The 72,089-nt window shown below is 36.6% G+C and overlaps 1 protein-coding gene across 1 annotated transcript; it reads right to left on the minus strand.

Annotated features, from left to right (window-relative positions):
- Nucleotides 1-4,381: 4,381 nt before the first annotated feature.
- On the minus strand, nucleotides 4,382-46,638 carry LOC145670245 (uncharacterized). Its single transcript, XM_081738657.1, has 2 exons — nucleotides 46,115-46,638; nucleotides 4,382-7,353 (listed from the first exon to the last, which is right to left on the minus strand). The coding sequence occupies exon 2, from the start codon at nucleotides 7,122-7,124 to the stop codon at nucleotides 4,830-4,832; it is 2,295 nt and encodes a 764-aa protein (XP_081594783.1). The 5' UTR covers nucleotides 7,125-7,353; nucleotides 46,115-46,638; the 3' UTR covers nucleotides 4,382-4,829.
- Nucleotides 46,639-72,089: the final 25,451 nt, after the last annotated feature.

The raw sequence follows: 72,089 nt of genomic DNA on the forward strand, positions 1-72,089 counted from the left end.
AACATTACATAGTTGTATATAGGGGTTGTTTGGTCTCTCAGGTGTTTGTTTCATGGCCAAATGATAATGAGAAACGAAGGATAACCATTTTTCCAGTTTAAGATGAATTTTCATTGTTTGGAGTGTTTTTCTCAATGAACACCATATATCATTGACATAATTAATTGTGCGTGTAATATTTACTTATTACATACTGTATGCAAAAAGAAAGAAAACACTGGTCATATATGAATTAGAAATTATAACCAGAAGTGGGCTCAGATCTTGGGAACGGTACGAGATATTGAAAAAAAGAAATTCCCTTTATGATAACCCTTGCGGATTTTTATGAAGACATCCTTCACTTGTATCTGTAAAGGGACATGTATAGATATGAGGAATGACATGGAGATTCATTCTCATATGTGAATGATGTGTTGTGTGGAGAGCGCAGGTTCAGCTGGTTGAAAATTAATAGTCTGCACTCATTTCTGCTTTGTCGTTTATTGGTGGATGTGCATTAGTTACAGAACTTTTACTGTTACGTACAAGCACCATCATGAAGTGTTTCTGTTGCAACAGATAGGTATCTCCAACAGGAGCGTCATTTCAGATTTTGCTTGGGGGGGCAAGACCCCTTGATATAAGTAAAATTTCGCGTTTTTCACTGATTTACTACTATTCTATTGATAAAATCTCAAACTCAGGGGGGGGGCAAATGCCCCTCCCTGCCCCGCTAAATGACGCCCCTGATCTTCAATGAGTTCTTAATATGCCCTTTGATCTGGTGAGGTTTTGTTAATTTTAACCAAATTACTTCTTAAGAGAAAGAGCAGTAGGCAAATTTCACTAATTCTCATGCACTAAAACATATAATTACTATTATTTGATATTCTAATATAGATACTTATATAAACTTTATGTGCAAAATCCTGTATGTAAACAAATACATGTTTTCTAGTGCGACAAATTACACTGGTCGGCATAAAAATCCTCCCACGAGGGTGAAAGGTATACCGGATAGATTTCGAGACACTGATTACGAATATCTCATCTAGAAAGTTCCAGCACGTAAGTTTTTCTTTGGCGGGGTGCTGTTTCCATAATTGACAGAAAAATTGTATTTTTCGTATTTAATGTGTTTTCCGTGTTTGGAGTGCATAATTCTGAATTTTTACGAAAGTGAAAGGGTGTATCGGATAGATTTCGAGAAGCTGATTACGAATATCTCATCGAGAAAATAGTTCCAGCACGTAAGTTTTTTGGGGGGGCGGGGTGCTGTTCCCCTAATTGACAGAAAAGTAGTATTTTTCGTATTTAATATGTGTTTTCCGTGTTTGAAGTGCATAATTCTGAATTTTTATCTTAATCCAAGAACTTTTACTAGGCTATATCCCAGGAACGTTCTTTTCTCTAGCTCACGAACCCCCGGAAACGTACCCCCTCCCCTAGGATTGCAAAGACTTATTGTCGTTCCACACTGCATACACTAAAACCTAGGCGTTATTGACGGAGAAAGGTTTCGTAATCAACTTGCAATCATTCCTCGGCTCCCTTTTGTCTAGACGACAGATAGATTGTAATCGTCAGCCTGGCCACAATATTACGTTTTTGGACAAACAGTGTATTTCTTTTTTAACTTTTATTCATATTACAAAAATCATTATTTTGCTCACGGCGAAGAAAAGCTATTTTTCAAGCTCGTGAGAAACTCAGTTCTTTCTCGTCTGCAGGTGTTCCTCAGTTTCTGTTATCGCTTCCCACGTCTAAACAAATAACTTGTTGTTTTCCCAATACAACGCTTACCGTCTGGCCAAAGTGCTTTGGAGCAGCAAATTCATTTTTTGCTTTCCCCAAAAATAGTTTCCAACTTATGGTTTTCGCCACTATGACTGTTTCATATATATTTTCTTCATAACAACATTTATTAAGGTTGGAAATCTTTTTGGACATGAAGTGGATGCTGTGTGTGAATGAATACTCATCGAGTGTTGCGTTCCCATGCATTAACATTGCGTCATCCTTCCTACCGTGAGAACAGTGTCCATGGCTTGTAGGAGTCGCAGGTGAGATGACTAATTCACACAATTCCCTACGCACGTTATTTTCCACTGAACTGTTTTATGTATAATCATATGGTGAAAAATTCAACAGTCATGGAAAGAATCTGCCAGTTCAGTCTGCAACACTTGTTTGACTATCGCGTTCTAGTTTCGTTCCCACAGGACCGAAACATGTGCTGCCAGTGCTCTCAATTATACCATCATCATATTTGTGTTGTGTAAGAATACAAAAAACTTTGACACTTCTTTTTATTTTTCACAACGTACTACCAACCTGAGATATGGTGAGCGGGATGTTCCCAAGCGTTTGTAAAAGTGAGAAGTCAGCCTAGGTCATCCGAACAAGAAGGAACGAAAAGTTTTTGCAGAACGTTTTTGCCTACATATTAGTACAATATGAGTAGGATGAATAATTAAGTATGTGATACGATTCTTATTTTGATATCAACTGGAAAAGTGAACAACTATCTCCTGGAGTACAACATCTTTTCGGAGTTAAGAAGCTTCGCCAAGATTTAGTGTTTCCTGTATCTCCCCATTCCCCTTGTCCCAGTTACGCAGTGAAAGTCTCATATCAGTGTGAATAATAACCACATAGTGCAAGTGATCACGATAATAGAAGAGCTATGTTTCTAGTGTTTTTCTATAGTATATGCATACCTACGTTTATTACGCAATATCAAGTGTTTTGTCTTTCATGATTTTGTTTATTCAGTTGTGTGAGTGTAATTTCTTCTGTTTGAGCGTTCATGCTCTGTGATACGAAAGATGCAATAACATTCATAGCATATTAAGAATTGGGTTATTTTTTCGGTTAATTAACATTTGAAGATACTTCTCAGATCTCACAAGCATATTTGAATTGATCAAAACAATATCTGGCTTCATTTACATTTCCTCTTAGAAATATGTGCTAATATACTCCATGTTTTAAGGACCTTCAATTTCATTGCTGCAGAAACAAAAATACTTTAAGAGATTCATTTCTACGTCAAGTTTCTCTCTTTAAGACTATTATTTCCGTTTCCTGTCAGATTCAGCTTAACCTAGGTATATTATCTTAATTTCTTTTCATGACGCCCTCCCACTGATCTGTCACTAGACCAAACAGTGTGACTATGATGTACGACAAAAAGAATATGTCTAGACAAAGCTTGATCTGGCAGAAAGTGGAAGTAATGAAGGATTTGTTTATTTTCGAAGCTGGTGTGGTGTAATCGAGGAGCTCGATTTATTAGATGACAATCGTGAGGTCAAACCTATAAGGGTTTGGATTTATTAAAACCTCGAATGGCACTATTAAATAATTCAGAACTATCTTAAGAAGAAAGGCATTGAAATTAGTGTTACGAAAATGTTATGAATTAATAATGTCACAGGAAAATAAGCGAGCAATTTTCAGAATGAAGCTCAGAGAACACCAAATTTGCTCACTAAGAAACGAACTCTAGAACTCATCTAAAATCCCCGTGCTTGTTAGCATCGCGAACAGTGATCAAGAAATAAGCTAAACAACATTAGGATTAGGAAGTATCGTTATGGGTATTCGGCATCGTTGGCTTTTTTCTAACACGTCACTATGAGGGATGACATACTAGAAGGAATAAAAAAAGGGGGAAGGAAGGAAGAGGCCTGGAACCTTTATGTTGGATACCGTCCCGGCGTTTCCTTGTTGTGAATGAAACAAATTTCAAGAAAAAATCTCGTTCAAAATGGTTGCCAGAAAAGGCTGTTACACTGTTACACCGAATGGTTTAACCCTCAACAGGAATCGAACACGGAACTGCTCGCACAAACGGCGAGAGCATTAGGATTACGCTACGCTGGATCACAGGCTAAACAATAGAAGCATACAAAATTTCGTATTTGTATATCCACTGGTTTAATAAAATATGATGTACTGGCTTGTGGTGTAGTGAATCCTCTCTTATGGTGTGGTGGCTTGCACAGGCTCCTTTGTTATACGGAGTCCTATGTTTGATTCCTGGTGAGAGAATATTGAAATTTGATCGCATTACAGTAATTCGGATTCCACCTTAAAATATAGAGACTACATCTTATATAGCCTAAGGTGCAGAAAAAGGAACAACAAACTTCAATGAACAACAACCCTCTCCTGTGTTCGCTATCTTTTCCTCTCCCTCGTATAATTGAATAACATAGTAAGACATCCTTGCGGACATTAATATTTCGTGTACCACCTTAGGTTTCTTTATTAATATGATTTGTAATTTATATAAACAATGTAATGGATCCAAAGAAATCCTTAAAGTATAAGTTTCCGAAATTATCCAGAAATGGTATATAATAATTTCTACACACATATAGACGAAAATTAGTAATCAAGAGACTCAATTTATTCTTCTATACAAAATATATACCAATGACACTGTAATTCTATTTAAATCATTGTATAATCATCGATCAACTGATTTAAATACCTTACTAAACAACTTAATCTCAGTTTCGACTTCCAACAATGTAAGAACAGGTCCCCCAACCTTCCTATTCCTTACAAATACTATTATGGTACTAAACACTTAACTAATACGGACCTCATCTAAGCAGCACTTTCACTATATAAATTATTTTACGCGTATAAAATAATCCTATGGCGATCATCACACACAATCAGCTACATCATTATTACTACACTGCAGTAATCATGATTAAAAGATAACTGTCAAGATAGATTAAACACTTTGCTTTCCCATAATAGATACTACAGGATTATAAAATTTCTTCTATTTGGTTATTGGAAGATGCATGATTAGTTTGAACAACTTCTTACAGTAAGCATAACCCCCATAATGATATTAAAGACAGAGTCCAATCCTCAATTTCTCGAACATATTTCCCAGTAACTGAAGGTGGTTCCGAGCATTTCAATTCATTTGCAATCGGAGTTGCAACATGTAGTTCCTCTGATATTATGGAAACGTCATTCTCAACGTACTTCAAAAAGTTAAAAATTCTACAGTCACAGTGAAAAGGATTATCATTAAAAATTACTGTTACATTTGAAGCAGTATCCACAATACTTGATGATAGTTCATTATCTTTCAAGTCGACTGAGTCAATGTGATTATGTTGAACGTCAACAGTTAAGTTGAAATGTGCATATTTCAAATAGTAGGAATTGAAAGCGCCTAATTCATTACGAGCCAGACCTAAAAAGTTTAGGTTTGTTAAATCTTTAATCCAGTCTGGATAAATTTGGGATATACTGTTATTGGACAAGTCAATAGATTGTAAATATGAACAGGAGGAAAATGCAGTAATATAATGATGAGAAACTCCAACAAAACCATATTCTTTGTTCGAATCTAGTGAGAGAAAATTGTTAGCCAGGTTTACAGTGATGAGTCCCGAAAGATATTGGAAAGCACGGATATGTAGAAACAACAATTGATTATTACTAAAGGAGAGATATCTCAGAGCAGGCAATGAGTCACCTTCTGAAAATTCACTAATAGATTTTATTTTGTTAAATGAAAGATCTAAAGTTTCCAGTGCTCTAGCGTTTGTTAAAATTTGGTCATCAACTGATTTGATCTCATTGTGACTTAAATTGAGATACTGTATCTGTCTGAGATCAATGAAAATATTTGAAATATTTCTAAGTCTATTATGATTTAAATGAAATATTCTCAAATTGACTAAGCCGATGAATGCATTCGTATCAAACTGTTCAATCTCGTTATGACTTAAATCTAAAACTCGAAGACTTGTTAAGTTCTTAAACAATTGCGGATGCAGTCGTGTCAGTTTGTTGTTGTTCAAAAATATCTTTACATGTTTCTTGTATCTAAATAACTTAGGAGGCAACGTCGTAAGCTTATTGTTATTCAAATTAATATATACAACATTTTGCGAGAATTTGAGAAATGACTCTGGTAGTTCTTCAATCAAATTAGAACTTAAATCAAGAATTTCTAATTCCTTGGCTTCTTTCAGAAACTCAGTTGAAATGTTCTTCAAACCACAACTTTTCAAGTTTAGGTTCAATATATTACTGATATTAACAAACATATTTGTTACGTTGTCACATTTACTAAAAGACATACGAAAATATTGAACACTCTCAGGGACTATATGATCAATATTAATTTCAAAAGTATTATTTGAAAGATCGAGTGAAGTTAGTTCCCTCATATGATTGAAAATATTTGGTTCTAGATTTTGAAGTTCTGTAGATTGCAAATTTAGTACTCTAAGATTAACAAGATGAGAAAGTAACTCCGTCTTCACTTCCTTTAAGTTATTTTGAGCAAGTATCAACGTTGAAAGCATTGGTAGCGAACTAAACAAAGTGTTAGGAAGTGACTGTAGTATGTTCCTGTCCAGATGGAGAATTTTTAATTGCGCTAAATTATTGAATATATTAGCATCAATATATTCTAGGCAATTACCAAACAAATACAGCTCTTCTAAATGATTCAGAGGACTAAATACTCCTTTTGGTAGCTTTGTAAATTTATTGTGTCCCAAGTTTAAGATCGTTAAAAGCTTTGTGTTTTCAAATACTTTTTCCGGAAGAGTAGTAAGATTCGAGTCTTGTAGGTACAACTCAATCACTGACTTTGGGAATATTTTATCAGGCAGACTATAGATGTAGTTAGCTAGTATTTTGAGGTACTTAAGCTTATGGAAATCAACTAATTCTCCTTCATTGAAGTGCATTGTATTTGGTCCACCGTTAACATGTAATTCTCTTAAAGAGTCTTCGTTAGCATACTTTAAAAATGTTTGTAGGAAATGACCAATTACATCACATTGTATTACTCTCATTGAAGTTATACCATCGAAAGACATCACTTTCATAATATCGTATGGAAACTTGAAAGTTGGGTTACTATCACAAGTAATGTCTACTCCTAATCCACTGGCAAAATCTTGATAATAAGTAGATATGATGACATCTTGATTACACTTAACTTCCAACACTTGAACAGTTTTCATAACAAAACAATGAGACACTGAGCTATTACCGTTGTTTAATGCCTTTGTTTCAGTTGTTTCTACGAGTACATTTGTTCTAAAGACTAGCTCGAAAAGAAACAATATTAAGTATCGATCCATGTTACTTACGTTACAGAATACTCTTGTTTTAACTTTATGAAGAATTGCATTCTCTATTTACAAAGCAAGTTTGCGTATTTGAAAATCGTATTTAGACAATTATTGTGGCCTTTTTAATATATCCACAATCACAATTCTGATGCCTTGAGTATGACACTAATCTCGGTCGTTCTGTAGAATTCAATATGGAACAACAACAGCACAGAAGATTTTCTCATTTCATTGATTCCTGAAATGGAAACAAAGATTTGTCAGTTTTCAATAACATATCATGTTTATATATCATTTTATATTTTAATATTATCACATGCCATTAATCCTTAGACTTAATCCTAAACCAAACTCCGTGGTACAATAGCCTGTCAAGGGAAAACTCTAATAGCTGGTTGTGGAACTTGTGTTTCCGAAATGATCCACGTTTGGCACATCTGCTCCTTCTTGCAGCCAGTATTTCTTCCAGACTTGTTTTTTTTCGGGGGGGTGCATTGCCCCCCTGAAACCCTAAAAGTGCCCCCCAGAGACCAAAATAATACGTCTATAATATAATAATAAACAGAATAGTATCAGCAGTGCCCCCCCGAAATACGAAGTGTGCCCCCCGGAACATTGTTTCTGAAAGAAACACTGCTTGCAGCTAATATGCATTATTAAAACTTCCTATTAATTTGATCTGTTCTCACGGCTGGTATAGGGGATAGCTGTTGGGCCTTTGGTGCACGTAGTGCCGGGTTTCATTCTTGGTGAGAGAAAATTAAATTTTGAACACAGTAGGGTGGTTCCGATTCCACATTAACCCTTTAACGCTACAATTATTTGTGTTCTCTTTTTCTTTATGAATGACGGAGGTAAATGGAAATAATATACAATAATATGATTTTTGCTGCTTTTACTTATATGGGGTCAAGTTATAGGATTGATACAATTTGGCATCATATTGCTACACTAGTGAAAATGAATTTGGTGCAAATTCCAATTTTCTACATGAACTATTTCACACAAAAATCGTCCAACGGGCCGCAGAGGCTCAGTGGTAGACCGTTCACCTCGGGAACATGGGGTCCTTGGTTCGATCTCAGCTCGTGCCAAGTGAGCTTTGTGATGAACAAACACTGTGTGCATGGGTTTTCTCATAATTCTCCCGTTTCCTTCTACTTTCTTCTTCCACTATTTCATTATTTCTCATTATCATCGTCTTCCATAGCCTAGCCAGCATAACCATGGGACATAAAACTTACAGATTTCAATTCATTTTTTTTTTCAGAAAACGTCCAATAACCATTTTAGCAATAAGGAGAATAAATGACTTGCAAATTATTTTGCAGGTGACAAACAAGCACGGTTCATTCTTTACGTTCTTACTAATGTCCTCATTCAGAGTTCTGAAACTAGATGGAAATAGTTTGGTAGATAACGTTCTGTATTGATACTGCACTTCATCAGAGTGCACTACTCGCTAATGTATACATTTTAAGAATATTGTTTTCATGGGCGCCCGAAGGGGACGACACGGTGGAGCCTGGGCCCCCTCTGGCTCATGAAAATGTATACGTAATATAACAAACCACGTATATTAAATACCAGACCTAATATAGCAACCATAAAGATGGGCCCCTCCCTAGAAAATTTTCTTCGGGCGCCCCTGATTGTTATTGCTCTTACTGTTAGTTAGAGATTTTTAGGATTTTATTGTTAGTACGTCCATTACTCCGCACGACAACTCTTGAACAGTTATCTCGGCCGCGTTTGTTAATGGAATCAATCCGTTAAATGTTAACGACAAACGGCGACTTTGGCGGTCGCTATTTATAACAAATATCCCATACATGTAATTGATTTTTTTTAATCTTTTCTTTTTTTCAATATACAGCTAGAGCGATTATTTCAACCAAGTTCGTTAAGTCAATCCGTTATCATCTTAACGCGTAACGGTACCTATCTATATCCCGCACCTGTAAATGAATTTTTTAACTCTTCTCTTTGAATATACTAGCTGAACCTCCGCTTTCTACGTAGCGCATCATTCACATATGCGCATGAATCTCCTTGTCATTTTTCACAACATCCGTACATGTTCCTTTACAGACGCAAGTGAAGGACGTTTTGATAAAAATCGGCAAGGGATATTATAAAGGGGACACTTTTTCCATTATTTTTTCAATATCTCGCGCCGTTTGCGAGATTCTTTCCGCCGATTTTTTCCGTTTTACCAAACGAATGCTGAGGGTGTACCCTTAAGTATTGAACATGACTTCCTTTTCCAGCTTTACTGCGTTAAGAAATCTTTGAGTTTTACGTCCCACGGTTATGCCGGTTAGGCTAAAGGAGACGGTGATGATGAGTAATGAATGAAATGGTGCAAGGAAAGAAGTGGGAGGAAACGGGAGAACTACGAGAAAACTCAAGCACACGGTGTTTGCCCACCACAAAGACTTTCTGATTTTAGTGGTGTGCGTAATTATAGTTCTAAATATTATTATCGTACAAAGAATGCAATAAAAATGATGAAGATAGATTTCACGAGGCACACTGAATTTTCGCTCTTCTTTCCAATATACATAACAGGTATGGGAAGAACCATTGCCTGTCGTTTTCGATTAGTTCTAAAATCTCGTTCCCTCCGTAGGGAGTGGAATATGACTTCGAAGTTGGATTAAAACTGTCACCATTCATCTCAACGTCCCCAAAAACTATGAACTCTAATATAGGTCGTTTTCGGGAGGCGGCAAATTATTTGGAGAGCACAGGGGGCCCACAATATATAAATATGGACCTGGTGCAACGAGTACTCACTTATATTCCCTGAACCGTATACAAAGTGGCAGCAATCGAAAAATAAGGTTAACAACCTCCCTTTTCCTGCGGTTCACATAACTTCTTGTCCCATAATATGCTTCTGTGGACCCATTGGAAAGACTGGAGCACCAGTGACAGAGAAATCAAAAGTGCAGAAGCTTCATAGTGGGCTGGGATAATCATCACGAAAATCGAAACGCCTGCCGTATGGGAAATGCCGTTAAGTTTTTGGATCATAATATGTCAGCAATTGGAATTCACCGTCACATTAGTAAAGGGTGTGGTATCAAAAGCGGCTCAGTGAATGAGGGAGTTTAACGAAGGATGGTACAATGTTCTTGATGCGGAACGTAGTGGGTGACTATATCTGATTATAGACGGATACGTCCATATTGGGGAAGAGAACTAACGATCCACCCTGATAATACAATACAGGAAACTCTTTTCTGTGTTTTTTCTACAAATGTTCCGGTCGCTGCTTCACGAAATTGTGTCGGACAGACTGAACCTATGTGTTCACGAAATACCACGTTTGGTTACAGAAGACCGCAAAATAAACCGAAACGAGAGTGTATTATTATCTCAAACTTGTTATCAGAAGGGTGATGATGGCTTAAGTCCTATTGTAACTGGGGACGAGACAGGTCTTGCACGAGACCCTGAAAACAAAACAACTTACATGAAAGATACTGTGCAGGTATTCTGGGGCAGATAATGTGTAAACATCGAGTCCTTACATACTTTGGCTGAGAAACATATCATCCCATGAACAGCCCACATCTTGTTCCTTCCGGTTTCATATCTTTTTATACAGAAAGGTTTTCAAGCTGGTCAAAGCTTCTGGGATGACAATGCTGATTAAGAAGTTCTTGCCACTAGTTATAATCACAAGCGACGTCATCCGTCGGTATAATACAACATATGCTGTCTCGTAATGATAAACATTTCAGAACATGGATGGCAATTATGATAAAACATAGGCCTAGGCCAAAACTAGTAGTTCATTCTATAATAAACTATTTTCTTTCCTTGCATTTTATATTTATTAGTTTGCTCTATGGAATTTATTTTCTGGATGACTCGTTTCTATATTGTTGATCTGAGCTTCATGCCCCATGGACCTGATGAAATGAAAACCTAAATGAATGAATGAATGAATGAATGATGAGAGTGAAAGAACAATACATAAAAGCCATGTCCAAGGCAGGATTCGTGTAAATTACGTAAAGAGACGACGTAAGAATCTAGAAACAAGACTACAAATTAAAATATTGTTTGTGCTGAATACCATTTGGTTTGGCACAAAGAAAAATACTTTAAACGGTCCCTTCCAAATTTGTGTGAGCTCTCACTGGATTTTGCTATTTTACGAGGCATATCCGGAAAGTAAGTACCTTTTTGGAAAAAAATATAGTAAACATTTTTTTTTTAAATTTTATTGTCACAAGAAAGAGCACATCTTACACTAACTACTTTTGCACATAGTTTCCACCGTTGTTGAGGCACTTCGTAGCGGTGGATCAACTTATCTAGTCCCACAGACTAGAATACATACAGACGAGCAACTTCTTATATGCGCTATCGAAATCAGTTTCGATCCTCTACATAGCGAAAGAACCAATCAACGCTCTTGTTGAGCGGGATCAGTGTCGTCGTGCGTGGATGGCTTTGCCATCAGTCTTGAAACGTGACGTCATGGGTAGTCATAGTAACCGACGGATTGTTTTCGTCTGCTTCTCATCTAAGTGTTAGAGTGAAGAAAGAGCAGATAAGCTAATGTCCACTTTTTATTTTGCTGTCTCTGGACTAGATGTTCTATTCCAGCTTTTCTATATTAATAGATTTTTCTTTTTTTTACAGAGTTCAGTTTGAAAATATCTAAGTTCCGCGAAGTACGTCAACATAAAAAGATGTTCCCCAAATACAACTAAGGGAGCGAAAATCTAGTCTGTGGTTACTTTCAAAATTTCCACGTAAGTGACTTCAGATTGATTGGTTAGTTCCGTCGTTGCGTGTTAGAGGCGCTACTGTGGCTAAGTTTCCAGTTTTTCGCTGAGTTTGCGGTCTGTATATTCTGATCTGGGTCTAGTCCTTCCTCATAGAACGATGCCGGCAGTGAGTTTGACACTATATGCCGCCAGTGATGAAAACCATTGCTGCACAGCGAGTTTCACTTCGTCGGGAATTCGCCTGAAAACGTTGTGTTAGTGAAACGTCTGTTCTCACGGATTTTTCCATCGATTTTCCTCGCCAAGTCATCGTTGACAACAGAAGGCCGACCACTCCGGGGTTTATCGTGGACATTAGTTCGACCCTCATTAAACAACCTTACACATTTTCTCATCATTCCATCAGTCATTGCTTTTTCACCATAAACATCTTTAATTTCTGTCGGTTTTACATTCTTTGCATTTAAAAATCGAATTACCGAACGAATCTCACAGTCGGCGGGATCGTCAATTGTCTTAGACATTTTAAATTTGCACTGTGAACAGACAACATTACGCAGAGCAACCAAGATAACGTCAGTTGAGAGCAGACGAACAAGGACGACTAGCGCACATGCGCGGAACACCGATCGCAGCGCAACAGCGGCGGGAATGCGAAATTGTACTTACTTTTCGGATACGCCTCGTATAAACTGCTACATTGACTTCGTAAACTAACTTTACCTTTATAAGTAACAACTAAGTATTACGATTTGTGGCACACATCATTATATCTAAAAAGCATATCAAAATATTGTATTGTATACTAGCAAAATCTCGCTTCCGAAACCTCGCTGCTCAAATTTTCGCGTGGCTGACACCTCTTCACCCAAAACCTCGCCTGGCCAAAATCTTGAGTGTACAAATTCTCGCGGACCAAAATCTCGCCTGGCCAAAACCTCGCGGACCAAATCTCGTTAGGCTAAAACTTACAGAACGAAATCTTGTATGAACAAAAATTCGCCACAACAATCGGTGAGATTGAATTACGGATCCCATCAGGGATTCAAAATAAATTGCAAAAATCTCCTATATGACCAATCTCTGAAGTTAAGGGCATTCACTATAGCGAAATTAAACTACCGCTAATTTTAGAGTTTTTCTGTAATATCTTCGAAACAAATAAAAATATTCGAAAAGCAGAAACGTAGTGAACTAGACAATACGATTTTGAACGTGATATTTTTACCACAATTTACCTATCTGCTTTTGGTATGCCGCTATTTACAGAACCCGCAAAAAAAATGCTAAATCTATCTACAGTTGCAAATCGAAAGCAGATAGATGAGTTGTGATAACGGTATCACATGCAAAATCGTATTATCTAGTTCACTACGTTTCTGCTTTTCGAATATATTTATTTGTTTTGACGATATTATAGAAAAACTCTAAAATTAGCGGTAGTTTAATTTCGCTGTAGTGAAGACCCTTAAGAAGATGAAACTCTGTATATAAACTCACTATTAAGAATAAGTCTAAACATGTCTTAGTGCTTTCCAAAATTCAAGTTTTAAGGGGGAAGTGGGTAATTTGTATCATGTTAAGTCCACATTTTAATAGACCTTGTCTATGTCATCAATACTTGAAAACAGCTGAATTATATGAAATAAATTTTCTGTTTACTGTACTGTAGACGGATTCATTTTTAACATGTAGAAAGGAGAAAGTTGCTGTGCTAAATGCGTATGAATTGAAAATTATTTCTGCCCGTTACGAAGAAGTAAAATAGAACGTTAATAATAAATATCGCGGTGTTGTTGGTGCAAAAGGCTATTAGTGTCCATATCTGAGACTGTCCGCGAAAAGGGAGAATATCCCCGTAAAAATGCATATATTCTTACCGGGACAAAAAAAAAATCTGTCCGTATTATACAGGTATCCGTTAGAAGAGGTTTAACTATATAAGTTATTTTAAGTATATATACATACAGCGATATCTCGATAGCACTATAGTGAAATTCTTCCCACAAGATTTTGGATGACTAGTATTGTCCTAAGTGAGATTTCGTCCCGTAAGGTTCTTACCAGACTAAATTTAGGTCCGCAAAATTTTGGGCGGCGAGATTTGGCCAGGCAAGATTTTGGCCTGCGAGGTTTTGTATACGTGAGATTTTGAACCGTGAGTTTTTGGCTGCATTTTTTTTTTTTTTTTTTTTTTTTTTTTTTTTTTTTTTTTTTTTACAAACGATGTTTTATGTTTCAAATCCTATGTGATCGCCAGGGAAAGTATGGTGAAATAAGGGACAATTGTACAATGCAACAGTGCTTGTGTTTAATAATCTGCCTTCGCGATTCCGCTTCTAACAATTTTTTGTACTCAGAAAAACTCTCTCCGCTTCATACTGAAAGTGAGTCAGTTTTAGTTGTCAACGATTGTCTGCTTCACAGCCTGCAACGAGGGTAAAACAATAAGAAATATTAACCACAGTCAGGGACGGCGTTAAGGGTGGGCGGGGGTGGGCGACCGCCCACCCAATGGATAGCCTCGCCCACCCATCCGCCCAACCCAACAGAAGTAGAATAATGAAGGTGACATCCTGTACTTTAAAAGCAATAGGTATTACTTTCGATTGTAATGTAATAGGTTCTAAGACTCTGTTTAACTCTGCAATGAACAATCATTTTAAGACAGATACTTGTAGTAATATAATGATGCCAAAAGTCGTGATTAATGAATTAAAGTTTAACACACACACACACACACAAAATCGTGCTATTGAAACGCCGGTGTTTGTATGTGCTGCGCTGAAAAAAAAAGTGCTTTTTAAAAAGCCGACTAAATAATGGACAGGACTGGGTAGTATTGTCTATTGTCTCATTTCAGAAAGAGAGGGAGGGAGTAGTGATTTGTGTCGGCGTGATAGCTTCTTTAAAAAGGGTTGAAACTTGCAATTGTTTACAGCAACGTACCCCATGTCTTATCCGTGTAGCATTAAATAGATTTGTAAAACCCTTATTATAGCATTGTTGAGTTGATCTCTGTTCCTTTAAAAATTCTCGGTGATTGGTGCTTGCTCAGCTAATATGTTAAAAAAAAACTTATCAGCGATTTCTTCTCAGGCTCAGTGTCTTCCTCGTGTTCAAAGAAGAATGATTTTCAATCCGTTGACGTGAGTGATAATCCTTCTTCTTCAATGGAGAAAAAGACAAAAAATACGAATGTGACAACTAGTGCTGTCGAATTTGTGTGACATTTGCTGTTTTCGGTTTTTGACAAAACCGCTTTTCTGAAAACCGGAAACCGCAAAATCGCTTTTCAAAACTGAAACCGCCAATACGGTTTTCAAAACCGAAACCGTAAAAGCGGTTTTCAAAACCGACAATTCGGTTTTGTGAAATTTTACTATTTTCAAAAACCGGTTTTCGTTTTTTTTTTCTTTATTTCAAAAAACGATTTCGACAGCACCAGTGACAACCAGGATTCGAAGTGTTCGATTTCGAAAAAAGTGAAAATGGACTAGATGATGGAGAGAGCGAAGACAACAGCATTGCTTCTGAAGATACTACTAAGGACTTGCCAGTGGAAACAGAGGGATCTTTCTGTAAAACCAAAAGCCATAGTTGTATTAATCATGTCAACGATTTAGCAGAATTTCCATCCGACGAACCCCACCAACTACATTTGCATCATTATCCCACAATAAAATACGGCAGGGACAATCGATCATTCAAAAGTGATTGGTATAACACATTTCCGTGGATTGGGTACAGTGTACAGGAAAATGCAGCTTTTTGTTTTCCTTGTAGAATGTTTTCATTGCCGAACAAAAAGAAAGGGAAGAATTACATATTTTACAGCAGTTAGTTACAAAAACTGGAAAAGAGCTATGTAGAAAGACTCAGTTTTTCGAAAGCACGAAAACAGCGAGCATCACAAATCTCAGATTGCAGGGGCTTCGTTCAAACAAATGAAATCCAAAGGTAGAAATGTATCTGTCGCCACATGTGTAAGTGAAGTGTATGACCGCCAAGTAAGAGAAAACCGTCAGTATATTGCGCGTCTTGCTGATTTATTACGCTACACCGCGGTGCAGCGAATTGCACAAAGGGGCAACAGAGAGAAGGAAAATAGTGAAAATAGGGGAAATTTCCTCGAACTGGTTTCGTTAGTTGCTAAGACTCATGAGATCCTACATAAGAAATTGCTTAATGCTCCAATAAAACGCAAAATATTTAGGAGTATGCATCAATCCAGGACGAATTGCTGGCGGCTTTTTGTAAGTTACAATTAAGGGTGAAGTTGAACAGGCAAAATATTATATTCTATTGATAGATGAATTAAAGGACATAAGTAAAGTGGAACAGCTCTCGGCCGTTGTACGATATTACTTTGAAGGAATAGTGCATGAGAGATTACTTGGTTTACATCCTGCTGAAAATTTAGATTCCGAGTCACTGTATCGGTATGTGAAAGACTCTGTGCAGTTGGGTGTTCTTCTAGAAAACTGTGTTTATCAAACATGCGATGAGCAAACGTTTTGTGTGGGCAATCTCGTGGAGTCCAAACACTAATTAAGCAAGAAGTACCTCAAGCCATTTACGAGTATATCCATTGTATGAATCATAGATTACACCTTGTTATTGTGGATGTCTTTTGTCCAGAACACGCTCATTGCCCCATTTACAGTACGTTAGTATATTATGACTGAGCAAATATCGGTTGAGGAAGAAGATATCCAATCGCAAGAAGGCTACAGACTAAGATATTTCGTCCTGTACTTGACAGAATACTTTCAGAAATGAATAGGCGTTTTACAGAAAATGCAGGTAGGCCTAATTCTATGTGGGATAAGCAGTCTTCACCCTAAAAGTGAACACTTCCTCTCATTTGACAAAATTGAACCACTTGCGCGTCATTATGGATGTGATGTCGATAGTGCAGAGGTAGAACTGAAACTTCTCCCGAAAATTTTGAAACGTTATGAGGAGGAAAAGCAATACAAATTACCTCCGTTTCTCAGTTTACTGAAGTGATAAATTGTTTCAAAATTGCTTTTCATAAAATTCAGAAATTAGCCATTGTCACCATTACTGTATCTAGTTCACCACGTAAGCATTATTTCTCGTGTCGTACACGGGTTAAAACACATCTAAGAAATCGAATGGTAAACGGTCGCCTAAGCGATCTTTATTTCCTTTCGGTAGAAAGAAAACTTGTAATGAATATTGCTGTAGAGGATGTGGTAAATGCATTCCATGCTGGGCATAAAAATAGACGCATTGCACTTCATTAAAGTGCAGGTATAAGAGTTTATTGTAAGCTTGTTCGTACCATGTGATCAGCCCTTCATATTTTAAAATACATTGTTGTTTCTGTGGATCATGATGAAGTTTTGTTAATTGCTATTTACTTCTTTGTCTTTTTTTTTTTTTTTTTTTTTTTTTTTTTTTGCTAACGCTTCAGTTTCAAAGATTTCTGTATAAAGTATGATCAAACAATCATGATGTCGAATTTCTCTATTCTTTTAGTAACATAGGTCTTTGCTGTTGCATATAGAGATCATGTCAAAAAATCTAATGTGCACAAATTAAGAATATATATTAGAGAACATATAAATGATTTTTTTTTTTTTTTTTTTTGTCTCTTGCTTTCTTGTAATAAATCCTTCAAAGATAAAAATGTTTGCAGTACCCTATTTTATCCTTGTTTCACTTTCCCTACTTATTGTGTATTTTATGTTATTAACGAAAGGTAGAGTATTATCTGTTAGTCTGTGTTGTTTGAACCTTCTTTTATTTCTATGCATTCATGTGCATTCTTGAAGAGAAAGGAGGTAAAGCTGTCTTGAACTTCATCGACTACACAGTACACACCGTTATTACTGTTTTAAAAAAAAATTGGAAGTAGAGGTAGTGTGTCTTCTAGGCGAAATTCGATAGGTCGAGCATATAGCTACGAGCTCCCGCAGCCCATCCTAAGTCCTGCATTTCTCCAGTCCCACCAGGCGAATGCCGGAATTGTACCTTCTATAAGACGAAGCTACAGCTTTCTCCAGATCCTTGTTCCTCCCTATTTCGGTCTGAGCCTTAGCTAACTAAAGAGTATAAAAAATTGAAACTTAATTGTCAAAAAATATCTACATTGCCCAGTTCTCATTTTCATTGTCCGCCCACCCAGCAACTAGGTCCGCCTCTTTCCGCCCACCCCATTAAATGTTTCTGGCGCCGTTCCTGACCACAGTCTCTATTATTTATAAAAATTTGGAAGTTTAAACTTCGCTTCATTCAGTTGATGCTAGTAAGTCTGCAGAAATTGCAATATGTGTTCTACTTTTGACGTGACTTGCTTTAAATGGTTTTAGTTTCTTTTTTTTAAAAAAAAAAAGAAAAATAAAAATTCCTCTTTTCCGTCTGCGTAAAAATCTTGTTCTCTACATGGCGTAAATTACTAGTAAATTATGCGTAATTTGCGAAAAAAAAGTAACAAGTAAATTACCTTGCCAACCCTGCTTGCTAGACACTCGTCAGCTATGTGACGTTGAATTTATTCAACATCTTTCGTATTTAGCCAACTTAACACCAGTGACAGATTTAGAAACTAATAACTGGCGGGGAAAGGGCAGCAAGAACCCAGACTATGGTAGGTATAGCATGAGTTTACTATAAAAGTATATAAATAATAGCTTAAATTCAGTCAAAAAGTTGGCAGGCCTAGGTCTCCCCGGCCCGGGCTAGATAAACCACTGCTTAACACCTTCAAGTTGTCAGTTGTTCCATACCGTGAGATAGTAATAGTTTCTGCACGCTCAAGGTTGTTATGGATTATGGATTATGTACATGGTTATATACATAGGATTTTTTCAATGTGTTAGAGAAACTGAAGCACCACTTGGAAAATTACATTGAAGTAAAATGCTCATAAAATTCTCTTTTGCTAGCACGTCGTTTTCCTTGTCAGGCGGCAAGCAACTTTCCAGTTGACCTTCGTAACAATTAATTACCTGATTCCGTAACGAAAATTATCAACCTTATTAATAGAGCAACCCACATTATGCTTTATTTTTTGTTTAAATATGCTTTATTTTTTCCAAATTATGCTTTATTATGCTTTATTGTTAATTTCAATCATTATTTTACATTAATACTGTATAACGTGTAATATTTATTATAAATTAAATATTCTAAATATCTTGATCTATTTATTAATATTTTATGCAACCAGTTTCTTTCATATTTAATGGACTTTCTACTTAATGCACTGTAAAGAGATGTGCTTTTCTCGAGTCACTGTGTGTGCCTTAGAGGTGCATGTTAACAAAAAGGGAAAGTAGAAAGATACCACCAAAAAGTGCAGAAAGTGCCCAAGTTCAAGAGGTGCATATAACAATATAGTATGGACAAGGTGACCAGAACTTTTACTTTCAAAAACGGGACGCATACGAATCGGCGACGGGGGGAGGGGACTTCCACATTGCATTTTGGGACTCAGTATTGTTTTCAATTTACAAAATACACAAGTAAGAATGATAACACAGCGTTTCTAACTTAAGTACTACCCAACAATACTTTTAACTACTTCAACACTCAGAATTCACACTCAATTCCCACTTGAACCACAGAACACTCAATTCTCATTTGAATATTCCGAAGTTCTAGGCACGGCTGAACCTTCCCAATGAGTGTTGGTACGGAAGAGTGTAGAATTAGCATTGACAATTTATATTTTGAATAATAATTACGGGACACCTGAGTCATGTTTGCTTAAAAAAAGGGACATGTAGGCGTCCTGTTTGAGAATCAGAAAAAAAACGGGACAACGGTTGAAAATAAGGGACTGTTCCGGCTAAAACGGGACGTCTGGTCACCTTGAGTATGGAGTAGTTCTGTGCTATTCATCGTTGGCGAAAAGTTTTGTTCTTCTTTCTCTTTTTCCTTTCCTGCACATCAAAGAATTACACCGAAAAGTTTACAGAATAAAAATAAGCTTTTCATTGTTGCATTGTTATGCTCTCAATGATTTTGCAATGTAAATATTGGTTTTAAAAAATATTAATAAGGTATGTTAAACTTGCAGTTAAACATAATTTTCCAAGAACTGTGCTATACATTTTAAATTATGCTTTAGGCTTTATTTTCTAAAATTATGCTTTATTATGCTTTTAAAATTAGTTTCTTCTAGACAACCACAACCATGTTCAAGGCAGGCACGTAGCCAAGGGGGGCGGTCCGGACCCCCCCCCTTCGAGACCAGAAATGAAAAAAAATAAGGAAGGATAAAACAAAATGAAATGACAAAAGGAGGATCAGAGTTAAAAATAAATTACAGGAAGCTTTTAATTACTCTTTTTATGAGGAGATTTGTATTACTTGAAATACACGATGGCGGAGTGAGCGAGATATCCTGGAAGAATCAGGGAATTTGAAATTTCTAGAAAAGTTACCGATTTTTCAGAATTTCTAGTCAGGAAGATTTCAAGCTTCGGAAAGCATAGTGCCGTTGTGTAACAGCGTGGAAATTTTTTATCATAATTTTTCGTCATCGCATCCTTGCAGTATCAAACATGTTATTTCAAAAACAATTTTCTACTGCTCCTTTAACCTGTCATTTGGAACAGACTGTAGTTGACGGAATAATAAAAACAAACAAATTGTGGAAAGAAAGTTCTGTTGACATTTGATTTAACAAAGAAAGAAACGCAGATATTGTAAAATATTTTACAAGACATTATGGAGTATGTACTTTTTATAACAGTGAATATGTACTTTTGATAATAGTTATATTTGAATAAACAGAGGAAGGACGTAAATACTGTATAATCTTTTTCAATATATATATATTATATAATTATTATATCTTATTGCTCCATTGTATATTATATTATTATTATATATTATTATTATTTTTCTCGAGATTTCTTCACAGTTTGTTTTTGAAATACTTACCAACATATCCTCGTTTTATTGTGCTAACAAACCAATATATGTTGATAGTAAAGTAGTTTAGATTAATCGAGCTCCTGGGCCTTGAGAATTTCATGCCCCCCCCCCCCCCCCCCGCCGTTACGAAATACTTTCTAAACGAACCAATATATATTCCAGTAAAATAGTACAGAATGATCGAGTCTTGGTGTGATGACCACAGAATTTCATGTCACGGACCTCCCCCCCTTCACGAAATCCCCCCCTACGTGCCTGTCAAGGTACCAGCCATATGTGTAAATTGATGTTATGCTTTTAATGCTTTTTATGCTTTTGGGTTGCTCTACATATTAATGATACAAAATAAAGTTATATTTACAATAAAATGTAAATGGTATTATTAAGCTGGATCGCTAGTCAGCTTTAGGGTAAAACTTTCTCACTAGATGGCAGAGCACATTGCGACACATGCGATGTTGCCACATGAGTTACGGATAGAAAAGTGTTTAGACACGATCACATTTTATACATGATTTACAACAAAGAGAAATGAGAGCTTTTATTTCTATTTTACTCAATACTGCCTGCTTTAAAATATGAATTATTTATATTCTTTGATCAAAAGTGATTTTTTAACTCATGAAACGTTATGCGTATCTCTCAAACTAGATGTCTTTACGGTGCAGATTAAGAATGTTTATACTAAAACAAAATCATTACATAAATTTCTTCTTTTGGACAAAACAGACTCTCAGTGCGCTCAAAAATGGTGTTTTATAAGCGTAGTTGTAATCCTTGGTGTAAAACTTATCTCTACTTTAGAGATTTAATATATCATAGCTAAAATTCCATTGTTTTCTGAACAAACGGCAACTCAATTTGCATTTAGAGGAAAATTATATCATTTCTATGGTAATAGTTTCTTAAAAAACGGCAGTTAAACGTTATGCATTTATTTATAATTAGATGCCTCTACGGTGCAGATTAAGGATACGTGTACAAATACAAAATCATTACCTAGGTAGATAGGACAAAACAGATTCTTAGTAGGTTCAAAAATGTTATTTTATAGGCGAAGTTGCAATCCTTGGAGCAGCTTTACTTTAGGGGTTTAAATATCATGACTACCATTCCAGCGTTTTCTGGGCAAAATTCGACTCAAACTGCATTTAGGAGAAAATTACTTTCATGGTAAAATTTTCTCTGCAAATTACAAAGATATACGTTTATCTATAACTAGATGTCTCAAAGGTGCAAATTAAGAATAAGCATACAAATACAAAACCATTACACAAATCCGATCTTTTCAACAAAATAGACTTAGCTCCTTCAAGCCTGGTATTTTGTAAGTTGTGTTCCCCAGTGCATATATTTTGTAAGTTGAATGTCTTAGTGTAACTTTACTTTAGATGGCACAATGATCAGGCCCGTATCCAAGGGGGTCTAGGCGGGCCGGGCCCTCCTAAAATTTTCACGGTAGGCTTGCAAATGAACTATAATATGGTGATGAACTATAATATTGTTGGATCGAGCCCCCTCTAACTTCAGCCGGGCCCCCCTACAATTTTTTAGTGGCTACCGGGATGATAATCATTATGGCTAAAGGGGCTCGGCTGAAGTTAGAGGGGGCTCGATCCAACAATATTATAGTTCATCACCATATTATAGTTCATTTGCAAGCCTACCGTGAAAATTTTAGGGGGGGCAGCCAAAATTTAGGGGGGCCCGGCCCACCTAGACCCCCTGGATACGGGCCTGATAATTATGCCATTTAAAGTAAAGTTACACTAAGACATTCAACTTACAAAATATATGCACTGGGGAACACAACTTACAAAATACCTGCACGGGAATACAACTGAAAACGTCAGGAATACAGAATACCTGACGTTTTCTGGACGAAACATGGCTACGTTAAATGAAAACTATCACCAACTTTTACTAGGTTGCTTACTTACATAGACAGATTTGTTCCATAATCCAGGTGAAATGAAGAATCTGAGAATGCAGAGTCGTTTTGACGTATGATTAGCGCAGGCCCGTGCTGGCCCACCGGGACACCGGGACGTGTCCCGGTGCGCCCTCCGAAATGTCACAGTATAAATAAAGGTACAAGTTTTTAGTAATAAATGCTTACAGTTTTATTGGTAAAGAACCCGTGAAAGGTGCAGTGCGCCCTTTACATTAGGCGCCCTACGAAACATCACATCGTAGATAAGTAGTTTTAGTTATCCTGTATGCCAGCTTTGTTTAATGAATTGAAATACTGACTGGTAGTACAGAACCTGTGAAGAATACAAGGCGCCCTTTAGATAAGATGCCCTGCGAAATATCACATTATTATTATTATTATTATTATTATTATTATTATTATTATTATTATTATTATTATTATTATTATTATTATTATTATTATTATTCTGTATTTCAGTTTTGTATTATAAATTCGTACAGTTGCTATTGGCAGAGAACAGGTAAAGAGTATAATCTAACTAACTAACTAACTGTATGGCCTATGGAACCCGGAGGTTCAATGCCGCGTTCACAAAAGCTCTCTACTGACTTCTATTCTTAGCTAACTGCATCCAGTTTCTACTTTGTACTCCAATTTCTGCGAGATCCATCTTAATATTGTTCTCCCATCTGCGCCTAGGTTTTCCTAATGGTCGTTTTCCGATTGGTCTTCCAGTCAAGACTTCGAAAGCATTTCTACTTTCTTCCATTCTAGCTACATGACCTGCCCATCTAAGCCTCCTAGACTTGATGACCCTAACAATGTTGGGTAAACCGTATAAATTATGTAGTTCCTCGTTATGAAGTTTCCGCCATTCCTCGTTCCCGTTCCTCTTGGGTCCGAATATTCGTCTCAGGATCTTGTTCTCAAATACTTTCAGAAAGTTCAGCTATAAAACGAAACAATGTGATACATCAAGAATCGTTCGGATAGTCAAACGTACGATGCATTTATGTAATACTACACTGACACTAGTCTCTAATTTACGATTTTTAAGGCATCGAAGCTTTCACAGTCTTAATACGCATCCATATATCCGAGCATATAGATTGTTCCTGTATGTTTTAAAGCAGTGTTAGGGTAATCAGTACCTGTTGTATTTCTGAAATAAAGCTGTATTAATTTCCGTAAAATGTGGACTTCCTGTCACCACGGCACGGCGCGTCCTCAGGTTGTGGATCGAGGAGAAGGCCTCTGGAATATAGAGGTTAGCTGTAAATATACTGAGAAAGCAGTTGCGGACAGACAGGGGGTGATAATCCAGCTTGAGAATTTGGTTTGAGGCTAACAACCTCATGCATTAAAAAAATGATTTTTCAGATAAGTTTGCAGAATCCTCGGATCAGAACTGATAACTTGGCACGAACTCCGCAAAGTAAAATCGACATGAGATTTGGAACATAAAATATAAGAAGTCTCTATAGGACAGGCGCGTTAAAATTTGTAAAAAATGAGTTTAGAAATAGAGGTTGGACCTAGTGGGATATCAGGAAGTTAGATGAGAAGGAAATGGAGAACTCAAGTCGAGAAATGTTACGTTCTTTTACGGCGAACAAATTAAAAATTACCAACTAGAAACAGGCCTTTCCGTTCATAAACGAATGCGTAATATCAGCAATTACATAAGTTGAATTTGTTAATGATAGATTTTCTTTTACTTCTCTTAAGGGTCGGTGGTGTAATACTATTGTTTTAAATGCACATGCCCCAACAGAAAATAAGGATGGCGATTAAAAAAGACAGACCCGAAAAAATAGAACGGGTATTTGATCATCTCCTGCAATAACATATGAAAATTCTGTTAGGCGGCTTCAATGCGAAGGTAGGACCAGAGGGTATTTTGAAACCGATTATAGGGAATAAATGTTTGCATAAGGAAGGTTGTGGCAACGGCGTTAGACTCGTGAACTGTGAAATATCCAGAAACCTTATCGTGAAGATTATTAAATTCCAACATCGCGACATTCATAAATATACTTGGACCTCATCAGATGGAAAAACACATATTCAAACTGATCATGTTTTAGTAGACAGAAAAGAACTTCTAGCACAACTTATGTTCGGTCGTTCAGAGGAGTTGATTGTTGTTAGTAAGAGAGAGACTATCGTTGAATAAAGGAAATATTCAATATCTGAAAACGGAGCGGTATTTTTTTTATAGAGGAGAGTCAGGTGAGAGGGGAGCCAGATTGAAGTGTCGAATAGATTCTCGGTTTTAGAAGGTTCGGAGTGCACTAGTGTTCAAGATACTTCGTTGAAATTAGAGATAACATTAAAATTTCAGAAAAAGAAATATTGGAGCACGCAGAAATACGTAGGAACAAACCATGGTTCAACCAGGAATGTACTAAAGTAGCAGAGAAGAGAAAACAGAAGAAACTGCGTTGGCTACAAAATCCGAACGAAATAACTGCATAAAATTTCATTGTCATCTGGCAGAAAACTTCTAAAACTTTTAGAACAAAGAAACGCGACTTTTGAAAGTTAAAATTAATTAACTTGAAGATAATAGTGAAAACAAAAACATTCGGGACATGTATAAATGCATCAACAAACTTAAGAAGGGCTATCAACTTCGTCCTTATATATTAAAGAAACCTAAAGAACAGTTCTCATTGATACAGATAGCATCTTAAATAGATGGAAAGATTTCTTTGACTATTTGCTTAACACATAGCCAAAGCTAATGTACGTGGAGAAAGTGAAATGTATGCAGCATAACCGTATATTCCAGAACCTAACCAGACAAAAATAGAAATCGCAATTTAAAAAAAAAAAAATAAACACACACCTCCGGGTGTAGACGAAATTCTGGTTAACTTACTTTTAGATGGAAGGGAATTATTGTAGGACAAGATATACAAACTCATTCTCATTATCTGGAACAAGGAGGAATTGCCACAAGAGTGAAGAGAATCAATCATTGTTTCAGTTCAGAAGAAAAGCAACAAAACAGATTTAATAATTATCGAGGCATTTCTCTTCTACATCCAATAAATCCTCTTAAACATTGTATTAGGAAGATTGACTCCATACACAGATGAAATTATTGGAGATTATCAGAACGGATTTAGGTAAAATTGATCAACTATCGACCAGATATTTACCATTCGATTAGTACTTGAAAAAGAAATGGGAATACAATATCCTGATATATCAATTATTGACTTTAGACTCTGGTAGGAGGGAAACATTGTACAACATGCTTACAGAATTTGCAATACCGAAAAAGGTAGATTAATTAAGATATGTTTAAATGAATCCCAAAGTAAGGTTCGAGTAGAGAAATTCTTGTTCGCGAGCTTTCACGTTGAAAATGGCCTGAAACAAGGAGATGCGTTGTAGTCATTATTATTTAACTAAGTTCTGGAGAACACGATAAGGAAAGTCAAAGACAGCAATCAGGTACTAGAGCTGAATTATATTTGCCAGATTATGAAGTATGCTGATGATGTAAATTTAATAGAGAATGACAGAACAATAGAATGAAATGCAGAAATCTTACTTAACGATTGCAAAAACTAAATAAACGGAACTTTGTCGGTATCGTAATACTGCATTTTATGGATGCGTTAAAATACCAAATAATATTTTCTTTCGACAAAGTGGATACTTTCAAATATCTAGAATCATTATTAACAGACCAAAACCATAATCACACACACAAAAAAAATTATGTCAACTGAAAGCAGGGATTTCGTGTTATTATTCAGTTAAAAATCTTTTGTTGTCGCTAATTCTGTTGAGGAATTTGTAACTCAAAATATAAAACAATAATCATGTCTGTTGTGCTGTATGGTTGCGAAACATGATTACTGACTCTGAGGGAAAATCACAGACTGAAAGTATTTGAAAACAAGATTTTTAAACTAATATTCGAACTCCAAAAGGAACGGGAATGGGGAAAGGCGGAAACTTCATAACAAGGAGTTGCATAATTTTATACCGTTTACCAAACATTGTTAGGGTCATCAAGTCTAGGAGGCTCAAATGGTCAGGTTATGCAACCAGAATGGAAGAAATTAGAAACGCTTTCGAAGTTGTAACTGGAAATCTAAATAGGAAAATGACCGTTAGGAAGACCGAGGGGCAGATGGGAGGACAATATTAAAATGGTTCTCGCAGATTGAAATATATAGTAGAAACTGGGTTCAGTTTTCTAAGGACAGAAATCAATGGAGAGCTTTTGTAAACGCGGCAATGAGCCTCCTGCGCCCATAGGCGTGCTATATTAAGTTGTTGATACATTTAGCTTCTTTTCACTTGAGAGAAATGTTATTACAGGAACTAAAAAGTTTTTCTGTAGTAAAGAGGATTTCGGTTCGAGGTTAGCTATTTACGTTAATACTAAAACAAATTTGGTGGTGATTTTGATATAAAATGGCACCCATTCTTTCTTTCAAAGTCTCTCTCTCTCTCTCTCTCTATCTATCTATCTATCTATCTATCTATCTATCTATACATACATACATACATACATACATGGGCGCCCGTTGTATGGGCGTCCTTTTAGTAGACTCGTCCACCGCCCTCATTAGTATCCCAGCACGGCCCTGGATTAGCGTCATACTAAAGGCGTAACTACTGCAGGAAACATATGTTAGTCGAACTCTTTAGTAATCACGCGTCAGAATGACTCTGCATAAGTTCCCGCAGCGAGTAAAACTACGCGATTAGCACGGGTGTTAGGGTGCCGAAGGCGATATTTGAAATTTTCTAGTTTAATATTCCACGATTATAATCCGAATCTAAAAGGATCGGTGATTATCGAAATGTTGGACTGAAGGAAGTGGGAAAACACCGAGAAAATCCACGCACACTATGGGTCCTACAGAAAGTCTTCCTGGCGAAAAGTGGGATCGAACCAGCGATCTCGTGCGCCAGAGGTTATCTATCTACCAAGCTATTTACAGCTAATTTTATTAAAATCTAATAGTATATTTAACCTACTTCATTTCTCCAAGTGTTTTGTAAGTACTTGCTTTTGCACCTTGATTGCTGTACTTCATATATCGCATGATCTTCAACAATAATAAGTATGAATTCTGTAATTCTTGTTTATTCAAAACAATTTCACGCTATCTTTTAGTACTGGTTCATACTTGATACTATGCACACCTGAAGATAATTCAGAATAAGAACACTTTTATCCAGAAACACCCGCAGGATTTTTCCAAGGTCAGGGAAGGGGCAAAAGCCCGAAGTAAGCATACATTGATGCGCATAACGCATGATGCAAAACAGTTATTATTGAGGCATATTGCATATTTTTGTGGACTGCATTAAATAGGTCTATATTAAATATTCTAGTAGGTGTAACCAAATATAATGTTCCTTCATGTGTGTTTCTGGGTAAAAGCGTTTTGAAACAACCAAACACCTTTCGAAAATGCAGGGTAAAGCGATTGTCCCCTTGCCTCCGCTGCGGACGCTCATGGCCTGATCGTTGACAGAGCATACGGGTCTATTGCTTTACTCAATAGTATATTTCACCTAGTTAGCCCGAACTGGTTATTAAAATTTCTCAGGTTCGTGGAACCGGTTAATTTTTACCTCCACTTCCATATCTGGTACTTACGGAAACAATAATTTTCTAGTGTTACGAGGTATCAAAAAACCTTTAAAACTTAAAAAAAGGAAAATATTGAGTGAGCATGGAACAAAAGAATTTCATTTTTCTACACAATCCACTCTACGCTCAATATAAGTTTCCCATTACTTACAAAGTGTCCCAATGCCTCTAAAGATTTTTTATTATTATTATTATTATTGGATACGCAATCAGTCATACACCATTCGTTGCACCTCTCCATCATATTGCAACTTTAATTTTGAAATTAAACAAAGTAAAAATTATTCAACATTATTCCAAGTAACCAAGGCAATTGTCTGAGTAAGTAAGTACGATTAATTGTATGATTTGATAGATAGGGAATGCAATGCTTGGTCCGAGTTACAATTGATGTGGCCGTCTCCAGTTTTTTTTTTTTTTTTTTTTTTTTGAGCGGGATAATTGATTTAATAACTCCATTAGGACATGGCAATAGTTTATTTAATAAAAGTGGAGCAATAAATTGTATTATTATTAATTAAATCATTAAATAAAAATATTGGTAAATTACAATTATAGGCCTACTTGGAAGAGTGTAGCTCGTGAGAGTCAGACCATTTGACGCCAATATGTAAATATGTCGACAGCGATGGATAGCAATACCAATAATGTTATTATGGCGTCAATAGGCCTTATTTTGTGTGGTTACATCACTTCTGAAAACACTACTGGCTTTTGCATGGAGCAAGAAAGTGATAATATGTAGACGACCCGCATTAGTCGAGACAGTCCTGGATTTATGGCTGCCCACAGCGGATTAATTACCTGCGCAGCGGAAAAATTGATCCTCTTCTAGATTTCCGAAGATGTTCACATCTTGGACGTACATGTACAGTGCATACTTAATAAGAAAACGCGTGTAAATAACTGTCGTTTTGTAATACGTATTATGTAAATGCGTGCATCAAAGTGTTTGTATATTCGCGACTGCACATATGTGTTGGTGTTTTGTTCTCTTCCTCCCCCCGGAATCGATCTTTTGTCCTCCCTTAGAAATAATTCTGCGGGCGTCCCTGTCTGGATTTACGTAAAATTGAAAAAAATCATTAGTCCCAGGGCCTGCCAAAAGGCAGAATACTTAATAATAATAATAATCTCCCAGGAATTATACGGAACTCAAATGTGCCGGTTTCCCTCCAAAATATAAAATACTATCATTTGTGCAATATTTAAAATAACCCGCTTTTATTAGCTATCGATATTCAACTAGAATGAACAACCTACTCTCTATGCGTGGGATTCCTGGTTCGATACTCGCCGAAGTAAGTTTGTGGGGGACAACATCGTGTCCATGGGCTTCCTCGGGGTACTCCCGTTTCCTCCCACTTTCTCATTCTACCAATTTTTCCATCATTATTCACTGCCTCAGCCGTCCATATCCTTTAGCCTAAAGAGCATAATCGTGGAACGCGGCCTTTATGGCTCAGTGATAAGCGTTCACCTCTGGTGCAGGGGCCCTTGATTCGATCCCAATTCGCGCCAAGTGAGCCTTGTAGTGGAAAAACAAAGTGTACGTGGTTTTCTCTGGATTCTCCCGTTTCCTCCCACTTTCTTCATTCCACCATTTCATTCATTTCTCATCATCACCGTCTCTTTTAGCCTATCCGGCATAACTAGGGATGCATTCGAGTCGAGTCGAGTCGAGATTTAAGCCGGTCTCGACTCGTCTCGAGAAAATGTTGTCTCGACTCGAAAATATGTTTCTGTCTCGACTCGTGTCTCGACTCGACAGTCTCTGTCTCGACTCGACTCGAATTCGAGTCGAGACGTCTCGAAATTCGAGTCGAGAGAAAATGTACGAGTTAAAATATACGCACACATCAGCTAGACCATCATGACTACCTACCTAATTGTCAGTATGTCGACTTTTGGCATGGATAAAAATGGCGACACGTCTTGGCATACACGCAATGATCCTTGATAGGTCGCTGGAGAGAGCTGGCACCACATGTGCTCACTCAGGTCACCTAATTCCCGTAAATTCCGGGAAGGGGGCGATGTGTTCTGACGTCACGTTCAATCACATCCCACAAGGGACATCACTCAAATGTCCGGCTCCAATTTCAATGAAACTTTTTTTGCTGATAGAAGGCATGTATGCATCATTACTTGTGATGACAAATTTTTGCCATGGTGCATGTTTTCTATTTTTTTTAATAACTTTTAAGAGTTGTGATGTGGTTATTAGAGATTACTACAGAAGTCCCTTACTACCCTTTGTAAACGGAGCGTTAATGAAGAAAAGTGAAGAAAAACCATGTGGATAAGTCCTGGGGGGAAGTCGTATGGTAGATATGATCTTGATGGCAGCCATCTTGAAATCCGCCATTTTGAATTAAGGTCAAGTTTTCAAAATGGAAATAGGGTAATATGATACATAATTTCGGGCTAGAATTTAAATAGAAAAATAATGATGAGGTTAGTTTTAAGATACACCCATTTGGGGGAAAGTTACAGGCATATTAATTGTTTTTACTTACTGTGTGCGTAAGTCCCTTCTTACTTTCGTCTCAAGACCTGTAAATCGATCGCAACGGCAGAGCCCGGTTTCGCACTAGTGTTTAGAAATCTTTAAATTCACTTGAAGCAATATTTGTGGATTATTGTATTGTATTTTGCCTTTAATTAGATTTGAACCCACTTCATGATCTTGTGTAAAGTATCACTAAAAGAGAATTTCTGTTTTTATGGAGAACGTAAGCATGGCAATTATAAAAGGTGAGTAAAGTACGTATGTATTTATAAGAAAGTTTATTTTACGAGTATTTGTGGTTCCGCCAACCTATTCTTTAGTTGTTGTTTTTTTCAAAATACTCATATCTCATAAATAAAAGAGCTCTTACCACTATTCTTTAATACTTATAAAATTTTATTTATTGTAAAAGCACTGGCGAGATATTTCTTATCGCCCACTAAAATTATGGTGGAGCTCCTTCGTGCCTAACGGTTAGCATACTTGCCTTTGGCGTGGGAAACCTGGGCTTTATTCCCGGTGGGAGTTCATGTGGTTCGGATTCCACGTTAATCAGTAGGTCCACGTCTCACATAGCCTCGCTGCTGAACGGGACGTTAAACTCAGAATCAACTCAACTCAAAATTATGGTTTTGACTTTTTATGATGTTATTAGTTTAAACGCCCAACTGCCCAGTAATTATAAACATTGACTACATTATAAGATTGTAATTTGTGACGACTAAAATATCAGAAATTAAAGATTATTCTTTGGGTTTTGGAACATTTTGAAAAACGTGAAAAACTGGTACTGCACCGATACAACACACCTTTTGGATTTGTCATAACATGTCTTACATAGCTTTGGTTCGATTCTCAACACGGACTGCAACTACCCGTTAAATTGTGCATCCGAAAGGCAGTCTTTGTTAAACCTCGCTTATCACTGCTCATCTTAATAATATATATAACTTCACAGCGAAGCAAATGTTGCATTTCTCCCTTTCATCCTAACACAAAACAAAACTAACCACAGCTGTGACACGAAGGACCTACTTCGAAAAGAAACAAGCTGCGCTTCATAGAGATGTGTACCAAATGATAGAAGTATAAAGTATTGTTTTCTTTCCTGTTTATTGATATCAGTTGGTGTTCTTAATGAGTTTACTCACTAGTTTAGAAAGAGTATATATGGAATTTGGACATATGTTGTACGTATTCTCCTGAGAAATTGATGAGACCAGAAAAGTTATAAGGACAGATAGAATAGGCTTAAGCGCATCTACGTGACTTTATCAAATATTTATTCTCCATAATGGTACCACGCGGAAAACTTGGTATAGGCCTACTTTTATCTTTGCCTCCCTCTGTTAGCTGTTTCGTATCATATATATCGGATGGTTTTGATATTTCTTCTGATCATTAAAACAACAATGGTACCTGTGTGAGTGCAGAAATGCAAAATCACAAGGTAACTTCCTATTTGTTTTGGAAACAACAAACCCATTTCACGTGTGCGAGAGAAATTGAGCACAGCGAGATCGGGTGTTTACTCACGGTCAGTTCGCAGCAGGAGTCCATGGAAAAAGATTTGGCTATCTCGAAAACACTCGCAAAACCTTACAAATACAAAAGACTGCGCTTCAAAGAAAGTTTAGACACAGGTGTTTCAATTTTCTTTTAGCATCTTTCTTCAGCAAAAGAGTCGGTTCATTGTATTCGAAAAAGGGAAGGGAGAAAGGGTGAATTTATATTTTATGTGGGGGGTAACGTTGTAAGTAGTATAAACAATGCATACCGCTTCCGACTCTGTACTGAAGCACTTCCTTTAGCGGTATATCACTAGATCTATCCTGACCCTCATCCCACCTCAAGTTGTAAAGTAGAAAGGGACAGAAGTATTCAACATGACTGCGCACTTGAGTTTCAGTTCACAATACGAAAACGAGTGAGCAAGTAAACAGTCTTTTGTAGGATCGTGTTTTACTTCTTGAATTTATTTTTGAACATTTCTGTGAATTCAACAACAGAACGCAGTAGAAATACGGACTAGTTTTTACTCCAACCATTACTTTCGCTCCAACCCAGGGATGCCACATTTATGATTTCGTACTAGATTTAGTGGTTTTACTATTGAACTAGTGATCTAGTACGTACTTTGGGTAAATAGGCACATTCTAGTGATTTTTTTTTGCATTTTTTTCTGATGCAGACAAATGAGAAGGAAATGGTTCTTAAAATAAAAGGAAGAAGTATATTGCAGTTCAAAACAAATGTAGAAACCTTAAATTATTTTTTCTTTTCCCTCTAACTGAATGAAACCCCTACTGTGTAACGACCTTAGGTAAACAACGGCTATCTTTCGTCCGCTACCTCCTTTTGTTAGCCGACATGAGTTGGTTACTTTTTTTCTGGAAGAAAGTGAAGAAATAATTATCCAGTACATTTACGTTTTGTCAGGCACACAGGCGCAGTCTGTACTTGTTTCCTAACGAATTTTAGCAACATAACATAAATGAAACATACGTACCAGAAAATAGAGGCAGTACAAACGGAAATTTTCATCTGTGACACATTTGATGAGAAATATAGTTAGATGTCACGTGCAAGCACTCTAAACATGTCCTATCCTTTAATTCTATTCGTATGTTTATGTAGGTGAGACTGAGAAATCAAGAAACAATAATAACTGGTTTTCTTCCAGGGGAAAAATCTAAATGTGAAATGGTTTTACACTGGGACTTTAATTGCGTCTTTTGTACAAGATTAACAAGTAATAGCAATTTTTTAATTTATTTTAGTTCTTGGGGAGAGGAAGATTGAAGCGAACCCTCGTAAGGACCTCTGCAAGGAAACATGAATACTATCCGCCACTGTTTGTTACATTACACAAAATAGTTATATATATATATATATATATATATATATATTGAGTTTTAGTCAGAGTTTTCATTCCGCAGGAGAGGGGGGGATAGTAATACCTGACGAACATTTTCTATTCTCAGAGTGTTGCAATGATAGCATTTCCTCCATTATAACTTGGCCAAGCTAGTTGCATTATATGTAAGAATTAAGTTAGCCTAAAAAGCTTAAATTTCTATGGCTGTTTTACTCTGTACCCATGTTTCTCATTTTCGGTCTACGGGACTCTGTGTCCGGAAATTTTCGATGGCTTCCAAGTCGGAAAATAAGTGTATCAAAGGCATATATATTATATCTATGGTTATATGAGGCATGGATCTACAGTTTAAAGTGGGATACCGGTAACAACTTCATGAGCTTCCACCGTAAATCGAACCAGAGTCTCCCGCGATCAAGGCGTATGTGTTAACCATACAGCCATGAGGAAATTCACATAAGCACACACACATATATATTGTTGAGTTGATTTTGACTTTACCGTCTCTTTCAGCAGCGAGGATATATGAAATGTAGACCTACTGATTAACGTGGAATCCGAACTATATGAGCTCGCGCCGAGAATTGAACCTGAGTCTTCCACGGCAAAGACGCGTACACTAGCCGCGGAGTTCACACACACACACAGAATCAGAGTCCTCACACACCAAGAGTGAGAGCTGTGCCACTGAGTCACAGCGGCCACGGGGCTAGGTCGAGTCCACTTTACGTTCATAGTTTCTTAGTACATAAATGTTACGATTATGAAATAGATTTTCCTTAATGAGCTGCATAAAAGCAAAAGCTTTCGAAATGCATTAAACAATTAGCTCGATTTGAGTGTGAACTTAAAGTTATATCAGAGTGTAAATACGGATACGCACCAAAGCTCGAAAACTTAATACACAATTTCTCCTATATAGTCAGCATGTATCATGCAATCGTTCAGCTTTCATTTGAGAGGATGGAAATCGAAGGCCCCTGAACAACTATGTTACTAATGTGCGGAATGCATTTATCTTACAGTGAACTGCTTTGATGCCAAGTGGCCTAACTCCAAAATTGAAATTTTCCAGGAGTGAAAGTTGAAGTTCAATATCTCATGAACAATCCATATTTCTTTTATGTTGGGAACCAAAACCATAACTACTGTATGTAGTTCATTGTTTTATAACTTAGTGTTTACAAAAATCCTTTAAAAAATACCTATTCATAGAAGTGAATGGTACTTATCTGTACTAGTTCTTGGCACCCAAGCAGTCCATTTATTGTAATACTAGCTTAATATACCCATTCTTCGCATGGGGACTGTATTTGGAAGTCAACATCTGTGGAAGTATCACCATTCATTTCAGTGACCGCGAAAACTATGGATTTGACACTAGTACCAATCAATATGGGCTATTTATACATGTCTCGGTATTCCTCACCCGCTGACACCCGGCCCGCATACAGTAGTAACTGAATTTGCAAGTCATCGCTGATGGAAGTGTCACCATTGATCTCAGCGACCGTGAAAACTATAGATTTGACACTAATGTCGATCAATTTGGATTACTTTTACTACATGTCTCGCTAAACGCCTCCCTGAGACCCCCTGGTTCCAATTTTGACAAAAACACTTCGCCTTAGACTGGGACCTGGACCAAGGTATCCGTGACCAAAATTTGGTAACTCTCGGTCAACTTGTCTGGTCCCCAGGTCGGTCCCAGTAAACGTTCCCCCCCCCCGAGACCCCCCTGGTTCGAAATTAAAAAAAACGCTTCGTCTTGATCTGGGGCCTGGACCTAGGTACCCGTGACCAAATTTTGGGAACTCTCGGTCCACTCGTCTGGTCCCCAGGTCGCACACAGACAGACAGACAAACACACAAACAAACTCTTTATTTTATTTATATTAGATAAGATATACTATGTAAAATAGTCTCGTATCATAATATGTGATTTACAACAAATGTTACATTATATATTATCCGTAGCTCGTGATATGCTGCAACATATTAAAGCCTCAGAATAGTTGGGCAAGCGAATAATCCAGAAGTTACGTAACCCTATTGCGTTCATGGGAACGAAAACACAATAATTATAACTATGCTAAATTACTATAGACTACCAACTGCTCATTCAGAGAATTTATGAAGTTCACTTTATCACAATAGTTTTATACAAACTAGATTTAGACTATGGATAATAGTTTTATACAAACTAGATAATCAATTATTATTATTATTATTATTATCATTATATTTGCAGTACAACCAAATACAACGACATTAACTATTAGTTCCAATTAACTGAATTGAGCTGAAAATTATATCTTGATCTTTAAAGATTAACTATTAATTTTATGCGTTCTCTACCTTTCTGAAGGAATAAATGCTGGAATTGGTTTCAAGGCTGTTTCTGAGTGAATACTTTCTTCAAAATAATATTAAAAATTATAGAAAGATTTTCGAGACATTCGAATCGAGTCGAGATTTTTAAGAGCCGTCTCGACTCGACTCGTGTCTCGACTCGAAAATTCGAGTCGAGAAATACGTTTGTCTCGACTCGTCTCGAATTTTACAAAGTGTGTCTCGACTCGAATCTCGACTCGAATTCGAGTCGAGTCGAGTCGAGATTCGAGACATGTCTCGACTCGAGCGCATCCCTAGGCATAACCGTGTGACATAAGAATTCATTTCATTATCATAATCGGGGGACGTTAAACGGACAGAAAGAGTTAATTTTATTTTCATTTTCAATAACCTACTCTGTCAGGGACGCAGATGGCTCAGTGGTAGAGCGCTTACCTCTGTTGCGAGAGAAGTCCCTAGTTCGAACCTCTGCTACAAAAGTTTGTGGTAGACAAAACCGTGTCCGTGGACTTTCTCGGGGTACTCCCGTTTCCTTCCAAATTCTCATTCCACCATTTTTTCCATCGTAATTCACTCGCCTTAATCATCCGTCTCCCTTAGCCTAAAAAGTATAATCGTGAGACGTTAAACTGAAAGATTTCATTTCATTTCTCTGTCTCTCACTCTGTCATGGTCTCTGTCATTTTGTATGTATATTGTAAAACTTTGTCCCATATAGATTATAGGTTGAGTGTTAATAAAAAGAGTGTCCGGAATCGAATCCCACTACCGGCTTTTATTATAAAAGTTTCACCATAAAAGTATTTTTACTAAAATACTATATAAACAATCTCTCTAAGTTTGCAAGGCTAGTTACAGGTAGTCTTTGACCGTAAGGTCGCAGACAGGATCTCTACAGAGCCCCGAAGCAGGCTAAGCAGAGGGAAGGTTAAGTGGTCAACAGAGCCCCGAAGCAGACTAAGCGGCTAAGATTGGGATTTCCAGACAGAGCCCCGAAGCAGGCTAAACCAGGAGATAGAATAGGCGTAGTCCCGAAGCAGACTAGAGGCCTGGAGTTAGGTTACTCCTAATGTTCCGAAGCAAACAATAGGAGGGGCACCAGTGAACTAGTACCGAATTGCCGTCGTCCAGCCAATTTATAGAGTTCCTTGGGTGGCGGTGGCGCTGCTGCTCCGTTGATATCGTCTGCTCCGTGGGAGAGGGCAGAAGTCCGTCGTCTGCAGGTGATAGTAGATCCATCTGGTGTGGAATCTTCTTGCTAGACCACGTGGTGGTGTTTGTAAACACTGGCATGTAGAATTGTTTATACACAACGCCATGTGAGACATTACAACATGCTCTTCCATTTTCAAAGATATAGCGTACACCCACCGCCATATATGCTCGCTCTTTCTGAAATTTAAGATGAGTATACCCTGGACTATAAAAATATTACATGCGTATACGACCTATAATTCCAAAATTCTCAAAAGATTGATCCGATTTCATAAATTCAATGATTGACCTTCATTAGTAGACATCAGTGGCGTAATTAGGATTTTGTGTCGGGGGGCTATGCACAACACGGAGAATCAGAGAGGCAATTGCCAAGGATACCAATCCTGAGGGACTCGAGCCCCCCAATGATCATATGTTCTCTCCTAAGTTTACTTTTCAGTTACAGCAGAAAGTTCATTCTTACTAGAACATAATATTCTTTAGTGAACTTCTTTTAACGTTATACAAACATAGCTAATTCTGTAATTGCAGGGCCTGCTTTCATAATGACTATACTATGAATACTGTTACATGTATTTTTTATGAATATACAATATTTGGCATAATTTGAATTCAATTTGTCTTAAAATCCTCATATACAACCTTCTAGACCCTTGTCTGCAACCAAACACACATCTGATCCCTCCCCCCCCCCCAAGTTACAGAGAAATCGGCGCTCTCGGCAATTGCCCAACTGAGTTTGAGAATTAAGTATACTTATTTTAATCGGTTGTCCACTAATATACTAAGATAAAACGTGAAATTTGTATGTCAGTGTAGAATCTTAAAACCCCTTGGGCAAATCTGAAATGATGCTCCTGTAAATACACGTTGAATGTTAGTAATCTCATTTCAACTTAATAGATTTCATTATAGAAAAAAAAAATAGAAATATTCAGTTTTATCTGTGTACGATTTTACCTGAAAGAAAATGTTGAGACAAGTTGAAACTGAAATATACTGATTACAATTTTAATGGCAAGAATTGCAGACTGGTGAATCTTATGTGCTATGATACACACAAAAAATTAGCAGCGAATCTAACCTTTTATTCTATTCATAGAGCCCGCGGTTGGGTCAGTGGTAGAGCGTTCACCTCTGGTGCTTGGGGTGCTTGGTTCGATCCAAACACCGCAGTGAACTTTGTGGTGGACAAATACCGTGTGCGTGGCTTTTCTCGGGGTTCTCCCACTTTCATCATTCCACCATTTCATTCATTTCTCATCATCACCGTCTGCTTTAGCCTAGCCGGCATAACTGTGGGACATAAAACTCAGAGATCTCATTGCATTTTTTCTATTCATAGAAGAAAAAGAAATCATCCTGTTGGCCTACCTAATTTCCCGGCCTAATTCGCCCTCTTGATTTTTTTAATTCAAACATTTACTTTTCTTTCTATATCTAAACGGTGTAAATATTCCTTTGGTATAATAAGTAAAGTTCCGTTATGTTGATATCCGTGCAGGTTGTTGCGGAGTTTCGCTTATTAGCTGCTCTTAGTTTTGATGTTACTGACGACGACCGACTTGAAAATGAAATGAAATCTTCCCTAACAGGCGCATTCACATAACTCCCCAGTTTGCCTCGCGACGCTGAAATTTGGGAAGCACTGGCCGGAATTCGAACCTGGGACCACGCGGACATGAGCCTCCAGTAAGCCATTAAGTGTTATGAATGTCTTTTACAGAAAGAAAAGGCATTTTCAGAAAATAACCGTTATTACCTTCTTAAAGAAACCATAATATGTCAAATCATACCAAAAATAAAAAATAGTATTAGAGATTGGTGAACACAGTATATTACGCAAACAAAATTCGTCTTCCTGCTTGTCGCTTATAAAACAGAAGACTAAACAGACTATTACTAAAGTATTGAAAGCAAGTTACTTTCTTGGGATTATCACTCGATGAATACATTCACTACATACAATAAACCAACAACCTACAAGGGACCGTGGTGAGTCAATTGTAGTCTTCTCCTCTGGTATATGAGGTTGCTGATTCGATCTCAGCCTGCGTCAAGTAAACTTTGTGGTGAACAAATACTGTGTGTATAGATATTCTCAGGCTTCTTCCGTTTCTTCCCACTTTCATTAATTCACTATTACGAGCAGTAGCGATTTCTGACGTAGGGCTACCGGGCTACAGCACGCTTCCCATGTTTGTGTATTTGTATTAGACTAATTTTTGTTCAAAAAATGTTCATCTATTCATTTGTTTAAACTGTTCGTCAATTAACAAAATACAGAACTTTCCCATGACGATCTTTTTCGAGCGTGGAGCGCTATTATCAGCGCCTTCAGCAGTGTGGAAGTTGTACTAACGAACCTAGCGGGCTGTACTGAATGGAGCCCGCTTGAACTATACAAGCCTACTCAACAAACGTATCTCTAGCATGGAGCAAAGATCTCAATATGCCTTGTCCACTTCCCTTTTTTTACACCCAGAATAGCTTCCACCGTGCTGAGTTAGGTTGAGCCCGAAGACATTCTGCGCAAGCGCCAAGTATTCCTCTTTCTCGATTTCTTCTTCTGCTTACTGGCGGCACTCGCCGCACGGTTCTCTCTTTTCTCCTCTTTTTATTTTCTTTAACCCTAAAGGTCCGGGAGCCCAGAATTGTCGGGAGTGTATATTAAATGAATTGAACATTTTTGACACAGATTCAGATCGTAGCAAAATTATAACAAATACATTTAATGGGGCATCGGTAATAAGGGATCAATTAATGGCGTACAATCTAAAATTAAAGAACACTTTCCTTTGGCACATTATGTCCATTGTTAACCAATTAAATTTAATAATGCAAAGAACTGCATTTCAAAATCAATCGACAAGGATTTTTCCTTGTAGTCTTTCAGGATTTTCCACATTTTTCCTCCTGCTCCCCACAGCGTGTATCTGTTTTGGAAAAAGTGGCTGTACGACGAATTCCGAGTGGGTCAGCTACTCGATGGAATTTCAAGTCACGAACCATCAATTCCACCTATGAAAATTAAAATGTTTCGAAAGAGTGCTTTTCCGAACTAGAGAAATCCAACACAGGGAATTCATGTTTTCGTTAGAATTCTTTCACAAAATAATGCCACATGTAAATATTTTCTATAATCGAATTCAGTGCAGACCTACCATTAAAGTACAAACAGCACTTAAATATTTCATTGAAGCCATTGAGAAAATTCGGAATGACACAGACAATATTAGGACAAGTGATATGTTTCTTCCAACAGTTGGTGAAAACAAATGTGGGCGGATTATATCTTGCAGAGTACCCAATGCCAAAGAAGTATGTGATCGCATTTCTGCAGATGTGCGAAATCGATTTGAGAAAACAAACTATTTGGATGCCGCCAAACTTCTGGATTCTGCAAATTTTAGTAAGTTTTCCGGAACATATTCTGGACACTGCGGTTGAAAGCTACCCAATATTAGGTAAGCAGTGACTTCGCACTGAGCTTTTGGTTCTGTCAGCTTATCTTTAAAAACAACTTACAGGACAATTTTAGCGAAATTACAACCCTTTTGCAAATAATAGTGACCATACCAATGTCCACAGCAGAGCCTGAGAGATGCTTTTCGTCTCTAAAGAGAATTAAGACATTCGTAAGGAATTTCCGTAGGTCAGGAAGGTTAAGTGCCCTTGCCATGCTCTCGATAGAAAAAAGTTTGATCAACAACATGCTAGATTTAAACTCCAGGGTGATAGAAAATTTTGCCAGCATTAAGAATCGAAGGATGGATATCAACTTCCGCCTTCAGTGGGTAAATACACGGATATATATATATATATATATATATATATATATATATAGTAGCACGCTTTGATAATGACAGTACGAGCCGCCACTGATTACGAGTATCGTAAATCTCACCATCGCAGTTTCCCTTAGTCTCAGGGCATAACGTGGTACGTTAAACTAAAAAAAAATCTACATACGAACTGAAAATAAAATAAATTAAGGCTCCATAATTAACTTCGAAGGATCAAAGTGCTCTTTTAGTTTGATGTTGATTAGAGAAGGCAGCTGCAACTAAACGCTCCGACGAAATATCTGTACTTTTGGTTAACCAACCTTGCGCGTGGCTTGAAAAATTATTACCAACAAACATTCACACAGTATTATTTTATTAATTGTATTGTTCTGTGTATTACGATTATTTCAGACAAATAATGTAAATAAGTATTTCAGGGATATTTATTCATTTTATTGTTATTATTAGATAGATTTTCTCAGAGCACCACAAAGTAAGAGTAGACCGACATTTCCCCGGTTGCTTGACAAGCCAATCGATCCCTCCCTAGCAAGCCCCTTAAATCATCACTGTACCTATTCTCGCCAAACCTCGAATCCTGAGTATATACTGAAATCATTACAAGTTTACAGGTGTTACAAACATTTGTCACAATATTTTGGGAATAGATTTTTCACATCAAAATAAGAAAAAAAAAGTTCGTATGGACCTGTAGTCGGAAGTGCATATTTATAATGATATTAGTATATACTTGTAATGATTTTGTAACACCTGTATACTTCAAAATCAAAACCATTACAAAATCATTAACCTATCATTACAAAATCATTACAAGTATATACTAATATCATTACAAGTATACAGGTGTTACAAAATCATTACAAGTATACATGTGTTACAAAATCATTACAAGTATACAGGTGTTACAAAACTTACACACCTGTATACTTGTAATGATTTTGTAACACCTGTTTACTTGTAATGATATTAGTATATACGTTATAATGATTTTGTAACACCTGTATACTGTACAGGTGTTACAAAAATGTATTGTAATGTATGTATAATATCATTACAATGTATTGTAATGTATAATATCATTACAAGTATTTTTGTAACACCTGTATACTTGTAATGATATTATACATTACAATACATTGTAGTGATATTGTAATGTATAATGTCATTACAAGTATACAGGTGTTACAAAAATTTGTCACAATATTTTGGGAATAGATTCCTAACATCAAAATAAGAAAAAAAAAGTTCGTATGGACCTGTAGTCGGAAGTGCATATTTTCGTAGTTATTTGGTGCCGAAAATGTGGAAAAATGAACTTGAAAGGTTCATAGTTAAACTACTACGAGACCGATCGTAATTGAGTTAAGACATCACGGAGGAACTATTGGGGCCGTACTGGCCAGGTGGGAAGCCGGGAAATTTCCCGGTGGGTCCTGGACGGTGATTTTTTTTTAGTAGGCCCTCCGCAATACAGTCGAGTACCGGTAATACAGTCAGCTAATCCCCCAACATTGCTAGCCCATGATGTTGCAAAAAGAGCCGTTCACATTTTTCGTAATATAACCCTTGAAAGGTTCCTGATTTCCCACTCTGCTATATAATTTTGCTAATATTGAAGTATTCAGCTAAATTGAAATCTCAAATGTTACCATAACTTGAAACTAAATAATAATTTACATTTTACAGCACAGTTGTTTACCATGTACTAAATATTCAGAGCCAGACTAAGACCATTGGGGACCCTGAGGCGGAAAAATACAAAGGGACCCATTAAAAACTTTTATGATGTGCCCTCTCTTAACATGTTCAAAAGGGCCCATGAATTATATAGGAGAGACTCATACTTTTACAACTTTTATGGTGAAAAATATTTTCAGTAATTTTTTAAAATTTTTGGGTCCTCTTAGTCACGGAGCAATCGAGCAAACAATGAAAACTCAACTCAATTTTTCTTTTTCTAATATATATATATCTTTAGAGGAAAATCACAGAAGCAATCATTGTGTTACAGGTAAGTAGCTTTTTAAATGATTTATTTTGAAACGCGTGTTAAGGGCATCATAAGGGGTCTTGAGCAGATGCAAATTTAAGTCAGTTTTCTTTCAGTTCCACCAAAAATGCTTAAGGAAATAAATAAAATTCATTCATTTGTATCTTATTTTAAAATTATTTGCCTACGTAGGATTTTCCTAAGGACTGTGTGGTTCAGTGTGAAATAAGTCTTTTTTGGGTCCATGGCAGGCCCGTATCCACGGGGGGCAAGGGGGCCGGGACCCCCTAAACTTTGGCTGGCCTCCATAAAATTTCACGGTAGGCTTGCAAATGAACTATAATATGGTGATGAAGTATAACATGATTCAGTCGCCCCCCCCCTAACTTCTACCGGGTCCCCCCTAAATTTTTGGGCTGGTACGGGCCTGGTCCATGGTCTTGGCTTGTGCGAAATAAGTACAATACACTATACATTTGCTTTGAGTTGTGCGTACTACCAGTTGTTGGCCTACATGTTGGGGGAGGGGGGCAGCAGTGCATACTTTTTGCGTAGGCTCCCTGGGAAGTTCCTTCTGGTGGGGCCCTGCGTTGCAGTACGGCCCTGGGAACTATCCAAATATCCATCTTTCAGAATCTCCGGTACTTGCACAATCATTTTTTGAGAGACAGTTTGGGAATACTTGATTGCTCTCCACCTACCTCTCTAAGAATTGGTGTGCGAATACTGGAGCGTTCTTAACCCTTTTAAATTATGATGGCACAACACCTGTGCCATGGCGTCGACCTTCGGAATTTGCTTTATAAGTCTCTAGTAAAGCTTTTTAAACCGGGATTTTTGCATTCATTCAAATGTGGAAGCATCCTAGAACATATTTTATGGGCATTTTGCAGCCTTGCATGCTCTGTCTGGGGAGTGTGACGTCATAAACATGGACAATGGGTTTTAAAAAAGGGTATATTTGAAGTTTTTTTTTTTTTTTAATTCCTGACACTACTATTTACCCTAGAATCATGGCTTGTACCTCGTTGGTTTCGTTAAGAGACAGGCTTTTAAAATGTACTACTCACATTTCCCTATCGTGTACCAGAAGCGGGAAAAAACTCGTCCAAAATGGAAAAAAGGTTCTTTTAAGAAAAAAATCCCTTTTCCCCATTTTTCTCTTCACAGGTACACGATAGCGAAATTTGAATGATACCATTTGAAAAGCTGTCTTACGCTGAAGAAAATGAGATATGACTCATGTTGCTAGAGTCAACAGACGTGTGTCAAAAAAATCTCGAGTTCTTTATTTTTTCATTTTTTACACATTTTTAGTCAATTACTTTAGTAAAGTATCTACATTATTATCACTATTTATTCTAAAGTCATGATACGTACCTCGTTTTCTTTGGCATGAACCAGTCTTTCAAACGGAACCACTGGCATGGCTCTAGCATGTACCATAGTGGAGGGGCCCAAAATCGAAGAAAAAGGGATTTTTTGACAAAAATTTCCCTTTTCGCGAATTTTCTCCACTATGGTACATGCTAGAGACATGCAAGTGGTACCGTTTGAAAGACTGGTTTTGGCCAAACAAAATGGTGTATCAATCATGTCTCTACGATAATTAGGGATGAGTCAGGATTTTTTATATAAAAATGGTTTATTCATTGCTCACATAGGGGAAAGCTGATACTGTTTGCACATGGGGCAATAGTTTTTTCCTCTCGTATTTTTCAAGATATAACATTGAAACTTCGTACAGTTATTACACATAGTACGTTGTATGTTTGAGATTTTTTGGGGCTCTGTGGGTTGAAACAGGGCCGGCCAGAGGGGCCCAAAATCCGGGGAAAAGGTATTTTTTGACAAAAATTTTCCTTTTACGCCAATTTTCTCCACTATGGTACATGCTAGAGGCATGCGAGTGGCACCGTTTGAAAGACTGGTTCATGGCAAAGAAAACGAGGTACAATTCATGTTCCCACAATGAACAGTCTTGATGATGATGATGATGATGATAGTATAGAAATTCACTAGAAAGGTATTATCAAGGGAAAATATGTAAATAGCTGTAGCATCAAAACTATTCATCCCAGGGCCACTCTTTGTATCTCATTCTCTTCACCATAAAGCATTTTTAGTAGCATTCGCATGATCGTATCCTATACCAAAGGGGAGATATTCGCGATAATAAGGGATTTTTAAAGAGAAAATCTCTTTTTCCCAATTTGAGCGAAAATTACACGCATTTGGTACATTTTAGGGAATTTACGGACACAGTTGGAAACACTGCTTTATTAGAAACAAAAGGGGGTATGAACCATGATCCTACGATAAATAGTCTTGACGCAATAGATGATTGAGTGAAAGTCTACAAAATACCTCAAAAAAGACATCATTTAAAAGGGTTAAACATGTATATTTGGATAGTGCACGTACCAGTTCCTCAGTGATAACTTGACCCGACTAGGATAGGTCCCATAGTATTTGGAGCTATGAACTTTTCAAGTTCACTTATTTCACGTTTCCGGCACCCTATAACTCCGAAACTATCCACTTTTGAGCACAGGTCCATATGAAGTTTTTTTTCTTATTTTGATGTGAAGAATCTGTTGCCAAAATAATGTGGCACATTTTTGTAACACCCTGTATAGCTACTTAGTTGTCTTGACATTAGGAAACCAAGTAAATTAATCCTTAAATGGCAATACATACCTTTTCATTAAAACTGATGATCAGAAATTGATTAACCAAACGTATCTAAATTAACTTTCATATTGAAGTTTAACGTGCAAATGTCTTTATAATGAAGATGAAAGCTGTTACTTTCAATATTTCTTAAACTGCTTACAATCAATTATAACTGTCTCACTGAAGTTTTATAACTGCTGTAGATGGTAACCAATACTCATAATACGATTACTCTTTACCCGTTAGTAGTGACAATAATACTAGCTAACATGGAAATAAATCAACAAGAAAGGAAAGTGTGCATGGTAAAATAGATGTAGGCTTACCTTATTTTTTGGGTGCTTCCTGTAAACGCTTACGTCAAACGGAAGAAAGAAAAAATAAACAGAAACGCATCCGTCCTGGTACTTTAGTTCCGCCGTCATGCCGCATCTGTTCATTTTGCATATTGAGAAAGAAGTTGATCGCGTGTTGAGAACAACGCAATTTCAGTTTTCCTTGTTCTTTGACCTTGGCGATCAAGCAATGCTTATAAATTCTTATTCTTAAGCTTGTTTGAGGAAACGATGCAGTTCAAGCAAAGGGCTTCCCCATGAACACAACTCTCATGAAATCAAGTAGGCAATAATACGTAGTTCCTCGATGTCGAGACACTAAAAGATTCCTTCTTTTTTCGCCTATCCATCTCAGGATATCCACTCGTTGACTTGTGACCTCTTGCCTCATGCATAGTTGCCATATAAGAATAGGAAAAAAATACTGATTGGTTCTTAGTAAATATAACGTCAAAATCTTATTCCATAGTCACATGGATAGATATGTATATGTGTTTTAATTAAAAAACAACGAACGTTCCGTCAGTCTCAAGTCTTTGGCTTGTCTACAAATTCTCTGTACACTAGTGGCATCTGTTGACGTCAGGTGAGAGGCTGTGCAGATGGGAACACTTCTGAGTCTGACGAGCGGGAGTGACAAACTGAAGCATTTTGCTTTAAAAATAAGGACTGAGCAGTGACGGATCCAGGGGAGGCGATCGGGGCAATCGCCCACTTCAGAAGAGGAAAATTTCTTATTTTATATAGGCCTATATAAATAAAACCCATCGCAGAGTTTGGACCTCTTAAAAGTAGCTCTAAGTAGCAGTATTCCAACCCACCGCCCCCCCACCCAAAAGTCTGTCCTGGAACCGCCCCTGGGACTGAGTTTTGAGTTTTTGTATTGTGTCCTTCCTTACGCAACACTAGTTACGATTTTTGAAAGAAGAGCATGGTGGCTCAGTGGTAGAGCGCTTACCTCAGGCGCTTGGGGTCCCTGATTCGATCTCTGGCTAAGAAAATTTGTCGTGGACAACATCGTGTCCGTGGATTTTTTGGGGTCCTTCCGTTTCCTCCTATATTCTCATTCCACCAATTCTTCCATCATTATTAATTTGCCTAAATCATCGTCTCTCTCTTAACCTAAAGACAATAATCGTGGGACGTTGAACTGACAGATAGATTTGAAACAAGTTACATTAATACATAGTAATAATAATAATGATAATAAGTTTATTTTCAGTACTGTGAACAGGTCCATAGGCAAAAATATAACACACTATGTTAAAACCATTATAAAATCATTTAAAACAGACCAGAAAATGTGTAGTATAGAATGAATATTAGCAGGTTAAGGCTCTTGTCAGAAGGTTAATATATTCAAATTACAAGATTCAAGCTGATTATAAAACAAGATTAAAATAGAAACAGTCAATATCATAATATATCATTTACAGAACTACGGAAATAATAATAATAATAATAATAATAATAATAATAATAATAATAATAATAATAATAATAATAATAATAATAATAATAATAATAATAATATGTCACTACAAACTGAGGGAATAAAACTTATCTAATGTATTAGGTAAGTTTTCTTCACATATTTTACAGCGACAAGAGTTTACGAAAACTTAAACCACGACTTTAGTTGGCGAGTACAAAGAACATAACGCAAAACTGATTGAATAAATGAAAATTTTAAGTTTTACGTCCCATGTTTAAGCAGGCTAGGCTAAGGTGACGGTGATGATTAGGAATGAACGAAATGGTGGAATGAAAAAAGTGGAAAGAAGCGGGAGAACCCCGAGAAAACCCACGCACACGATATTTGTCTACCACAAAGCTCACTTGGCGCGAGCTGGGATCGAACCAATGATTCCATGCACCGGAGGTGAACGTTCTACCACTGGGCCCCACTGTCCCCGCAAAATTGATCTTACACTATATTCCGCTCTAAAGAGCTCGCCTCTAAAGAGCTCGATTACACAACCATGCCACCGGGATTTAAAATTAGATCTGCTTTTAAAATCTATACGTATCTTCGCAGAAACAAAAGCTCATTAATGAGGAGACACAATGTTCTAAATCTGACTCAGATTTCCTAGGATTTTTCTTCATTTCCATTCGCAAAATTCTCAGAATCGATCTTTTAAATATCATGTTTATGAAACTTTGTTTCAACGTCTTTCTCTACCTCATTTCTTCTTCTTCTTCTTCTTTTTTACCAGGGTATCTGATACGCAAAATTCAAATGAAATTTCTAGTTTTACGTCCCATAATTATCCATCTTTCAGCTAAAGGAGATTCATTATTAATAAAAGTGAATAATCATGATATAATTGATGAAATGAGAGTGTGGAAGGAACTGGTGGAACGTTAAAAAATCCCACAGACACGACGTTGTCCATCACAAAATCGCATGGCGGGGCATCGAGTCAAAGACTTCTCGCACCAGAGATGTGCTCTGTGCCTTTTTTTTTTTTTTTTTTTTTTTTTGGAGAAATAGCTATTACAACTTCTTGTTTATAAATAATAACAAATTATGACTTAGTAAGAAAAATGAAATCTTTAAGTTTTACGTCCCACAGGTATGCCTGTTAGGCTAAAGGAGACAGTGATTATGAGAAATTAATGAAATAGTGGAATGAAGAAAGTGGGAGGAAATGGGGAAACCCCGGGAAGGGGACGCGGCACAAGTCCTAAAAATCATTTCGCGGCACAAGTTCTAAACGGCACAAAACCTAAAAATCATTTCGCGGCATAAGTCTTAAACGGCACTAAACCTAAACAGCACTAGATCTAAAATTCTCTTGTGGCGTTACCATCGCGTCTAGGGATGCGCACGAGACAAGATTTGAGTCTGTCTCGTCTCGAAAATGCGCTGTAAAAGTGATGTCTCGACTCGAAAAATATATATTTTTCTATTAGAAGAGCTGTGTCTCGACTCGAATTTTGTCTGGAAAATTCTGTCTCGACTCGACTCGAGAGCATCCCTAATCGCGTCCCTGCCAAGAATACTATCAACCTATTAGTCAAAGTTTTAGACATGTTATTTTGTATTACAAAACCAGATTCTAACTTAGTTTTTACAAGTAATTTGTATAACTACATATTCTATCGTTCTGAAATAATACATAAATAAATAAATATATAAATCCTATTGTTCTTCTTGCTCTTTGCATAGTAGCATTTGTATGATCACAAAATTTTAACTGCCTATCAAATGTGATTCCCTGATCTTTCATAATGTCTGTTTCTTTCTATTTCCATACCATTGACCTCGTATTAGTAACATAATGTTTTGTTTTAGTTATATACGTCATAAATTTTGCTTTCTTCGTGCTGATTTGAAGTAAATTAGTTTTATACATTTATTTATTATATTGAACTCTTTCTGCAGCAAAGCCTCGCTGCTGAAAGGGACGTGAAACTCAAAATCAACTCAACTCAACTCTTTCTGTAGCAAATAGTTGTCATACTCGTAATTAACTACTCTCTACTCGATACCATTTTTAATAATGGTTTTGAGAAAAAGACTCATAAAATGCTTCCTGTGGAGTGTTGTACTGTATGGGGCGGAAACGTCCACATTACGTAAAAGTGATGAGAAACGACTGGAAGCATTCTAAATGTGGGTGTGGAGAAGGATGGAAAGAATTAGTTAGGTCTAGCGGAAAACAAATGAGTGGGTGTTAGAAATGGTGGAGGAGAAAATAACACTTTTAGATATTGTTAAGAAGAGGAAGAGAAACTGGTTGGGACATTGCCTAAGAAGGAATTGTATCATGAGGGACGTCACTGAGGGTATGGTGGCGAGAAAGAGAGACAGAGAGCGAAGGAGACTACAATTAATGGATGCCATAAAAACAGAAAGATCATACGTGAAGACGAAGAGATTAGCGGAGGACCGTGGAGCACGGAAGCTTCTCAGCTGCTGCAAGTGACCTGCCAGTAAGGGCAAAATACCTATGATGATGATTAGTATTTTCACTAACATAGCTGTTACCGTTATAATTAACTACTACTACTACTACTACTACTACTACTACTACTACTACTACTACTACTACTACTACTAATAATAATAATAATAATAATAATAATAATAATAATAATAATAATAATAATAATAATAATAATAGTGTATTTAGATATGCTTACATTTTTTATACCTGAGCCTTGATTGTATGTGAAGTTAAAATCAAAGGTTATGTCACGGACGTCAAATGATGGCTTGACACCAAAACAAACTCATGGCTCCCCCAAATTGGGGTTAGTCTGTTTTATGTTTATTAAACGTGTTTCATAATTACAGCAAATTAAGAATGTTTATAATAAAACGTGAAAGAAAACACTTTAGAAAATTAAACTACTTCAAGATGTTAAAATAATTAAAATATCCTAATTAATCATCCACTTGTGCTCCCATTTGCTTAACTGGACGAACCGAGACCTAAAGGAAAAAAGTTTTCTGCCCAAATCTCATAAGCAGTAGGAAATTTTAATATAGTAGAAATTAACCCTCCTTCCCTCTTAGAAGTATAATTTTCAATACGCTGAAACATATACATTTTAGTTAATAGTTCAAATACCGACTTTCACGCATCCTGCTTAACCAAAATCCTTCCTTACTTTGTAAATATTTTCTGAATAAGCAATGGGGAATTCGAACATTAAAGAAACTGCTCCCTTTGTTCTTTCCGTTTTATGTGTCTAATGTTTAGTTAGTTTTTTTTTTTTCAGTGTAAATTGACATGCCAAGTTTCATTTTACTAGCTTCAGTGATTTACGAGAAAGTCTTATCCCACCTTTTTACGATACGTAATTCCAAAAATTCTTTCTTATACCCTACTTTCGTAAGAATTTTTTTTTTTAAATTAAAATTTAGCAACTCTACTTGTAGAAAGTCACTCATCTTAACTCTTTTATCCCCCTCAGACCTCTTGTATCATATATGACACAACCGGTTAAAATTGTTTTGCACGGTTGTCGTAAAGAAGAGTGAAATGAGGCAACTTTCTTCGTTTAGAGGAAGAGTGTCGCTACTCAGATTACTTTTGGTTTGTTCCTGGTGCCTTTACTAGGTGACAGCAGAGTGCTGAATTTGTCTATTCTGGGCGAGTTCAACACAATGGAGCGGCAAAAGGAAAGTAAGTTTAAATATGTTATTGTTTTCAATTACTTCAGTGAATAAAAATTAATTTCAGGAATCAGTTTTTATGTTTCTCTTGATTAAACACTGAACAAATTATTTTAGGACCGTTTTATTTCTTTCCTAAATTTAGTGTATCAATTTTGATACAAAAGGTCACTAGGCTTACATTTAACACGAAACTTATGTTCATTGTCTTTTCATTTCTTTACTAATGTCTCGCCTTTTTCTCTTTAAAAATTGTAAACAGGGGCGGATAAGGCCATCGAGCTACCGAGCGGTGCACGGTGCAGCCCCCTTTCCAAGAGCTCCCTACATGCAGCATATAAAAGAAAATTTCGAACTGAATGGAACAAACTTTAAATCCAGAAACTTGGTGCAGTGGAAACCAAGAAACATATTTTGCAAGTGAGGCGCATACATACAAAACCGGTTGAATTTCCGGTTTTCTGAAAGTTTAATTAGGCTCCCCCATTTCGACCATAAACACAAACACTTCCGACGTCTCTGTGTAAGCATAACTTGTTATATATTGATTTGAAATTAGAGTGAGAGAACAGACAGTGGACCAATGTCTTTATCGTTTCTATAATATGACCCGTAAGTTACTTCCCATTCATGTATCTCATGAATAGAGTTTTTTCTGCTTGCTGTTGTGCATTCTCGTTCATAATATTATGTGATGTCGTCTACTGTGAAGCATTTCTTCCGACTTTACTTCCAGTTTCTTGCGATATACATTTTGAGGAAGGCCTGCCTAGCTTTCCTTAAACATGGCCTCCTCCCACCCTACGTTCTAAACTGATTACGGGCCTGATGTGTATTGTCTGAAAACTACTCAATCGACCATGTGTATAAGGTAACCAAAAACAAAGTAATCAAGTAGGGTAACCAAAGTATTTGCCGTTCTAGAGCAGTGATAAACAAAGAGCAATACAGTGGTCATTAGGAACCTTTAGGTGTCTAAGTAATCTCCAGCAGCATCCAGCAGCTTTTGTTAACATTCCTTCAGCTGCACAATACCTTGGAGATAAAACGTGGCAGTTGTGGATGCAAAGGAAGTTCGTGAATGTGTTCCGCAGGTCTACCTTATTTTGTAATGAATCTCCCACGGAAGTGGTTGTCAAAGGAATGAAAAGTCATAAAGTGTTGGCGCAAAGTCCGGCGAATATGGTGCATGTCACAATGTCTCCCAGCCAAGTTGCTGAAGGGTTTCCCCAATCCTCTTTGCCACATGTGACTTGGCATTGTTATGTATGAATAGCACATCCTTCTGGTTCACTAATGCCTCCTACTTGTGCCTCAATGCACAGTGCATTGTTTGCAACTGCTGAGAGTAGAGGTCAGCAGTGATGCTTGAAATAAGCTAGTAATGCACTACTTGCCGACAATTTCAACACACAGAGAGTATAATCTTTCATAGATCTAGAGGTGGTCTCCAGGTGTAAAGAACAGGGTCACGTGATGACAACCAATGTCTGGTACGTTTGAGATATCATAGAGGACCCAATTTTCGTTATCAGTGAGTAAGCGATCAAAGATGGGTGTATTCAGGTGCCGGGTGAGCAAGGACAAATAACAAGTCACTCGTTGTTCCTTCCTGGCTGCCGACAATGTGTGGGGTACCCACTTGCTTAACTTGTATGACTCCTTTATCCCATGCATGTGTAATATGACTGTTTCAGTTGAAACATGGAACCTTTCTGCAAGTTCGTTACATGTTAGGCTACTGTTCTTCTCCATGACCGCTTTCTTGGGCAGCTAAAACAAGAGCAGTATCAGGTTGAGAAGAACAGACAGAAATTGTCGAATTGATGAAACTCATTGGTAAAAGAGGGCTCAGTTACAGAAGAAAAGGAAATGAAGCAGGTTATAGACTGGAAGACACAGCTAGGGATAATGGAAACTTTTTTTTTTTTTTTTTTGGATATTATTCTTTTGTTAATCAATTTTGATCTTCCGCTTAAAAGTTATTTAGATAAGATTACTAAGAAGAATAAAATAAGTCATTCACGAAGAAGTAAACGTGGTGGTAGTTACATAACTTCATTTTCAAAAATCATGGTGAAGTACGTTTCGGATGCTATCAGCCCACTTATCAGATAAGGTATTTCGAAAGAAGTATCTCAGGCTGGGGTGATTTCTGTTCTACTAAACACTACTCAAGATATGACAGTTTCAGACCAGTGCTCTGATGTTTTACTGTTGTTACTATTGTAAAATGTATGTTTACCACAGGCTTATATCTCTGTGATTTACTGCTGGAAATTCTGCAGAGGTTGAACCTTGATATTAAGAAGTGTATTGGAAATACAACCGATAATGCAAGTAACATTCAAGGGCAATATTCGGGTTTTTCAAAAGACTCGAATACCGTGTGCCCTGATTAGTTGTACGTGTGGTGTTACTCTCACATACTCAATCTGGTCATATATGATGTGACAAATAGTCGCATTGATTCTGTGTCATTGTGTTTGTTCTCCTGAATGCCTGTGCTGTGCGGTGTTTAAACGTGAGCCTTATCTGCGAATGGACATTTGGAAGATCAAATGTAAACAAATGCATCTTATAGTTATTGCAGAAACAAGATGGTGACCCAAACACTCTGCTTTGAAGAAAATGTTTGGTCATTTTTCGAACTCTGCTTTATACATAGAGTTGATCAAACAATGAAGAAGACTGCTTCTCCAGAAAATACCAAACCAGAAATTAGGTGGGAAGTGGAAGGATATATAGGAGGTCTTCTCAATTTCAAAGCAATTCTGACAGCACAAGTGTTCCTGAGAATATTTCAAGTGATGACCCCTCTGTCAAACTATCTCCAAACAGAGTGCTGATGTATTGCAGTGTAGACTACTCTGTCCTAACTAAAGGAGCAGAGAGCTGATTTTGAATCCGTTAAAAATGCAGCATTAAGATGTACAGAATGGGCCAATAGCAAATTTGAATAATTAGAACGTGATTTCTTTGTTTCTACTGATCTGCGACAACTCGCCTTCGCAGTGGAATAGGATGTTTTCCTATGAATGTGAAGATGAAGCTGCTTCTGATCCAATGATCAAGTACTGCATCGAAGCACTCAACACAATATTGGATATGGTAATTTCGAGTATGCCTTCAAGATTCGTGAAGCAAGATATTTTATGGGCTGATTTGTCGTGTTTCGATCCTAAAAACTTCAAGCAGGTAACACAACTTCCAGACACGGCTTTCGATAAACTTATGCACCTTGTGAAAAAATCAGTAAAGAGGTTTCCAAAGATTCTATAAAAAGAATAATTATTCGACTTGTCAAGGAAGTGGAAATCCTTGAAAGTCAGTCTTACTGTCGAGAACAACCGAGAAGAAAAGACTGATTATGCTGGATTCAGGGTTTAAAAATAAAAAAATCACTTGGAATGCGACTGCAAAACGTGTTCCAAAAATTGTCCAACAGGCTGCTTTTTAATTTTACAGAATTATAATTTGTATAGTAATGGTTATCCATGTTTTCTGCTAGCATACAAATTTCTGTTGACTTTACCCGTAAGCCAATGAACACGTGAAACAAATTTTCAATAGATTAAGGAGTGCCATGTGTAAGGAACATTTGGAAACATTTATGTTGAGGTCTATTGAAAAGAACTTGCTGAAGAATGTATGAAATAAAAAGCTGATCGACCTTATAGCATCAAAAAGTAGTATACTAAAACATTTGCTAATTTTGTAATATAGTATACGCATTCCTTGAACTTTGTGTAATACTTTGAACAACTCAGAATGAATGCTGATAAAAAGATTATAAGGTTTTTGTTGTTAATTGTTAACACTATTGACTTACTGTAGAAATAAACTGCGCAACTTGATTTGTGACATTGAGATGCTAGTGGCTCTTGTGGGAAAAAGCGTCCGTGCCCAATAATAATGCCTATCCGCCGCTGATTGTCAATACGCGTTATTAGTATTTACGCACATTGGTTCAGGTAAAGGGGAAATCGGGAATTTTCCCTTCTGATTAAAAAGGATACGTAAATATGGGGTTTTGAACACAAATATGTAAAATATAATCTAATATTCTCACATATATCCAAGGGCGCCCATGTTGTGGTTTCCAGCGGGGCAAATATAAGCGACGTTTCAAATATAGTTTCAAATTTTTCTGTAATTAATGTAAAAATTCTATTGGGTTTTCAATATTCCCAAGTACAATTTCCTCTTACGGGGGCAAGCGCCTCACCTTGCCCCCCTGATGGGCGCCCTTGCTTATATCGATAATTCTCTACTGGAAAATGATCTCCTTAGTAATAAAGTTTGGGAGTGCTCATTACTTATTAATATTTCTCCTTATTCTAGTTAATAATGGAAAAAAATCTTTTTCTATTTCAGTTATAAGTACAAATAATGTATTGAAACTATTGGAAACTATTGATCCAGGTCATGGGCGGCGATTAGGGGGGGGCAGTTACCCCCCACTTTTTTGAAGTGACGCCTTAATTTATATAGTTTCGTTTGGAAATATAAAGAGGGCGTCCACAGAACTTGAAGAAAAATCCCTGACTTTTCATGGCGAAAGTTCTAGATTTCCCTGACCACTAAATAATTTAAAAGTATAGAAAAAAGAAAGAAACCCCAGCCTCCACACTCCCATAGTTGGTCTTGTTCTCTCTCCGCTTTGTTTCTTTGTTTTTTCAATTTTCTTTAATCTAAAAGAATGAAGATTTACAAATATATGCATTAGGCCGATATAGATTACATATTACACAAAATATAAAGTTACAAACGAAAGTGTAGAGTATGCAGAGTACTTAAGGTATGAAAAAATTACACATTATAGTTTACACATTATTATACCAATTACACAGAACTATAATATTGCTTATAGTAATAAAAGGTTCATACATGATTTTACTGATCATAAAAGAAAAACACACACAGATTATGTGACACATACCTTTGCTGGTACAATTGTGCAATCCATTTAGGAATTTGTTTTCATCCATTGACGCATAGTTTTCTTCTTATTGATCTGAATATCCTTCTTGTTGTCTCCGCAGTTTAATTTTTTTCTCTTCTTCCTCCAGCTCTTTTAACTGTTGCTGAATCTTCCGTTTCTCTCTCCTCTTCTCTCCAGCATTCATTTCTCTTTTCTTTTCCAAATGCATCTGATATTATCTCATTGAACTTCTCACTGAATTTATCATACATCTTGTAATTTTTAATCCTGACGATCCACCTATTCTCATCACAGAATCATATATGATCCGTTGAGCCACCAGAGATTCTTCTTGTAAGTTTTTAATAATGAGATTTTTGTTTATTGAAAAACCAGTTTCAACAAATGCGTTTCCGTGACAGAAGATAAAACACAGCTTCATAACAGATCATAAGTTAACGAAGTCATTTCCTAAAAGTAAGTAAAAAAAAGAAAAAAATCATCAAGTGCAATACCATCTCCGTCCTGGGCTACGAAATCATTGAAGTGTTCCTTAAATCCTTCAGTCTGAGCTTTCACTGTAAGCTGGAGATAATATTTCTTCGCGTTCTCAGCCACTTTTCCAGATATCCTCTTGGCACCACGCAATTCTTCTAGAACAGCGTCTACTGTTTTCAGCAAAATGCCAGGACGCAGTTAGATGTGTTAGATTTATTTATTGTTACTGAATTACTGTGTCAGTAATTCAGTAACAGTAAAGAAATTAACACTATTCCATAAATTCAGTAATTGCACAATGGACCTAAATCGATTTTTCCCTGACCTTCCCTGACCAATCTGCCATTTCCCTGGAACATTTTTTCTTCCCTGACTTTTAACTGACTTTCATTGATTTTCCAGAATGTGCACACGCTAGTAAAGGTTATGTGTGTATTACTGTTCATAGAAACAAACGGTGTCATATAATATTTGCGGTTACGTGAGTACGTATTGGTTATTTGTCTTCCCGTGGAGTTAAGAAAGCTACAGGAATGCGTTTTCATTGCAATTCAAAGCAATTAATATTGCAATTGCACATTTCTTTAAATGTCATAGCATATGCTTGCAGTACTTACTGTATTTCATTTTCTAAGAGTAAAAACATCCATTTAATGGCATGTGTGGAATTAAAAGTATAAGTTGTTCATTAATTCCCAGTTTCAATATAACTTCTGCAAAACAAGCCTCATTATTCATTACAATGATTAATATTATGCTTTCTATTTATATGTTTTGCGAATTCATTAAATAATCTAATCACATAGTTTTCCAAACAGAATTTTAAGATGTTCATGAGCAAGAACTCAGATCTCTTTTACATTTTCCTTGTTTAAGAGTATAAATGGCTAGTACCTACCTGTACTGCTTTAATAAAATAGAAATACGATATATGGTATTTTAACTGAAAAATATAGTATCCTATTATCTATACAACCTTTCATCAAACATTGTTAGAAACGACCAGAAAAACTAACATTGATATAAAAATATTCAGATCATGTCTTGCCCCCCACTTTTAACATCCAATCGCCGCCACTGATCCAGGTGATTCAGATTTGGTCATACAGGTTGATGACGATGATGACATTGTACAGTCAGGTACTAAAGGTACTGCTGTAGATTTTTCAGTTCATGATGAGTGATGAACAGAAAGAGGAGAGATTTTTGAAAGCAAGACCTATGTTGGAAAGAATCCGGGAGGCTTGCTTAGAGATCCACTGACCAGTGATGAAAATTTTCCGGAAGATTTTCCGATTCATAAAAACATACTCCACTTATTTCTACATCGTTGTTTATCCGTGATATGAGGTGGAAAATTTTCTTCTATACTTTTCCGGAAAATTTTCCATTCTTAACAAATATCAGTGATCAAGTAACAATTCCTCAGTATTCATAAAATTGATTGAATTCATGTATAGAAATGTTAAAAAGTGAAAGGTCGTTTAAAGAATCTGAAAATTTTCATGGCTCAGACAATTTTCAGTACTATGTAGGAACAAGTGAAACAATTTTTAATGAATCGAAAAATTGTCTATTCTGTACAGTGATGAAAATTTTCCGGAAAATTTTGAAACGGAAAATTTTCCGATTCATAAAATCATACTCCAATTATTCCTACATCGTTGTTTAGCCGTGATGTGAGGTGGAAAATTTTCTGCTATATTTTTCCGGAAAATTTTCCGTTCTTAACAAATATCAGTCATCAAGTAACAGTATTCAAAAAAATCCTCAGTATTCAAAAAATTGATTGAAATCATGTATAGAAATCTTAAAAAGTGAAAGATCGTTTAAAGAATCTGAAAAATTTCATGGCTCAGGCAATTTTCCGTACTGTGTAGGAACAAGTGAAACAATTTTTCATGAATCGAATGTTTTCTGTCTTGTATGGAAAAATTGAAGAACTTTTTATGAGTCGGAAAATTTTCATCATTTTGAAGCAAAAAGTACAACAAGTTTTTGTGAATCGGAAAGTTTTATTGCTCTGTAGAAACAAGTGAAAGGAATTTTCATGAATCGGAAAATTTTCATCACGATGTAGAAACAAGTGAAAAAAACTTTTCATAATCTGGAGAATTTTGGATATTATGTATAGTGTTGTTTGCTGGAAAATTTTCCACTATATTTAACTGCACATTCAGCTATAAAATTCAATTCCTGTACTATTGGCGCATTGTAGAATTTATTATTCCTTATATCGAGAGTAAAATGTACCTATGAAAAGCATAAGATTTCTTAAAAGCAAAACTTGCAAGACTCTTGCAAGCAAGACCAAGACCAAGACTGGGTGTGCAAGACCAAGACCAAGACCAAGGGTTCCGGTGCAAGACCCAAGACAAGACCGGATGTGCAAGACCAAGACCACCCGGGTCTGGGTCTTGGTCTTGCATTTGCTCTTCACTAAACACAATTATCGATTTTCGTCCTTAAAATTATCGTATGTTACGAAAAATATTGTATTTTGATTATGCACCTGATAATTGTAGAATTAGGTATAATATTAGGCTACTAATAATAGCAATAATATATATTAACCCTTTATTGCACGAATTAATTTTGGTCGTGTTGAAATTATTTTTTTCTTTCATTTTTTGTGCATTACATAAATAAATGTAAATAATATCCAATAATGTGATTTTCTTTTGTTTTTACTTCTGGGGTATCAAATTACGGGATAGATGTCATTGTTGTATTGCACTAGTGAAAACAGAGTTTAGTGTCAATGTGGTATGGAAGATTGTGAAACAATGATTTTTTTAATGTTAAGAGAACAAAAAAAAAAGTTTTATGAAAAAATTTACAAGTAACAAACGTGCACGTTTTCTGCTTTCTATATGCTTGTTGACACTCTTTGTCCGACCTATGCTACTAGACGAAAACTGTGTGATAGACAGTTTAACTCCATTGGTGCAAAATGGCATCGGCGTGCGCTATTTGCTAATGTACACTTTTAAGATTATGATTATTATTAGTATTAGTATTAGTATTAGTATTAGTATTATTGATTCACTATGATGCCAGTTGGCATCAAAATGCGTTTTAAGGTTAAACTTATATATTAATCTTCAATTTTGAACTCGAAATCGGCATCATTACCCTCACCATTTTTTCAAAAAGTCCTTGTCTGAACCGCAACAATATTTCCACCCACTCGCAAACGTAATTCAATTTAAAGAGTGGTGCAGGGTTATCAGTTGCCAATTTTCAAATCGTTATACATTTATTTTAGCGGAAATGACTATTAAAAGCCTCAGGGTGTTTGTGTTTTATAATTATTTAATGCACATCTACGATATATTTGTACATTCAAAAACTGCAAAAAGATACGTGCTCTAAAATTATCGTATATTCACCTATTATTGCAAGAGCATTATTGTATATAATATTAAGGCTTACATTATATATCACGATAAATTATCGTAAGGTTGCCAAGCCTAATTTGTACGAAAGTAAATACTTCTTAAGTAAGTCAAGGTCTATATCCATGCCAAATTTGGTCCAGATCGAATGACTTCTGTAGATTAGGTACGATATAAACTTTCCCTGAGATTGATTTGTTAAAAGAGAAATCAAATATAGGACTAGAAGAGTGACAATTACACAGAAAGTTCGAAAAATATTGAATATTTATCATATAGAGTATGGTGAATGATGAAAGTACTTTTGTAGATTAGGTAGGTAGGGTGCTGACTGCCACGAGTGTTGACTGCCACAGCCAATTATTGGTGCTGATTGCCAATATCAAGGTGCTGACTGCCACGATAGCGTGCTGACTGCCACGAGCCTAAGAGAAAGTTGCTAGACGTAACATTACTGGACGCCAAGAAGCATGAAAGTAACTAAATGAACCTTAGGATCGTGTTGTTCACACCAACACCTAACAAAGGTAAACAGGTCTCTGTATGTACACTCATGTCCAAAATTATTGTCGCCTGACTATAAATATGTTGTTCTAATAATATAATTTGATAACGAATTCGCCTGGAATTTCTTATAATGTTAGTATGTGTATAATCGAAAAAGACAAGCATGTGGTAAATTTCATATCAAAAGAGCAGTAAATAAGAACAATAAAACGAAAATAAAATTTAGTTACATTTTATTTTACTCATTATGATTTTCATATTTATAATTCTTTTCCTATGAAATTTACCACAAATTTACATTTCCTGATTATACACATAATATCAGTATTAAAAGTACTCAGCAAAATTATCAACTTATATTCTTACAAGAAGACAGTTATAGATATGCGACAATAATTTTGGACATGAGTGTACTTTCAGTTTTGTCAGGGAGCGGCGCGTACAAAATTGGTACGATTAATGTTTTCTCACTTGAACTCCCTATATCAGCATGAACTGTGTACAGCAGCACAAATTGTTTCGAGCAGCTCTTGAAAGTTCCATCAAAAAAGCACTGCTGGCTGTCCCTAACAAGGGAAGTTCAGGAGAAAGCACTCGGCTGCAGAGAAACTAAGCATGCCATTTGAAGCCCAATTCATGCTGATTACAACAAGCTAATAAAATACCTGTACGGTTGAGAACGGTTCGAGATATTCAACTTGGAAGTTTGTTGTGTTACCTTCAAACCTTTAAATTTTAACTTCTATCGCCGGTCTCTTTCCAACGTCACTTCAGGCTCCTCTAGGAGAAATTAACAATTAGGAACACTAACATAAATAATAATAAAAAAAATTCCAACCCACTCAGGTGAATATCTCTCAATAAAACTTGTAACAAGATTCAGGGTAAAGAACAATCTTTATTCAGTAATTAATCAAAAAAAAAATTTTAAAAAATGAATTCTCCAAATAGCGAAAAAATCTTTCAGGGCTTTTTAGCATTGAAGCCCTGTCTCTTAAGTTTGAAACTCAAGGCAAATCAAAATCCTATCAGTCTCTATTCAGACTTCACTGATCAGTCATCTCCTCACAGCTCAGTCCTACCCTAATTCTATCAGGAAGGCCTGACTCCAACCTTCCGTCAATAAAAGAAATATCAAGAATAACCAGAAGTGTCAAAGGACATCACTCAGTCCAAAGACGGCTATTCGTATCAAAGAGAAAACCATCATTTAGGTTTCTCTGGTCTAGCAAAAAAAAAAAAAATCTAAAAAGTACCTTAATGAAGCTTGCCTCAGAGGTTTTTTAATTTCCTAAAATCCTACTTTCTCCTAGCTAGAAGATTACGGGAATCATTCATCCCGATAAGCTATCACTCAAACTTATTTCTATTTGAAACTAAATTTTCATACTAACTACGGTCACCACTCTGACCCAAGGAATTTCTCCCTTGCTCTAACCATTATTTAGGCTAGTCCCTCAAAAATGCCTATTTTTTTAAAAAAAATTAAGAAAAATCTACAGCCATCACTCAGGCAACAGAGAACTTAATTCTCCGTCATTCGGTTATCACTCAAACCGATCCCTAACCGATAGGAAAGTTTTAAAAAATCCCAGGCGAGGCAATTTCCAAAACAACGACGGGAGACTTCTAACAGCCAAATCTCATTCCCAACTCCCACACAATGCAATGGCTCCCTTCGCTTATATATCCTCGAGCGAACATCCCCTTTTTTATGTTGTTTCTTATTTTCGCTAAAAAGAATCCGCAAAAAATCGTTTGAAAATCTTCTCCAACCGTCTTTAACCTCTGGAATTTTCCATTGCATGCTAGAAAAACTATATATAAAAAACTTGAACGAATAACTTTAAGCAACTAGAAAAAACAAGAAGAAAACACAACTCAGGATATATATACAATTTCAAGAATAAGCATTAAAATAACATTTTACCCTATCAACATGTATGTATATATGAATATACTTATTAATTATACTATAGAATATATACGTCTGGCCAGATTTACCTTTATAAACATTTAAACAGCATAATTATATTTCACTATTAATTTTAATATTAACATATACAGTAAGGGCGAAGACTCGTCCTTAGATAGCACTCAACAAAATCTAAAAAGAAAGGAAGAAAAAAAGAAAAAATGATTCCCCATTCAGTTCTTTTGTCTCTCTCTGTCTTTTCACTGGGAATCTTAAAAAATATTTTCTTTCTCTTAATACACTATTAAAGTAACCACAGATTTCACAACACACACAAAAAAAACTAAGAATGACTTCTATGAGCCTAGTTCACTGTCTCTAACAGTTTTTTTTACCACTCCGCTTGATCACTGTTTCACTAAGCAGTATGTCCTGCTCTTCGAAGAAGTTATTGTCCTGTCACAACTGCACCATGAGTCTTTTTTATTAGAAGGATAATTTCCGGATCACTGAATCCTTCGTTATATTATTTTCTATCACCTCCAGAAATTTACCGGGCGTTGGAGGAATATCTGGAAATTCTATGTCCTCAGCACAAAGAGAGAGTACATCTTCGTCTCTGTCACCGTCAAGATGCACATGATCTGTGGAAGTAGATGGTCCAGGGTTGTATTCGTCCACCTCGTTGTCTAATCTCGCCTTTTTAAGAGCTCTTAGTCCTGCTAGCGTACAGAACCTCGGATCTTTATTAACTTGTTTTATCCCAAGTTCCTCTTTAGGATGGTATCTTTCCGTCTTATTTTCGTCGAGTCGAAAAAGTAATTCGAGTTCAAAAGGGTCTTTTGAACTCGGTCTGCAAGAAGTGAATACATTTCTCTTCTTGGGAATCGACTTCTTTGGGAATGGCTTCTTAAACTTACTAACCATGTCTCTGGAAAATTATTTAACCTCTGTTCGCAGTGGTGTCTAATTTTAAACTAAATTCTCTAGGTGTTCTAAAGGAAATATAAACAAGAGCATCCTACAAAAAAAATTTACCCCTCATCTTTTTTTTCTTTCTTTCGAGCTACTTTTTCTTCTCACTGAACGGTAGCTTAATTTTTGGGCTATGTTTCCCCCTTCCCACCATTTCAGGAGTTTTCAGAACAAAGTCTTTTTTCTGCTCTAAAAGATGTTTACTAAACTCCGGGGGTTCTTATATACTTTCATTTGATCTGCGTTTACTTTTATTGTCTTGTTTGTAAAAATGTTTCGAGCTAGGAATGTATTTTCCGCCAGTTTCTTAAACAACAAAAATGGTCCGAGGTATTTTGGCAATAAGCTACCAGATATATTCTTGGGAGCACAAGACAATCTCACTGCCTTAACCCACGTTTTTTGTCCTACCATAAAATTATGCCCTTTCGTACTCCGGTCATAAAACCTTTTAGACTCATCGTGTCTCTTCCTTTGTGTCAATTTAGCGCATTCATAGGCGGATTTCATCTTCATCTTTAGATCCGTGACGAATCTTGTGTAATTGTGTTCGGTCACCGCATGGGACCCTTCAGCTGTTTCCGTCGGGTGGTACGGAAATTGTATCTCCCTCGCATAGGTCAATTCTATAGGCGTGTAGTCCGTGGAAGAACAAGTTCTCGAATTTACTGCAAATTCTAACAACTTAATATCCTTCGACCAGTCACTATGCTTTTCACTATAGATGGAAATACTGGTTTTGCTCTATATGCAGATATATAAATTGCCTTGGAGTTTAAAATTTTAAGCGTTTCACTCCATAGCTTACTGTGAAATACTGCGTGATTATCTGATATAATACGTGGAAAACTTCCTTGGTCACAGAAAAAATTAATAAGACAATTCGCTACTGTCTTAGATGTGACCTTTCGAAGTGGAAAAAATCTTCCTAGTCTTGTGAATGCATCCACTATAATTATACAGTACATATGTCCACCGGTATTTGATCTGCTGAGGGGGCCCAGGGAATCGATGTAATCACATTGACCAGGGGACACCACTAAGGAACTCGACATAAAGCCATATTTCACTTTCCCAGAGTCCTTAAAAATAGCACAAGCTACACATGCTTGCGAAAATTGTTTTACATCCTTGTACATCGTAGACCAAAAGTACTTTTTCCTTATCCTCATTAAAGTGTCCTTAAAGCTAGGGTGACCCGAATACTTCTTATTATGTGTTACATCACACGCAGCTGCCCTTAAGGAATTCGGTAGCCAAATCACATCTCGCTCTGATCCCCTAATTTTCACAGTTTTCTGTAGTACTCCATTTCTCGCAATCGAGGCCCTTTTCGTACTCAGTTTCAGCTTTTTGATCTTACTTTTACTAAACCCAGTTATATCGTTTTTTAAGTATCGGATTATTGGAGATAAAAAAAGTATCTTCCTCTTGCAATCTCTGTATCTCCTTCATATCCACCAGGGTCTTGTCTGTAAAAATCTCGTTTTTCCCTTCTTCCTTTCCCTCTTCTTCCTTCCTATTATCTTCTACGACTAAGCAGAAAGGTAACTCACGCAGCATCTCAGCTTTCTCTTTATCTCTAATTACATTTTTCCCACTATAGGTTTCTTCTTTCTTCCTTTTCTTGCTTTTAAGCTCCTTCTTGAACTTTTTCATTCGTTTACTAAATTCGATATCTATCAATAAATTTTCTTCACCTCGAAAATCGTCACAGTTTACCAGAGTTCCGTCCTTTTCTTCTAGTTTAAAATATCCTGAATCATTTTCCGATTCCAAGGGAAAATTTTCATTAGCTAATTCAGAGCCTTCAAAATCTATTGGCTCTGTATAACCACTCTCTATTCTCGATAGATAATCTACGTAGTGCTTAGTTCCCTTCCTATACTTAAGCACTATTGGAAATCTAGCCAGTCTAGCCGTCCATCTAGTTAGCATTGCCGAAAGCTTATGGGACTTCAACATGGTAAGAAGAGCTTCATGGTCTGTGTATACATACACAACCGGGGCATGTGTTAAATAGACTTCGAATCTTTCTACCGCTAATAAGATTCCTAGTAATTCTTTCATTGTCGTGCTATACTGTCTTTGTCCATCCGTCAGTTTTTTCGAACCATATGCTACGACACACATCTTATCTTGTTCATTCTTCTGCGATAAGACGTAGCCCGTGCTTATATTTGAAGAATCTACAAACAAGAAAAAATCTTTCCCCTGCCTTGGCAGTAAGAGCTTTTTGTCTGCAATTAAAGCTTCCTTTAATTTCTGCAGAGCATTTTCATGAATCTTCTCCCATTTAAATTTCACCGTCTTCTTGAGGAGATCTGTCAAACAAGCAGTTATCTTAGCCATATTTGGTATATTCTGCCTAAAATATGAAAAATAACCGAGTAACGACTGCAATTGTTTTCTCGTCCTTGGTCTCAGAATCTGCTGTGCCATTCGCTTCTTTTCCTCTGTGCAAGACACCATTCCTTGCTTTATTTGGAATCCCAAAAATTCCATTTCTTCTGCGAAGAATAACGCCTTCGAAGGACTGACTGTCAAATTGGCCTTTTTAAATCTTTTTAAGACCTCTGTCAAAAGTTCGAGCATTTCTTCCCTCGTTTCAGTGGATATCACTAAATCATCATAGTAAACGATTACTTTAGTGTAATATAACTCCCCTAAAACCAACTGTATTAGTCTATTTAGAGTGTTTGGAAGACCGCAGAGGCCATATGCCCCTCTTCTGTACATATACACTCCTTTATGTGTAATAAAAGCAGTGTATTTTTGACACTCCTTCGCAATTCTCAAGTTTGCGTATGCATAAGCGAGATCTAATTTGAGGTAATATTTCTTGTTCCCCAGATAACTCAGAGCTTCAAAAATTCCCGGTATACTCGTTTGTTCCTTCTCAGTAGCTAAATTTAACTTTCTGCTGTCGAGCACGAGTTTGAACGAACCGTTGCGTTTTTTATGCAATATAGGGCAACTTATATAATCAGATGTAGTTTTTTCTAAAATCCCTTGTGCCTCCATATCATCGAGAAGTTCAGACATAATTTTTCTTTTTTCTTCTGACAAAGGCCTCAAACGCGAAGTGAAAGGGGTTTTATTATTCAATTTTATCGTGTGCTCTGTGACGTCAGTCAAACCTGGCTTTTCCGAGAAAACTCCTCTGTATTCATTTATTATTTCTAAAAACTGATCCATGAGCTGGGGGTCTAATTTCACATTGCTAATCATGCGGTCTATCTCATTGGTTTCCTCCTCATTCACGAGATTCAATTCATTATCATTTCTCTCAGGACTTGCTTCTCTCCTATCAAATAAACAAACTAGGGTTTCATTATAGACCATCCACCCGATTTTAAATGAATCGATATTCTGGCTTTCTTAATAAAATCTCTTCCAACTAAAACTGACTTAATCAAGCCGGAGATCACGTGGAAGGTTTGACGAACGGTATGACCATAAAAATTAACATTAACAGTTATAGAGCCATTTGTTCTGGCCGTACCTGACACTAAAAGAATTTCTATGGAACCCTTTTTTAATTTTCCTCCCGCTTCTACCCATTTTTCTGCAGTTTCCTGGCTTATGCAAGATATAGAGCTACCACTGTCTAGGTACATTACGTCATTTATTGATAAGACTGTACATTTAACTAAAGGTTCCCTTACAAACATTTTTCTTGCTTTTTTCGTCTTCCCTGCTGAAGACGAGAAATATTCAAGTTTTTTGCAACGGTATTTCCATTGTGAATTTTCTCCTGCGTACCTCGTTTTTCTACTCTAGGGCTGTTGTCCGCCGAACTCACCCCTCCTTCTTCAGGATTACTGACCTGAGTACCAACCACCGTTCTATGGTCGTTTGCTCTCGGCGTAGAACCATATGGGTTTTTGCTTTCTTTCTTTCCACCAGCCTGACCTACTGAAGTGACAAATTTCCCTTCGGAATTTTTTCTCCCGAATTCTTTTCTTTTCTTTACTTGAAAATTCTCTTTCCCCTCCTGACGTTCGTTTATTTGTAAACACGCCCGTGAAGTGTTTTTACGGCTTCTAAATCGCTTACATTGGTAACTGTATGTTGACCTGTTTTCATCCTCTGTCCTATCTGGTCTGGCAAAAGAAGTTATGTAATTCTCATTTGAGAATTTCCACCCACCATCTTTCAAGTGTAAAGATATGCCAATCTTTTGGATCAGATCTGCTCCACAGATGAGAGGAATATTTAAATCTCCCAAAACGTAGAATTTATGCTTAATCTTTCTAGACTTTATACAAAAAACTGGAGTTATAACGGCAACACTTTTTGTATGGCCGCTAGCCAACGAAATTTCAAATTCTTTCTCTTCGTAATGAGCATCGCTTTCTTTCCATTGGTTTGCTATCTTCGTGTTACATAAACTAATGCAAGAACCGCTGTCTAAATACATACAATGTTTCCTCCTGTAGAAAAATCCAAATAAATAGGGCTCAACTTTTTCCCTATTTATTTTATTTTTATCTAAAACCGAGGATGATACGTTTTCGCTTTTCCCTGTCTTTCTAGCTTTTGTGGTCATATTTCTTGCAAGCGAAACATTGAACTCTCTTTTTTCCCTCTTTATGACTAATTGGACGTGTATTTCTCTCATTACCCAACCTATTTACTTTAGCCGGGTCTAAGGCAGAAATTGCTATCTGAGCCGCGTCTGACTTTTCTATTCTTTCTCTAGTATTGATGGCTATAATAGTATGAGCATAATCTGAGTTTTTAAAACTCGCCTGTTGCATATAGTTATACTCCCCTAGAAGATAGGACTGGATCCTTAATGATTCCTGTTCAAGTTCTTTCAACGATTCAAAATTCTTCCCATGTAAAAATTGCCTAAATTTTGGGTGGGACTTTGCTATTATTTTTGAGATCTGTTCCTTTTCCGTCGGTGGGTCTTTTAGTCTCAAAAATGGGATTGCCATACTTCTAATGAGCCTTGCTAACGATTCATCCGGGTTTTGAAGCTTATTTGATATCATACTTTCAATCTCCGAATTATAATCGAAACTGAAGTGTTCCTGTAGAAAACTATGTTTGAATTCGGCATAGTTTTCAAATGGCCTTCTGAACTTAAACCAGCGCCCTGGTTCTTCCAGTAATACTTTAGGAAGTACAAAGTTCAAAATATCTTTCTCCGGCATGTTCTTCTGTTTCGCCCATTCTTCGAGAAAATCGAGAAATTCAAAAGGACATTGATTTCTCTCACCGGAAAAGGTTGGTGTTGAAAGTTTAATATCTATCACTTCCTCTGGCTTTCTACAATTACAATTTGTTTCATGAGTTCCCTCGCTATTCCTAGAAATTCTTAATTTCCTCTAGTATATTGGCCACGTTAGCCTCCTCACTTTCTTCTAACCCAAGAGCGCTCTTAAGCTCTTCTAAGCTTATTCTACTTGACATGGTTACTTTCTTTACACTGCCTGATCATAATAACATAAAATTCTGCTATTATGAGGTGGGTCGATCTCTTTCGTCAAATATCTAAAAATCACGCAACGAGCCCCCAATTTATGTTGTGTTACCTTCCAACCTTTAAATTTTAACTTCTATCGCCGGTCTCTTTCCAACGTCACTTCAGGCTCCTCTAGGAGAAATTAACAATTAGGAACACTAACATAAATAATAATAAAAAAAATTCCAACCCACTCAGGTGAATATCTCTCAATAAAACTTGTAACAAGATTCAGGGTAAAGAACAATCTTTATTCAGTAATTAATCAAAAAAATTTAAAAAAATGAATTCTCAAAATAGCGAAAAAATCTTTCAGGGCTTTTTAGCATTGAAGCCCTGTCTCTTAAGTTTGAAACTCAAGGCAAATCAAAATCCTATCAGTCTCTATTCAGACTTCACTGATCAGTCATCTCCTCACAGCTCAGTCCTACCCTAATTCTATCAGGAAGGCCTGACTCCAACCTTCCGTCAATAAAAGAAATATCAAGAATAACCAGAAGTGTCAAAGGACATCACTCAGTCCAAAGACGGCTATTCGTATCAAAGAGAAAACCATCATTTAGGTTTCTCTGGTCTAGCAAAAAAAAAAAAAATCTAAAAAGTACCTTAATGAAGCTTGCCTCAGAGGTTTTTTAATTTCCTAAAATCCTACTTTCTCCTAGCTAGAAGATTACGGGAATCATTCATCCCGATAAGCTATCACTCAAACTTATTTCTATTTGAAACTAAATTTTCATACTAACTACGGTCACCACTCTGACCCAAGGAATTTCTCCCTTGCTCTAACCATTATTTAGGCTAGTCCCTCAAAAATGCCTATTTTTAAAAAAAAAATTAAGAAAAATCTACAGCCATCACTCAGGCAACAGAGAACTTAATTCTCCGTCATTCGGTTATCATTCAAACCGATCCCTAACCGATAGGAAAGTTTAAAAAAATCCCAGGCGAGGCAATTTCCAAAACAACGACGGGAGACTTCTAACAGCCAAATCTCATTCCCAACTCCCACACAATGCAATGGCTCCCTTCGCTTATATATCCTCGAGCGAACATCCCCTTTTTTATGTTGTTTCTTATTTTCGCTAAAAAGAATCCGCAAAAAATCGTTTGAAAATCTTCTCCAACCGTCTTTAACCTCTGGAATTTTCCATTGCATGCTAGAAAAACTATATATAAAAAACTTGAACGAATAACTTTAAACAACTAGAAAAAACAAGAAGAAAACACAACTCAGGATATATATACAATTTCAAGAATAAGCATTAAAATAACATTTTACCCTATCAACATGTATGTATATATGAATATACTTATTAATTATACTATAGAATATATACGTCTGGCCAGATTTACCTTTATAAACATTTAAACAGCATAATTATATTTCACTATTAATTTTAATATTAACATATACAGTAAGGGCGAAGACTCGTCCTTAGATAGCACTCAACAAAATCTAAAAAGAAAGGAAGAAAAAAAGAAAAAATGATTCCCCATTCAGTTCTTTTGTCTCTCTCTGTCTTTTCACTGGGAATCTTAAAAAATATTTTCTTTCTCTTAATACACTATTAAAGTAACCACAGATTTCACAACACACACAAAAAAAAACTAAGAATGACTTCTATGAGCCTAGTTCACTGTCTCTAACAGTTTTTTTTACCACTCCGCTTGATCACTGTTTCACTAAGCAGTATGTCCTGCTCTTCGAAGAAGTTATTGTCCTGTCACAACTGCACCATGAGTCTTTTTTATTAGAAGGATAATTTCCGGATCACTGAATCCTTCGTTATATTATTTTCTATCACCTCCAGAAATTTACCGGGCGTTGGAGGAATATCTGGAAATTCTATGTCCTCAGCACAAAGAGAGAGTACATCTTCGTCTCTGTCACCGTCAAGATGCACATGATCTGTGGAAGTAGATGGTCCAGGGTTGTATTCGTCCACCTCGTTGTCTAATCTCGCCTTTTTAAGAGCTCTTAGTCCTGCTAGCGTACAGAACCTCGGATCTTTATTAACTTGTTTTATCCCAAGTTCCTCTTTAGGATGGTATCTTTCCGTCTTATTTTCGTCGAGTCGAAAAAGTAATTCGAGTTCAAAAGGGTCTTTTGAACTCGGTCTGCAAGAAGTGAATACATTTCTCTTCTTGGGAATCGACTTCTTTGGGAATGGCTTCTTAAACTTACTAGCCATGTCTCTGGAAAATTATTTAACCTCTGTTCGCAGTGGTGTCTAATTTTAAACTAAATTCTCTAGGTGTTCTAAAGGAAATATAAACAAGAGCATCCTACAAAAAAAATTTTACCCCTCATCTTTTTTTTCTTTCTTTCGAGCTACTTTTTCTTCTCACTGAACGGTAGCTTAATTTTTGGGCTATGTTTCCCCCTTCCCACCATTTCAGGAGTTTTCAGAACAAAGTCTTTTTTCTGCTCTAAAAGATGTTTACTAAACTCCGGGGGCTTCTTATATACTTTCATTTGATCTGCGTTTACTTTTATTGTCTTGTTTGTAAAAATGTTTCGAGCTAGGAATGTATTTTCCACCAGTTTCTTAAACAACAAAAATGGTCCGAGGTATTTTGGCAATAAGCTACCAGATATATTCTTGGGAGCACAAGACAATCTCACTGCCTTAACCCACGTTTTTTGTCCTACCATAAAATTATGCCCTTTCGTACTCCGGTCATAAAACCTTTTAGACTCATCGTGTCTCTTCCTTTGTGTCAATTTAGCGCATTCATAGGCGGATTTCATCTTCATCTTTAGATCCGTGACGAATCTTGTGTAATTGTGTTCGGTCACCGCATGGGACCCTTCAGCTGTTTCCGTCGGGTGGTACGGAAATTGTATCTCCCTCGCATAGGTCAATTCTATAGGCGTGTAGTCCGTGGAAGAACAAGTTCTCGAATTTACTGCAAATTCTAACAACTTAATATCCTTCGACCAGTCACTATGCTTTTCACTATAGATGGAAATACTGGTTTTGCTCTATATGCAGATATATAAATTGCCTTGGAGTTTAAAATTTTAAGCGTTTCACTCCATAGCTTACTGTGAAATACTGCGTGATTATCTGATATAATACGTGGAAAACTTCCTTGGTCACAGAAAAAATTAATAAGACAATTCGCTACTGTCTTAGAT

Source organism: Thermobia domestica, chromosome 14 (assembly GCF_964235325.1).
Source record: "Thermobia domestica chromosome 14, izTheDome1.hap1.1, whole genome shotgun sequence".
Classification (NCBI taxonomy): Eukaryota; Metazoa; Arthropoda; class Insecta; order Zygentoma; family Lepismatidae; genus Thermobia; species Thermobia domestica.

Bases quoted from the DNA above. Each gene is read 5' to 3' on its own strand.
- LOC145670245 (XM_081738657.1), bottom strand. From the start codon at position 7,124: ATGGATCGATACTTAATATTGTTTCTTTTCGAGCTAGTCTTTAGAACA.